The 72,089-nt window shown below is 35.7% G+C and overlaps 1 protein-coding gene across 1 annotated transcript; it reads left to right on the plus strand.

Annotated features, from left to right (window-relative positions):
* Positions 1–28,064: 28,064 nt before the first annotated feature.
* Positions 28,065–29,574, plus strand: LOC112055402 (spermatogenesis-associated protein 17). The gene is made up of 2 exons (XM_024095490.2): positions 28,065–28,361; positions 28,793–29,574. The coding sequence occupies exons 1-2, from the start codon at positions 28,065–28,067 to the stop codon at positions 29,567–29,569; spliced, it is 1,074 nt and encodes a 357-aa protein (XP_023951258.2). The 3' UTR covers positions 29,570–29,574.
* The last annotated feature ends 42,515 nt before the right edge of the window (positions 29,575–72,089 follow it).

Consider the following 72,089-nt stretch of genomic DNA (forward strand, 5'->3'; position numbering starts at 1 on the left):
ACGCCGTTAAAGATTTTTCAATAGAACTTTAAGAGTCTCTAGCGAAGGGTTACCACGAAACGATGGGTCTGGCAACTGGATAAATGATTCCACGTGATATCACGAATAAAATATGTTTGGCGAACATATGATGCTCTGGACCATAGTAACCTGCTATTAAAGGCCACCACGGTCCAAACTCCATCTTATCTATAGTAAGCCCATAGGCTGACAAATTTTCAGCCTTTGATTTTTCCTAAAATGAAGTACGTCTGGCTATTGCGGTCTCTCAGTCCATAATATGAAAATTACAATTATTATTTTACTGATTATATCTGTACCACATCTGTAATCCTCTACTGGCATCGCATCGGTTTGGCTGGAACGAGGAATATTGTTTGGATTTGACGTCAGCTGTGTTTGCTTTGCGAAGTAATTAAGAGGCAAGTTAAGTTTCTTGATTAACATTTGCTTAAGAGCTTGAGGTGTCTTCAGAATAAATTTATGCATATTAAAACTTCAATGTAGTTCTAATAGGTTTACTAGCAGCGCGCTGCGACTTCCTCCGTGTATATATTATAATTATAAAGAGTTCTGCTACTTTATTACAAAGAAGTAGTTTTCAGCTTGTGGGAATGTAGAGGGTATTTTTATAAATATAATGAACCGATTTTGAAAAATCAATTATAAATAAAATCCACGTTATTTGTGAGTGTCCTAAACTATGTTCCCACGGGAACTATGCGGTTGAAACCGCAGGGCATCAGCTGTTATATTTTACAACAATCTCAGTAGAATCTGTTTTCAGAACCGATAGCAGAGTAACTTTACAGGGAGGAAAGTCATATTACTAGAAAAATGTTGAAAGTGCAAGTGCAAGGACATAAGAGGAGAGGAAGGCCAAAGAAGAGATGGTTGGATTGTGTGAAAGAGGACATGTGTGTAAAAGGAGTGGATGATGAGTTGACGAGTAATAGAGACGAATGGAAAAGATTGACATATTTTTCCGACCCCACTTAAGTGGAAGGGTAAGGAGATGATGATGAGTACAGTCACATTACAGACAAACGTGACGTTTTAAAAACACTTGTAGGCATACTAAGCTTAAAATTAACGAATTTCATTACATTTGCTTTAAAATATAATCAATATTTAATTGTTTTACAAAATCAAAAAAAATCAAAAAATCAAAAATCATTTATTTCAAGTAGGCTCAGTTTACAAGCACTTTTGACACGTCAGTTGACTATTTGTAAAGATTCTACCACCGGTTCGAAAGGCAGGTTCTGCTGAGAAGATACCGGCAAGAAACTCAACAGTTGCTCTTTTGAAAAAGTCATACAGAATTATAATTTACAATTAATAACAATTACTGTTTACATTTCTTATAGTTTTACTTTCTGTGTGAAGGTGGAAGCTGATCCAACGGCCTCCAAGCATCTTTATCATTAAGGAACTCATCAATGTTGTAGTACCCTCGACTAAGTAAATGTTTTTTAACACATTGCTTAAAGCTATGCATTGGCAGGTCCATCACAGTCTTGGGGATCTTATTATAGAAGAGTACACCCAAACCTACAAAAGATTTTTTTACTCTTTGGAGACGATATGCAGAAATAACTAACTTATGCCCGTGTCTAGTAAGACGTGGGTTTAAATCTCCTTTTCGTTTGTACAAATTAATATTTTGTCTTACATATACTGTTACATATACTGTTACTGTTATATATATATTGACAGGCTACTGTTAGTATACCTATTTCTTTAAACTTTTGACGAAGGGACTCGCGTGATTTTAATTGATATATTGCTCGAATTGCTCTTTTTTGAAGTACAAATATAGATTGTATATCGGCAGCCTTGCCCCACAATAAAATACCGTAAGACATTACGCTGTGAAAGTACGCAAAATAAACAAGCCTAGCTGTATCAACATAAGTAAACTGTCTTATTTTTCTCACGGCAAATGCCGCTGAGCTAAGTTTACCAGACAGTTTTTCTATATGAGCACCCCACTGAAGTTTACAATCCAAGGTCACTCCCAGGAAAACTGTGGAACTCTCCATTTCTAGTGTTTCACCATCGATCATTATAGACTTATCTAATTTTTTAACATTTGGCAATGAAAACTCAATACATTTAGTTTTCTTAGCATTCAAAAGTAGATTATTTGCAGTGAACCAATGCGACACATGCGATATGGCACGGTTTACGTCGTCAGAGTTATCTTTATTTCTGTCGGACTTAAAAATTAAGGATGTGTCATCAGCAAACAGTACAATCTCACATAAGCCGCTGACATGGTATGGTAAATCGTTTATGTACACTAAAAATAGAAAAGGACCCAGAATTGAACCCTGTGGGACGCCCATTATGGTAGTGGAACCGTGCGACTTTATATCATTTATGCATACCTTTTGTGTTCTATCACTGAGATAAAAAAGGACATACTTTATTTATTTACATCATCGTCATTTGTTTTTGTGTCAAAACAAAACAAATACCAAACTCCACGTAGATTAAGTTGCGTTTAAGTTACGTTACATACACATAACTTAGCTTGGTACAATTAGAACAAAGGTAAGGTATCATAAAAAAGCCATTAACGAGCCCCAAAACGGTGTGCACACAGACAAATCGTACTTAACCATATGTCAGCAAGTCGTAAAATAAAAGTAGCAGACTCGCATTTTCCCTTTCTCTGGCCGCTGGTATATACATTGTTTTATATGGGCTGGTACTCGTATTTTGGGAGCGTTGAGTGAGGCAAAAGCGTCTAACTTGCGAACTAAAAAGCTAGAACTCTTTGTCTAGTATATTCGTACTATATCTGTACTTTATCTTCAAAACAAGAGTGAATAGGCACCTTCTAGGCAAGCGTGTCTTATCTTAGACTGTATCTACATTTACCATCAGGTTAGATCATGGTCAAACGCGAGCCTATTTGCTTACATAAAATACTATACGAATTAAAATATACTATAAGTACACATTGAACTGCCTCGTTGGTACAGTGGTATTTAGCTTGGGATTTGGTGCTCTTAAGTTCGAGACCAGGGAGGCTATTCTGTAACAATGTCTTTATCACTTCGATAGTGTAAGCTTCGAACTGGTATCGCTCTCTTTCTATAAAATTCTTTCTTTCGCAGTAAAAATATCTTTACTAAATAGCCCTCCAATGAACAATGAACAATGATAAATAGCTAATCTAGCTAGTATGAATAAAATAGCTTTTCTTCCTACCAAGATTCTTTTTGAAATTTTTATTTATTCATTTATTTACTATCTTAATTTAAACTTACAGGAACAACCTGATTCGCTAGCTCAGCACTATATTATAATTCTAAAAGTTAATTATATTTACCTGATTATATAAAATATAATAAACCATTATTGCACAAAAATACAAAAGAAAAGTAAAATGCGCGAAGGTTGTCTTCTCCAGACAACCTTCAATGAAATATTTATACAAAGGAAAGCGGATAGTGTAGGTAATATAAAATATATATAGTTATATACATAGATTTAAAAATTAAGCTAAACTTTGCTTGCTCCCTTAAGCCTCGTTACCAAATTATCAATTTTACCGATAGAAAGCCACTTTATTGAGAGTGTTATAGGCTATATTTTGTCCCAGTATTCCTTCGGTAATGGAAAATATGCGGCTGAAACCGCGTAGCGTCTGCTAGTGCACAATAAAGTAAAGCATAAAAAACATGGCGATATAATAATAAATTGTTCACGAGCTTATACAAAAAGTTCAACTTCTATTACCAGGACGTACTATAAATCACGAAGCTTAACACTATGACGTACGTTTTAGCGTTAAAATAACTAATGAAACACGGCCAGTGGTCGAACCAACTCCTACGTTCGCCGCGTAATTAAATTTTGGTCCCGCTTCAGAGTTCAGACTGCCTCTGTCTTGCAGCTTAACAGAATTTCAATCTGCCGCTATAGCACATTTTACAGTCTAAATCAACTGAGTTTTTTTAGCTGGGATGATATTTTTTTTATGTAGACCACAGATTTAAGAATGTAGTTTAGATGCTATGTGATGTAGACCTTTGGCACTTTTTCTATAATAAAGAAATCCTGGGGCGAATTTCCAGCTAAGGGGTTTTTTATGTCTAGTTAAAAAAAAAATAATTAAATAATATCTGTCATATATTTTTAACATGACCAATATTTCCGTTGTTGTCTAATTAGTCGGATAATACTGTGTTATATCTACTAGATCATATCCACTAGGCTATCACTTTCACTTATATATATGAAGAAATATAAATCCTATAGTGACAGCAATTAAGGGTGTAAATTCATAAATGCCACTTTCAATTCTTCGTACAAGTCCAAAGAAAAACTCAACACTCACCATCTAGAGTCGAGTACCTTGTTAGAACCGCTCTAGATCACTTAAATGCCCTTTGAATGTGCATTTATTTAATACTTAGGTATTTGACTTTTTTAAATTAACGACGTCACGGTTTAGTCCAGTTACATTATACAATTGGAAGTGCAAATAAACCGAGAAAGCTATGGATATGACGTGGGGGATCGAGCTTAAAACTCCAAACTTCAAATTCTCGACCAAGATTTCTTATGTGCATTTTCCGCCATCTTGAAGAAAGGGTCCAGATTTTATTAACAAATACTCGAATTTCCGCTGAGACACAAAAGTATTGATTATTTTTTTTTGTTGGTTTTTGTATGCTCTGCAACTTTCCCTTACATTTTTTACCTATCGCTATATACATAACTAGCTGACGCCGCGCGGTTTCACCCGCGTGGTTCCCGTTCCCGTAGGAATATGGGGATAATATATAATCTGTAGCCTTCCTCGATAAGTGGGCTATCTAACACAAAAATAATTTTTCAAACCGGACCAGTAGTTCCTGAGATTAGCGCGTTAAATCAAACAAACAAACAAACTCTTCAGCTCATAATATAAGTATAGATATTTTTATATCACTAAAAATTAATAAAACGGCTATTTGGAATTTATCATATTTAATCCAAGAGCCAATGAAATTCTTTATTGAATCCGTCTGATTGAAAAAAAAGATGCTTTCGCCTTTTATCTGTCTGTGGTTTATCTCATTAAAATTGCATTCTGTTTCCTTTAAGAGCATAAAGTCAATAAATCGCCTTCATTTATTCATTTTCAAGACTAGACGCATTCAACGAATGGACTGAGAGCCTTCGATATCCAGACATATAAAAAGTTTAAACGTAGCTTAAGTACTTTATGTTCTGTGGTCCGATAAACCTCTTTTCAGGAAGGCTGAAGGTTTGTCAGTTATGGCTTAGTTATAGGTAAGTACAGTAATTAGTTATGGAGTTTGAATTATAGTGGTTTTTTAAAATCCCTTAAAAATCGTATCAAGCCTTCGCTAGAGACCCTTAATCCCCTTTCTGGGTCTAGCCGAACATACCTTTGCGTTACTGAAATCAGGTTCAGTGAGCTGCCTAAACCAGATACGGTGATCCTTATTGAGGTTTCGAACAAAACAACAAGAACACACGATACTCTGTACTGATTAATATTGAACACCATTGAATAATTATAAACAATCACTTATTGTAGGTCTAGCAGAACATACCTTTGCGTTACTCAAATTAGGTTCAGTCAGCTGCCAGATACGGGGATCCCTTTTGAGGTTTCGAATAAAACACCAAGAACACACGATACTCTGCAACTGATTAATATTGAATAATTATAAACAATCACTTATAGTTTCACACTTTCTCGGAGAAGGGCGACGAGCGCGATCCTTCCTGGACTTATAACGGTGTTATTAAAGGCTTTGCTGAATCTAAGTGATTCGCTAGTTGGGACATGAACCATATATCTAGGAAAATATAAAAAAAAACTAGAAAACGCCCTAGACTAGAGCCCCTACCCTAGCCCTAACTAGAGAAAATTAGATGTCCCTTGACCTCGATCGCGTGAAATTGAGTTTATAAAAATCCCGCGTGAACCATGGATTTTTTCGGGATTAAAAGTCGCTACGTGTTATTTCAAGATAATACCAAATCTACCAAATTTCAACCAAATCGCTTCAGTAGCAACGGCGTAAAGAAGAAACAAACATACACACAAACGACCTCCGTGGCGCAGTGGTATGCGCGGTGGATTTACAAGACGGAGGTCCTGGTTTCGATCCCCGGCTGGGCAGACTGAGATTTTCTTAATTTGTCCAGGTCTGGCTGGTGGGAGGCTTCGGCCGTGGCTAGTTACCACCCTACCGGCAAAGACGCACCGCCAAGCGATGCCGTGTAGAAACCGAAAGGGGTGTGGATTTTCATCCTCCTCCTAACAAGTTAGCCCGCTTCCATCTTAGACTGCATCATCACTTACCATCAGGTGAGATTGTAGTCAAGGGCTAACTTGTAAAGAATAAAAAAAAAAACTTTCACCTTATATATGATTAACACTTCGACGGTTGACTGGCAAACTTTCAGCCTACTTACAATGAAGTAGGAATGTCTGACTATAACAGGCTCGCGGTGCATAGACGCATTCAATGAACGCAAGATAATTGGTTTGTAGCCAGAAATTTCAGCGGCCGTGCAGTTTCATTGTTGGTATACTCTAGTACGAGGTTGTAATAGGCTCTTTTCATCAAAGGTCCGGCTTATACGGCCGGCCTATTACACTGAAAATACCAAATACACGACATCTGGAGAGTGTTCTGTAACGATGTTTTGTATAACTTGCCAGTGCGAGTTTCGAATTCATCTCTATATATGTCTAACACGATGCTATAGAAAGAGAAAGATGGAGGTGAATTCAAAACTTGCAATTGCGGGATATACAAAAAAATCATTGTTACATACAGAATAACCCTTCAGCTATCAGTTTATCTACGTTTAAGTGAATGTTAAGTGCATTGTGCATAATTACATACTTATAAATGACTTAATGTATGATAATCTCTGAAGCTAAATAAGAACCACTTTCTAAATCAAATTTTGACTTTAATTTGGTGTTCTTGCAAAGTTTTAGTGTAATGAAATAATTAATATACATATCGCCCATATGTACAGACTTACCCGATATCAATGATATCAGGTAAGTCTGAGAATCGTTCAATGTCTATTTTCCATGGCCCCTAAATGATAAGGGTGACCCATCCCAACATTTATAAGGCAAAACATCGTTTGACGTAAACTATTGAATCTTCAGCATTTATATTTAAAAGAACTGCATTTCAGTCGTTGCGATTTCCAACAAAAATAAAACGCATATAATCGGGTCATTTACATCGTTAGTTTAGAAGCTATGAGGCCAGACAGACATACGGACAGACAGACCCTTTAAACGTATATTAGTGAGTAGAAAAATATGTATAATCTTCCAGGCAAGTGAGCTCTAACCTAGATATCATTGCTTCCCATCAGGCATGATTGTAGGACTGTAGGCAAGCGCAAACCTATTTAAAAAATCTTCTAAGTAGAGCCAGGAAGGCATTATTACTATGCGTGCAAAGCCGTAGAATGACACTAGTCCTATATATTATGCAGAGTGATATGAATAAAACGACCGCTATATAATTAAATTGAATTTGTGAGCGAGCATGGTTTACGAGGTGCCAGACCTGACTCTGGGATGAAAACGCATAAAAATGCCATAATTTTCTATGCATCAGATACGAGAGAGTTTATGACTTGGAATGTTATGTTGGTTGTGATGTAATTGACGGTGAGTGTACAGCGAATGGTGTTCTTCTGAGTGGTAATAAAGTTAAATTATTTAATATGAAATTCATTTTCATTATTTATAAACCTACTAGCAATCGACCGAAACTTCATCTGCTTCACATTCAGTTTTTCACAAAACCCGCGGGAACCATGGATTTTTTCGGGACAAAAAGTGCTAATTAAATCCATCCAGCCAATCCAAAGATTAGCCTTGTAAAACGAACATTTGTTTACCTCATCATTACGCGACCCCGCACTAGTAAGCGCAGTGTTGGTCGGCAAGGTGGACTGACGACATCAAGCGAGTCGCAGGGATTCGCTGGATGCAGGAGGCTCAGTATCGTGATGTTTGGAAGTCCCTACAAAAGTACAAAAGGCCTATGTCCTGCAGTGGACGTCCATCGGCTGATATGGTGATGATGATGATGATGACCTCATCATTTTGTTCTTCATTCATTAATATCGTTGAATAGAATCAGGTTTTAAATGCACTATAACTTTGACACATAAATTCAAAGATTTTTCGAAGTTAAAAAGGTCGGCCTAAATTGCTAGGCACCTCTCAGGAAAAGCTTTTAAAACGTGATGCAAGCAAAGAGCTGTGGGCAGTGCACCAGACGTCGCTTGTTTTGCGAAATACGATGGTCAATGATGTTTCGAAACAATTTACTTAGCTTGCTTGTATACTTCTGACCTGTTTTTGCCCCCCGATGTAAGAACTGACTATGAGTGTCTATCTGTGATATAGTTACAAAAAAATGACCGATTATGCTGCAGTATTTTTGTTTGAATGCTGATATGATCGAGATTGTTTTTAAGCTGTATTATGAAAGTTATATCAGCTAATCCAAAAATATCGGTATGTTTGTATTAAAATGGCACTTATAGAATAGAATAGAATATATTTTTATTTATTCACACACAATTAACAAAAGAAACAAACAGAATATATAAAAATCTGGTCGTGGACAAAAAAGGTATTCACCTCAGCACGATGTCACAGCGAGCTGTGTCGCTGGTTTTCAGGTGAAACATTGTTTATTCACCTTATATATTTTTGAATAAAACCACAGTGTTTCTTAAATTTTATAGTACCAGTAAATACATAGACGAAATGAACAAGATTCTTTCGGTCAAATTTTGACCAGTTAAATCAGTTTAGTTAAGTTTCAGTTTCAGTGTTCGTCCATCTTGTTGATCGTATGTTAGTGCCACTGGTGTGAAATAGATCCTTTCGAGTTAGATATAAATGAAAAAAAAATTGTTTTGAAAAAAGTAAAACTAAAAAAAATACGTCACACTGTATTCCAAGTCACCGTTTACAATATAGACAGCCGTGCGCAGTGCACCAGACGGCCCTTGTCTTGTGTAATGGTCAGTAGCTTTTAAAGCCTCTCCCTCTTGCTCATTAAATTTCCATCACAAAACGCCATTCATGCGCCCTTGTCTAACTAAACAGCAGAAACTCATAATGGAATGTAATAGTCAATTACTCTTCAACTTCCACGTGCAGTTTCGAGGATAACTTGTATGAATTACTAGATGACCCGGTGAACTTTGTATTGCATAACTAATTAAACGTCAATTTGTATTGTATCAATATTTGTTTCATTAGGCTTACAAACAAAGAATTATATTATTAATCAGTGGTTACAGCTGAAACAAAAATTAATAAAAATTTTCAAATCGTTTTTGATTACTGAACAGAATTTTTTATTTATGTAAATATTATTTAGCGAGAATAAGAAGATGACGACTATTACGCGATTGAGAAATCTTTTTTAAGATTTGGTCATAGTTCGAGAGAATATAATGATATTATCTGGAAGTAGAGATGTCACAATGTTCAGTTATGTTCAGTTCACAATGTATCGACAGATTACAATATCGCGAGTGAGATTATAAACTAACTTATTTTACAATTTAACAGTAACATAGACAAACAAATCTTGCGAATCTACATTGTTTGCACTACCACTCCACTTGCAAAATCGCATTTATTATTATTATACTCAGTTAGAATTACTGGATACGTTGTAAGAATTTATAATATTATAACGTAATAATCTCTCATGAATAATTAAAAAAAACGAAATTGTTCTATTTTTAAATAATTAAACTATGATAAGTAGGGCGTACGAAGCAGATATTTTATAAGTTAAATTAATAAGCATCCATAAATATCAATATTATATCAGTCTAGTCCATTGCCCGGCTAAGTTATTCACATCCATTATTATTAAATGTAATAAACCTTAATGCGAGCGTTATTTTTATACTACGAAATGGAAACAATGGTAACTCAATATTGACGTAATATTTTACCTAAAGGTTACGTAAGCAATGGTAAAATATGACATATTTTATAAATGGTTATTTATACGTTTTCAAAGTCACAGACATATCTCAACGAGTTGCGAAGCTGAAGTGGCAATGGGCGGGGCACATAGTTCGAAGAGCCGATGGACGTTGGGGTCCCAAAGTGCTGGAATGGCGACCCCGCACTAGTAAGCGCAGTGTTGGCCGACCTCCCACCAGGTGGACTGACGACATCAAGCGAGTCGCAGGGATTCGCTGGATGCAGGTGGCTGGTAAAACGTATCGGAACACTAAATCGCTTGGCGGTACGTGTTTGCACGGGTGGTAGCTAGCCACGGTCAAATCCTCGCACCAGCCAGACCTAGACCAACGAAAAAAACCTCAATCGGCCCAGTCGGGCATCGAACCCAGGACTTCCGACTCGTAAATCCTCGCATACCACTGCGCCACGGAGGCTGTCAAATCCTTCCCACAAGACTGCTTCCTGTAACTTCGCAGTAATATACATGACAGTAATACATCCGAGACGAAAACCTTCTACTATTAAAAATGAACTGCCATTTCATTAAAATTTCGAACAATGAGGACTAAAATTTGCAGACCTCGGGTTAAATAGAGCTTCTGCTCACTCGCCTACAAAAATGCTTTGGAATCACTCTTAACCTAGAATGTCTCTAGAGATTTAGCACACATTACATACGAGCACAAGTACATATAAAAAGGCAACCTACTTTCTTAAGCTCAAAGAAAATGTAGACGAATTCTATAAAATGTAAGCACTATTTTCGTTTTCTTTGTTTGGTTTAACATTTTAATAGGTGTGAAGATATCTCTCTCTTATCACCTCTGGGTCTGTAGCTATGTGTCGATTTTCTTTCTACAAACGCTAACGCTTCAAAAATTAAAAAGTGTATGGAAATGACATTCACTATCGATAGGTCAAGTGATCAACTTGTCGATCGGATCTGTCATTCCTAAACATTTTGTTAGTTTTCGAAGCGTTTGCGTTTGTAGAAAGAGAATTGACGTGCCACATTGCTATAGACCCAACGACATTATAATGTATAGGTACAATGTATGTCGTTGTATAGACCCTGTCTCAGCTTTGTGCAAATAGAATCTAAATTTGATTCCCAGTTTAAATTAAAACCAGATTTATTATTATATAATTTGTTTCAAGTCTTATCTTGTAGGTTTCGATTATAGCTAGGTACCACACTAGCGGCAAATAATTAAGTATTGCCGCCTTCAAACTGATCAATATATACGTTGGTTTTTTAACTTTTCGGTGTATATATTTGTGTTTTATTAACTTTTGTTTAGTTTTAAAGGATTTTCATCTTGAAATAACATCGTCACCTAATATAAATTAACTTTTCGATAAGTAAAACATATGACATACAACACAGGTTTTTATCTAAAGTACATTTAAATAAATAATATGTCTGCCTTGACAAATATAGAATTGCGCAAGAAGCAAGAAATCTGCAATAATTCAATACTTCCAGGTAGAGTACAAGATGCATCTCGTACATTTATGCGGAGTGACAGTATAAAACGATCCCTGTATTAGATTGAATTTGCAAGCGAAGACGATTTACGAGGTGCCAGACCCGACTGGCAGAATGAAAACGCATAAAAATGCCGTAATTTCCTATGCAACAGATATAAAATGGTTTATAGTGTGACCTATGTTTGTTCTTTTATATTTACTATCTTGGTCCGGGATCAGTAGAACATTTTTTTGAACTGATTATTATCAAGTTAATTTTACGTGAGTAGCTTCATCTCGATGAGCAGATCAATTCTTTAATTTACGAAAGTTCTTGATTCTGGTATCCAACTGGCCTTGAACCAGACCAATAAAATTTCACGTCCAAGTACCACGCAATTTGGACATTGTGGCGGTTAAGTTGTTTGTTAATTAAGAAACAGTAAAATACCGGTGGTTAGTAACAACTTTTCGTTATTGATACAAGATGGGAGAAGGGTAGTTTCACAAAAGTTGGTAAACTATCAAACAGTAAAAAAACATCTGATTAGTACCAGCTGTTTTTTTTTACTGTTGTTTCGCGAATTCGCCATTATGCTTGGTATTTACCAAAATATTGGTGTCAATATACATATTCGTGATCGTGCACAATCGTATTTATTTCTATAGATCAAGTAGTTCAGTCTAAACGTAATTGGAATTAATTTTGGCAAAAAAGAAATATTGCCAGTCAGATGGTATGACTTATATAATTTTATTAAAAATATTCAAGTAAGACAATAAACAAGACCTGTACATTTATGAAGAATGATGTAATAAAACTACAGCTGTGTTATATTGGATTTCTTAGCGAACACGGTTTATGAGGTGCCTTACTTTTCAGATGAGATCAAAACTCATAAAAAATATGAGATGGCTTTACGTTGACTGGCGTTTGGGGTAATGTTTAGCCCTAAATTCAATATTACTTTTCATGATATTTCTAGCTTAACCTGGTGACAAAAGTCCTTTTGGTACGACACTGAATTTCTACTTGATAGCTTGCGTTTATTCTAGCAGTTATTCTACTGCGTCCTCTATTACAACTACGCAGTCTGGTAGAGCAATAATGCAGAAGAATTACTGTGATGGACCTGCCAATGCATAGCTTTAAGCAATGTGTTAAAAAACATTTACTTAGTCGAGGGTACTACAACATTGATGAGTTCCTTAATGATAAAGATGCTTGGAGGCCGTTGGATCAGCTTCCACCTTCACACAGAAAGTAAAACTATAAGAAATGTAAACAGTAATTGTTATTAATTGTAAATTATAATACTGTATGACTTTTTCAAAAGAGCAACTGTTGAGTTTCTTGCCGGTATCTTCTCAGCAGAACCTGCCTTCCGAACCGATGGTAGAATCTTTACAAATAGTCAACTGACGTGTCAAAAGTGCTTGTAAACTGAGCCTAGTTGAAATAAATGATTTTTGATTTTTTGATTTTACGGTTTCTTCAACACATTCCCGGTTTCTTCTCGATATTTTACAGAAAGCTCAGTCACTAGGAGGTAACTTCTTTCTTCTTCTTCTTCGTAGCTTATAGTCCTTGGGCCCAGAAAAATATTTATGTTTTGATATCGTGGCGCAGTGGTATGCGCGGTGGATTTACGGAGGCCCTGGGTTCATTCCCCGGCCGATTGAGGTTTTCTTAACTGGTCTAGGTCTGGTGAGAGGTTTCGGCCGTAGCTACCACCATAACGGCAAAGACGGTACGTCGCCAAGCGATTTAGCGTTGCGTTACGATGTCGTGTAGAAACCGAAAGGGGTATGGATTTTCATCCTCCTCTTAACAAGCTAGTCCGCTTCCATCTTAGATTGCAAAATCACACACCATCAGGTGAGATTTTAGTCAAGGGCTAACTTGTAAAGAACAAAAAAATATTTCTAACTTAGTTTAATATTACATTCATGGCAAGTCAAACAAAACCATGATAGAGCCGAATCGAAAGAAATCTTTCAGGCTTCAGTGTGTCTATTGACCTGATTGCAGATCTGAAAAGTGTAGTTGTCTTGATGATACATTAGGCTCAAAACTTATGCCTCAAGTAAATTGATATTGACAGCGTATTTAAGGACGTAAAACTAACTCAGTAGTAACTAATCTAATCAGTTTCCCAGTCAGTAGTAACTAATTTATTCAGTCCCAGGAACAATGAATACATGAACAAGCGTTCTTTACGTACCCTTTCGTCTCAGTCTGAATCTAGAGCATCCTCCAGATATATTAAATTTATACGTTCAAATGTAAAGTCAATATCCGGCTCAGGAGTTGAATCGTGATCCGAAGTTAAGCAAATAGTATATCTGTTAGACTAGAGTATCATGCAACTGCAATAACTTAGAACTCAGCTAAGGCTATGTCAGTAAACTCAGTATAAAATATGTAGCCAACTTAGGAACTGCCTATTTAGGAATATTTTGAATTTCTTTGCAACTCCCACAAGTAGTTTGGCATAACGCAAATGTTAAGGGCCAATTTCAAATTCCTCGCGTCAAAGGATGACATCGACCCGTACCGTCTTAACTGGGTTAAAGAAAAATGAAAACTTTCGCAATATGCTCCAAGATTCCGAGGCAAAAGTTTTCAGTTATAACGTTTAAGTTTACTGCCAACATTTTAACTGATTTCACAAAAAGGAAGCGTGAAATTGGATGTACAGGAAGTTGGTGGTAGTGATACAGATGCTTGAAAACACCAAAGGAATATGGATTGTTACAAAAGCACGAGTGAGATAAATATTTTTTTTTATCCTTAAAATATACGCATTGTAGACTCAGCTCCTGTGAGAACTTCATTTTATAAAGGCTAAAAGTATGTCAGATGTCTTCTATTATTTATTTATTATATTAAATTTAAACTATAAAAGAGTACATCATACTAAGTACGGTTGCCAATTATGGACTTATGACTGTGGTCGTTTTGGAAGGTATTGGATGGTTGAGGGTCTAGACCCAGGTTCCAAGGGTCCAGATTCACAGTCATCCAATTAAAAAGCCTATTTTTTTAATATTATCTTATGATAAATCAAGACGCCATTGATTTCAAATTTTTTCGAAAAAGACCTTTAAAGATTTTTTCAACAAACTATAAGGTTTTCAACGAAGCCAAAGATCTCGTGATTGGAGACATGGTTCTTCACAATATCCCGTGAGTAATATAATAAAAGTACGTTTTATTCCTAGGTAATTGAGGATCTGGACCCTTGTAACCTGCTATTTTCAAAAGCCACCACACTGTCCAAAATCCATAATTAGTTACCGAACTTACCAACGGTAGAAGCATGGATGGTCTGACAAGGCCAAGCCTTCACAAAATAAGATATAAATGAACGGTATGAGGAATGTAGAGGTCTGACTGGAGCTATTGCAGGGTCTCGATCTTTTTTAACCGACTTCAAAAAAAGGAGGAGGTTTCTCAATTCGACCGTAATTATTTTTTTTTGTCGACACGACACGCGAGCGAAGCCGTAGGCAACCTATACCTGTAATATTATAAAGGTGAAGAGTTTGTTTGTTTGTTTGCTTGCTTGTTTGACCGCGCTAATCTCAGGAACTACTGTCTGATTTAAAAAAATATTTCAGAGTTAGATAGCCCATTTATCGAGGAAAGCTATATATCCTCGTATTCCTACGGGAACAGGAACCATGCGGGTGAAACCGTGCGGCGTCAGCTAGTCACACTAATCACACTAATATTGTAAAGGCGAAAGTTTGTGTGTAAGTGTGTAAGTATGTTTGTTCCTATTTTACGCTGCGGCTACTGAAGCGATTTGGCTGAAATTTGGAATGGAAATAGATTTTACTTTGGATTAACACATAAGCTACTTTTCATTCCAGAAAAATCCATGGTTCCCGTGGGATTTGTGAAAAACTGAATTCCACGCGGACGAAGTCGCGGGCGTCCGCTAGTAGCTGATAAACAAATAAAATGTAATATTACATACTCGTATAAGCCATATTCCATTAATTTTATTAGGTACGATAACATATTTATTATTTGTGTATTATTTATTCGGTCACTTAATTTCCTTTGCGTCGTTTTTTCATCACAGAGAGAGCTTATTGTGAGTTCCTAAATTACGTTGTTATTAAGTAGAGCTGAACAGAACAAAGTAAGTGAAGCGGGTTTGTGCCATTTATGTGGTTTAGGCCTTTCATCCCGGACGTGTGCGACAAATTTCATTTCCCTTTTTCCACTATTCCGTATTTATCTAAGCTATTATTTGCATTCGTTCTATTGAAAAAACGTATTTTTTCCAATGTAAATTTATTTGCGTTTCCAATTTTGCTTGCCTAATAAAATCACTGGAAATTTATCTTTTTTTTTCACGGCTGCGGACTGTTTGTACGATTAGCTAATCTCTGAGTCGTAACTCAGTTTTCAATTACTAGTGTTGTTACTCGCAACTGTAACATCGTGGAATTTGTATGTTTTTCAAGTCAACTTTTTACAGTTTTACACTATCAAAATCAATTAAGTTTTTTTTTATACTTTGACCCAGATTAATCAATAATAGGCCGATGGACGGTTTCGTAGCCGCTTCAAATACAAAATTCAAAAACTTATACAATATATTCTCGAGTCAGTATGCCACGAAGCGTCGCATCAGTAACTTTCTATAAAATTAAATAAATAAGATGGAGTATTTTTTATTGGTAATTATTGATTAATAAATTATTAATTTACGTAATTGTTGTTAGTGTTAAATTGTATAAAACATAAATATGAAAAAAGTTTGAATATATGCGGATGTCAAGAAGACGCGTGACGTTTTGTTTTTTTTATAGGTTTCACCGCCTTCATACGTTGTCACTCTGTATGATCATTACTCTGTGTGCTTTGACAAGTTAGCCCTTGACTGTTGTCGAACCTGGATGTAAAGTGATGATGCATTCCAAGATGGAAGCCGGCTTACTTGGAAGAGGCACAAGGTTATTTTAACCCGTACCGGTTTCTACGCGACACCGTACTGGAACGCTAAATCTCTTGGCGGTATGGCGGTACGTCTTAGCCCGTAGGGTGGTAACTAGCCACGGCCTGACATACCACCAGACCAGATCTGAGCCAATTTAGAAGTTATAAAATCCTAAACTGTTGGGAATCGAAACCAGCACCTCATCTTTGAGGATCATAGTGTTAGCAATTGCGCCAGAGAGGTCATAGTTTGTAACATAAACGCGATATAATGATTTTTAAATTAATTTTTATAGGAAATCCTTCACTTTTATTAATTGATATCGATATATTTCGGACCCATATTCCATGTACCTACCTACTATACGAAAATAATATTGTTTATATTAAATTTGATAAGAGTCAACTGTGTACTTCTAATGTACTTACTTTAGTACAGTGGTTCGAATATATTAGTAAGTACATCAGAAAAAAAGAAACAATTTCTTTTAGATTTACGTTCTAACAAAAGTTTCAAGATACTAAAATGATTCTAAAAACATTTTATAATGATAACAACTTATGTCTCTGTGAAATGAGATCTAGAAAAAAATCCTTTGAACGTTATAACAATTTTTCTTAAGGAAAAAGTTTTGATCTTTTTACGGAGACATTTCGCAATATGGCGCTCATTCGCAAACTTCAGAGGTGACCCGGTCAAAGGAGGTAAAAGTATAAAGGAGTTTTCTTTGGCCCTCATCACTTTCAAAATATCGCATGAGTTACGTTACGGGGAAGGCGAAATTGTTTTAAAAGATATCGGCGACGGGCCATCAGGTATTTCTTAAAGAAAAAAGATATTTTATTTACCTACAACGTAGACTAAAAAATACATTACAATTAAGAGCGATTTAACTTGCAAATATCTTTAAATTACGCATTTTTTTGTGAACAACCTATTTAAACAAACTTTGGAAACGTGCGTATAGTAACAAACTTCATTAAAGATACGAGTAGTTTTACTTTTAATTTAAAAACAGATTTTCATTTTACTAGAACCTTATACTGCAACCAGAATTGTCTTTTGATGATAGATTTCTTCTAAGGACATCAACAGGGACAAAACTTTATAGAACTGTAAACGTCGTTTTTGAAAATGAATCTCTATCATATACTGGGAGGCTATTCTGTAACGCTTTTTTTATCACTTCGACAGTGTGAGATTCGAACTCACATCTATCGCTCTCTGTTCATAATATCATGTTAGACAAAGAGAGGTAGAAGTGAATTCGAAACTCGCACTTGCGAATTATACAAAACATCATTGCAGAATAGGCCTCCTGATGCTGCTTACGGCCAATATTTTTTTGTCATGATGGTTCAACTCAACTTAGTACATGAATGAAATTTCTTTATAGTATGTACATAAATAGTACTTAGATTTTAAAATGTATTTTAAAGTATTAATTTGTATATTTTCGAAAAATACATTAAAATTTTATAAAATAATTATTTGAGCTAACAAAATTACTGATTTTTTTTAAATTATTTAAAAAAAACTACTATAATAATTAGAAAAAGGCTTAAATCTACAAATCTGCTGTACGAACCGATGATAGAGTCACTAGTCACTGAAACTCTAAATTTTTCAAAAGTGCTTCAAATAAATATTTTGAATTAAGATTCAAACTTTCTTTAAAGCTCATTACTCTCTTTTATATAACTTCTTTAGAGTAGCATACAAAAATTATACAATTGAGAAATAATTATTGTGTGTATCTAATAGGAATATCTTAGAAAAAAAAATAGTACCTAGTGAATTTGCCTACTATTCTGAATTTTAGACCGAAATACCTAGAAAGTAGGTCGAGCGTGCTAGCGAAGAATTAAGCGACCATCTGATACCTTTTATTTTAAGAACAGAACTAAAACTTGACAACAGAATAAATGAAACTGCAGTAAAAGTTCGTTTAAATTCTGCTTTGATTTTATTATTGAGTTTTAGTTTTTCCCGACTTCTTCACTTTTTCTAAGCTAATTTTCTACTAAAAAGTTCCATTGCAATTTGTTAAGGAAGTTCTGCGGTATATATAAGTATAATTTAACTACGAGTAAGATAATTCATGTACACAATGTGCTATAGCTAGTCCAAGCAAGGAATACTCATTTTTATGCTGATTTTTATTTGATGGAACATTATTTCATTATAAAAAATTAAGAAGGTAGCTTTATTATAGCCGCTCTTCGGAAAAGTCTAGTATTATTGTCTCGTAGCTTAAGAGTAAATTATACTTGAAAAAACGTGGTACATCTAAGCTTCAAACCCTCGACAGTGTGAGTCTCAAATTTGTTCTTCGTTCTTTATCTCTCGGTGTTTATCACGAACCAAATACAATATCGTGTCCAAAATAGACACAAAGTCAAAGACCACACTGTCCGGTTATAAAAACATCCCAGCAAAGGTCAGTTTAGGATTTTATATTCCCTAAAATGACTCAGGTCAGCTAGGCAATACTGTAAGATATTTTTATATCTCGCAAGTGCGAGTTTCGACGTGTCTATCTATCTATCTATCTCTGTTTAATACGATACTATAGAATGAGAAAGGTAGCGGTGAATTCGAAACTCGCATTTTAATACAAAACATCGTTAGAGAATAGCCGTTCAGGTCTAGAGGTAGGCTTCAGCCGTACCTTTTTTTTTTAATTCTTTACAAGTTAGCCCTTGACTACAATCTCACCTGATGGTAAGTGATGATGCAGTCTAAGATGGAAGCGGGCTAACTTGTTAGGAGGAGGATGAAAATCCACACCCCTTTCGGTTTTTACAAGGCATCGTACCGGAACGCTAAATCGCTTGGTGGTACGGCTTTGCCGGTAGGGTGGTAACTAGCCACGGCCGAAGCCTCCCACCAGCCATAGCTTACCATACCATAGTTTGTTACCACCCTAGGGGCAAAGACGTATCACTGTAGAAGCCGTCAGACGTATCGGTAGAATAAATTTATATCTTTTTCAAGTAAGCCTGCTTCCATCTTGACTGCATGGTCACTTAACATCAGATGAGATCGCAGCATCGAAGTTGTCATAGAAAAAAAAACTCAAGATATTAACAAATATTATTTAAAACTCTGCAATGCAGCACTTAGAGGGGCGTGCAACAGGAATTAGTTAAGCGTTTTAGTGCTTCATACCGGGCGGAAATTCTGTTCATTATCTAAGTTTTATTTCATTACGAGCGAATTGTACACCTTCCAGCTATTAAGGCGTAGTCCAGGGACTATTACAGCTAGGTTTACACTGCGACATAAATGTCGAAAGTGTTGTGCACAACATAATAGTGTCTTGGAAGTGAATTCGTTTTAACTTAGTTCTTACAAAGACTCTTACAAAAATATCATAAAGACTCTAATAAAAGTAGAGACTGAAATCGCCCGCCAAATTTAAAAGAATCGGAGTAAAATCTGAAAATTATAGTGCAAATATTGGAATAGCTGAGTTTACTCTACTACTAACGGTACTCGTACAACGGTATTCGTTGAACGGACTCGTTGGACTGACGACATCAAGCGAGTCGCAGGGATTCGCTGGATGCAGGTGGCTCAGTATCGTGATGTTTGGAAGTCCCTACAAAAGGCAGTGGACGTCCATCGGCTGATATGATGATGATGATGATGACTCTACTACTGAGACTCTAATATCTGTATCATAATATTCTGCACAGGAACAAAATGCTTTTTAAGTGACTTCAAAAAAAGGAGGAGGTTCTCAATTTGACTCGTGTGTTATTTTTTTTTTGTTTCATCATTATCAACCCATATTCGGCTTACTGCTGAGCTCGAGTCTCCTCACAGGATGAGAGGGGTCAGGCCAATAGTCCACCACGCTGGCCCAATGCGGATTGGCAGACTTCACACACGCAGACAATTAAGAAAATTCTCTGATGTGCAGGTTTCCTTACGATGTTTTCCTTCACCGTTTGAGACGCGTGATATTTAATTTCTTAAAATGCACACAACTGAAAAGTTGGTGGTGCATGCCCCGGACCGGTTTCAAACCTACGCCCTCCAGAATCGAAGGCAGCGGTCATAACCATTGGGCTATCACGGCTTTTTATGTTTGTTACCTCATAACAGCTTCGTCATTTATTAGACTGTGTTTAGGTGTGGGTACTACAATAAATCAGCGAGCAGGTATGAACGTCCACCACTCGGTGATAAGTCCGACCACTTTACCACTGAGTTATTGAGATTTATTCTTGAATACAAAACTCATAATTTTTGTATCTTATGTTTATGGCAAGTTGGACAAAATTGAGAAAATAACGAACCATTGTGGTGAGGCTGAGGTGAGGTTTTCCTTCCAGCCATCTTTCAGACTTCGATGCGGCTTTTACCAATTTTTTTTTTTATAAGAAATTACAACCTGATAGGTTTACTACGATTCTGGCATTCTATAAATTTCGACGCCATTTAAGTTTAGGACACAAAATGAAAACGTTATCTACGTATTCATATTATATTTTAAAATATTTATAATAAGTTTCCGAACTCGCTTGTTCGTCCATCTAGCTACAAAGTGAAAAAAATCGGCTAGATATAAGTATTCATTTTTATTTAGTTATTTTTAACCAATTTTTGTTTACTTACAGAAAAATGTGCATATTCCATAGTAGTGTTAGTTTTCTATTTATTTAAGAGATTGTACCGTATGGTGTTCGAATATTAACCCAGTTTTCGGTAAATAAATATAGCGAAACCGGCGCGGCGTATGAAATTTAAAGCAAGCATTTGCTAAACAATTAGTTGAAACTCGTAACGGGCTCCAGAAACGAGTAGTGTTTGCCGAGTGCTTGAACTAGTTCCGATATTATTTGCAAGCGAGATTATCGAAATTAGCACTGGAAAATAAAAATATATTATTTATTTTACCTCTTTTATTTTTGTTTTTTACCAGTTATATTTCATTTACAATTTAGTATTTCACTAGCACTTGTATTCTTGTATTTCAGTTACAAATAGGGTATGATAAGACGTCCGTTTATAATTCGAAACTAAATTAATTTTTTTGTAAAATTGTATTTTAAACGTGTTATTGTAGTGATATAAGGAAGCTCTATAATCCTGCAATAAATCTTATAGTCTTCTTTCTTTATTTATTTTCTCTGCTTAATACACTTACCTTTCGGTTGCTACACTACATCATACCGGAACACTAAATCGCTAGGCGGTAGGTCTTTGTCGGTAGGATGGTAACTAGCCACGGCCAAAGACTCCCACCAGCCAAAAGTTTGTTTTTGTTAACCGACTTCAAAAAAGGAGGAAGTTCTCAATTCGACGTATATGTTTTTTTTACCGAAATGTTTGTTACCTCATAATTTTGTCATTTGTTAACCATTATTTCCAAATTCTTTTTTTGTTTGAAAGAGTATATCGGAGGCCATATCCACTGGGCTATCAAGGCTGAACTGAAAGTTTAATAATGTTAAATAGACAAGGTTGACTTTATATACTTCTAGCCGACACCACGTTCATGTGGTTCCCGTTCCCCTAAAAGTAAGGGGATAAAATATAGCCCACTCTCACACTCACAAATACCGTGACATTCTAGTGGTAAAAGAATTTTAAAAGATCCAGATATTAACCCCCCCCCCCCCCCACAATACAACAATACAAAAAACTTTCATCATCATCATATCAGCCGATTGACGTCCACTGCCTTTAATTTGTAGGGACTTCCAAACATCACGATACTGAGCGAATCCCTGCGACTCGCTTCATGTCGTCAGTTTACCAACAAACTTTACCTCTTTATAATTAGTATAGTTAAGCCACCAAGTTAGTGAATAACCGTTGACAATGCATCAACAGCATTCTACTGGGCGCAATCATTCGCACAATCATTGATTCCCTTTGATTAAATACCTGATTCGAACGCTGATTACAACAAAATTACCATCGCTTTGTAATTTCATTTCCCAATTGGAACGTGCTATTGGTAAATACCAATGTGACAGGTATGAATGGGGATTAAATTATTATAACATTATTATTGAAATAATTTATTTTGTTGCATTTAATTCAGTGGGATATTACCAGATTTAACTGCGTTGCTGGTTGCGGTCAACGGTCAGTGTCAATGGCTTCGGATCATGAAGTTTTGGGTTCGAGTCCTGCTTCTGTAGCCATGCATGCAAAATCTAATAGTATTAAACCATTGATTACCACCAAGTTTCCTAGATTAAGCTACTATTTCTTCCAATAATAATTTATCAGTAGCTGCTTGATATTTGGAAGGTGGTGGTAATCAATGATTTTATACTATTAGATAAGGTACTAGCGCGTTAAAATATGGCACCCAATTGGCTTTAATTTATTTAGTCGCATAGTAAACAACGAAAGTTATTTGATCATGAAAACACCTAAATATTGTCTACAATGCCGAGTTGTGTATGCAGGAAGTGGATAAACTAGATAAAAATATAAATAAATAGCTAATATTAAGTAAACAAAATAAAATAATAGTAAGTAAACAAAATTGTGCCCAGCCCAGTAGATTTGAACACTTTTGTGGTGCTTTTGTAGGCACGTAACGTATCTAATAGTATTTTAAAACATTGGTAGTAATACATCTCTGTGATCAGACCGGATCGGAAGCTTTTTTTTTTTTTATTCTTTACAAGTTAGCCCTTGACTACAATCTCACCTGATGGTAAGTGATGATGCAGTCTAAGAAGGAAGCGGGCTAACTTGTTAGGAGGAGGATGAAAATCCACACCCCTTTCGGTTTCTACACGGCATCGTACCGGAACGCTAAATCGCTTGGCGGTACGTCTTTGCCGGTTTGCCGGGAGGCTTCGGCCGTGGCTAGTTACCACCCTGGTAACTAGCCACGGCCGAAGTCTCTCACCAGCCAGACCTGGACAAATTGCCCAGCCGGGGATCGATGCCAGGACAGCCAGGACCTCCGTCTTGTAAATCCACCGCGCATACCACTGCGCCACGGAGGCCGTCAAAACCAGACCAAAAGCGATACCTATACTCGTAAATAATTCGAAATGCTAATGCATGCATGCATGCATAGAAATGCTTAAAATATATTATGTGTATAAATATGTTGATGCTTTATTATTTTAAAATTGTTTGTGTAAATTGTTTTTGTATAATATCAAATTGCACCAATGACTAAGTTACAATATCAAAATGTTCCATTTATTTTAAACCAAATTTAAAATTAATTTTGATGCTGAATTCTATTTTATTTGATATGTAACTTCCTATTTCTACACATCTGTGCGAGTATTAGTAGTTAGTCGTCGTCATCAACCCATATTCGGCTCACTGCTGAGCTCGAGTCTCCACTCAGAATGAGAGGGGTAAGGCCAATAGTCTAACACGCTGGCCCAATGCGGATTGGCAGACTTCACACACTCAGAAAATTAAGATAATTCTCTTATATGCAGGTTTCCGATAATCTGGTATTCATGATGTTTTCCTTCACCGATTGAGACACGTGATATTTAATTTCTTAAAATGCACACAACTGAAAAGTCGGAGGTGCATGTCCCGGGCCGGATTCGAACCCACACCCTCCGGAATCGGAGGCAGAGGTCATATCCATTGGGCTATCACGACTCTATTAGTAGTTAGTATAACGCTTTAAATATTTAAACTGTATCAAGATGCTAGGTAGGTAGAGTTCCAGTAACTAATAGCATTTTAATAGTCAGTATACCATCTCTATCAGAAAACGCTACCTTAATGTTTTTACGATGGCAACATAAAAATTGGAAACCGACCAAAGTTTCCTCAGTTAAAACTTATATATTTTTAATGTGTTATTTGAAAAATTCTTTGTTTAAAAAAATATTAAATAATTAAACATATCATTTTCTTAGTTTTGACCCACCACTCTGCTCTAATGTGGGTTGGCGGGCTTAGGATGATATATTTAAGTTTTTGACAATCATTATCAACTGTTAACGATAATAACAAGGGCCTGTAGTCATGTAGCATGTCGATTCTCTTTCTACAAACGCTAACGCTTCAAAAACTATGACGACGGTTTCCGTGGAGCAGTGATGTGCGCAGTGGGTTGACAAGACGAAGGTCCTGGGTTCGATCCCTGGCTGGGGTGATTGAGGTTTTCTTAATTGGTCCAGGTCTGGCTGGTGAGAGGTTTTGGCCGTGGCTAGTTACCACACTACCAGCAAAGACGTCGAGTGACTTAGCGTGGGGTAGGCGTGTAGATTTTCATTATACTTGTAACCAGTTAGCCCGCTTCCATTTTAGATCACTTACCATCAGTTGAGATTGTAGTCAAGGGCTAACTTGTAGGAAATTAAATTAAAAAGATAAATGAATAAACTTAAATAATGTATTAGGACAGATTCGATCGATAACTTGGTCACATGACCTGTCGATATCAAATGTAATTCCCATACATAATATTTTTAAGTGTTTACGATTGTAGAAAGACAATCGACGTGCCACATCGCTACAGGCCCAGGATCGATAGATTTTACATGCTCCCCAGAAGTGTACCACGACCCAGCTCAGAGAATTTTACGAAAATATCTTGAAAATACTAGTAAAAATAGTACTATATAGCCCGATCTCAGGAACCTTAGACATATATACAAATATATAAAGCTGAAGAGTTTGTTTGTTTGTTTGATTGAACGCGTTAATCTCAGGAACTACTGGTCCGATTTGAAAAACTATTTCAGTGTTAGATAGCCCATTTATCGAGGAAGGCTATATATTATCCCCGTTTTCCTACGGAAACGGGAACCACGAGGGTAAAACCGCGCGACCTCAGCTAGTTGTGATATAAAGCCATTTAAACTAATAAACAGAATGTGTAATATGTATCATAAGAAATTGGGAGAAAATCAATTCAATGTTGCGAAGTTATTACCCGCCTCTTATCCGCCTGTATAAAGCTTTCGGAAGTACCTTTTTTCATACGAATTTACCTACTTAATTGTGAAACCCTTGTGAATATTGTATCGTTCAGGACGCACCATTACATCTTATGACGTTGAAAACATTATTTTGAGTACAGAATTAAAAATCTACCTCAAGCGACTAACGGTCCAATTAGCTTACATGTCTGCACACGGCTTGACGTCCGCTAAAATTGATCGTGTGTTGGTCCATTATGTCATGCACATCAAGGCCAACACACGATCAATTTAATCGGCGAGCTTATCGGATGGTGAGTGGCTAGCAACACGCCAAAGCTTGGGGCACGTAGGTACCTAAGTTATGCTTAGGTACGTGTATTATATTACGATATTTTGAGTTAAACACGCACATAATAATGGACACTTCTAACTAACATGGGGCATCACTTTATTGGACATTTTTGTAGCATTGCCAGCATTGTTTTGTGATCCAAAAGTATCAAAATTTTTTGGTAGGTATTTGATATGGTTATTATAAAATATTTTTTGCATTAAATAGGCTTTTCACTACTAACCGATTTTAAATATCTTTCACGATTGGAAAGATAAATTATCTGGGAGTAATATTTTTGCCCCGTATTTATACGTCATGGGTAACTACGCGAGTGAACCTGCGGGGTTTTGCTAGTGTTCAATAACTTCGCAACATCCACACGTTGGCAGGAGAATAAGTAGTAGTAGTAGTTATGTATCTACTAAATTCGAATTTATAAAATTCCGTGACGCAATTTGTAATTTTCAATTTAACAAAATGTGTCTCAATATTTTTCCTCAAATTAAATTGTGAACCTCAAGTAAAAGGCACATTTCAATTTCGGCACCAATGTATTTCCCATTCATACATATGTATGAAAATTACCGGTAAATTTTGGCGAAAATAAATAAACAGGCATACACACCTTGCCATTTTGATCGTTGAATTATTCATGATTCACGCGCGCCCACCTGGGCGAGGGTTGAAGACTCCAAATACGACCAGTATCATTGCTTGGGGGACCCCTACGATATGGGTGAACCAATTCGATTTATGGGAATAATAAAAATAACGGTTCGCATTACCTCACTAAGTCGAATCTATTTCTCCAAAGTTGTTAACGTGATAACTGATAGCTACCATGATAAATAACATGGCCATTCGTAAATATACGCAGACACCACGCGGTTTCACCCGCGTAGTTCCAATTTCTGTAGCAATACTTGGATAAAATATAGCCTACTAGCGGACGCCCGCGACTTCGTCCGCGTGGGATTTAGTTTTTCACAAATCCCTCGGGAACCATGGGATAAAAGTAGCCTATGTGTTAATCCAGCTAAATCGCTTCAGTAGTAGCGGCGTTATAGAGTAACAAACATCTAAAGATACATCCAAACATCCATACAAACTTGCGCGTTTATAATATTAGTAGGAAGTAGGATAGCACCCGGGGATAGTGTAGCTTCCCAACAGTTAAAGAATTTTCCAAATCGGTTTAGTAGTTTCGGAGCCTATTCAATGCAAACCAACAAACAAATCTTGCCTCGTTGTACCTATAGTATAAAAGCTTATATAATGTAAGACGAGTAGATGGAAACTATACTATGGAAATTGTCGTAATAAACAATAATTTGCTATATATCTATATTTTATACAATGTCCTCTTAGGATGTAATAAAAACTCATAAAAGTGATAGCTTTCTTTGATGTCTAAAGGGCTGTAATATAAATAAATAATAGATAATTCCTTATCTCGAAAACAATTGGAATCTTTGTAGTAGGATAGGTAAGTATTTTTTTTATAGAGAGATTTTTTAATATAAACCTTGATTACATGATTACATATTATGTGATTTATACTAAGTAAAATAAAATAATGAAACAAAAAAGAACAGAGTAATAAAATAACAAAATTAACATATTTGGGAAACTAAATTAACAGAAAAAATACGAGTCAAACAATAAATACGAGTCATCCCATAAAGTGAACGATCTATAATATCTTCTCTTATATATTATCTATATAAGAGAAACTTATAATCACTATTACATGTAAACTACCAATATCGTCGTCATCAACCCATATTCGGCTCACTGCTGAGCTCGAGTCTCCTCTCAGAATGAGAGGGGTTAGGCCAATAGTCCACCACGCTGGCCCAATGCGGATTGGCAGACTACACACACGCAGAGAATTAAGAAAATTCTCTGGTATGCAGGTTTCCTCACGATGTTTACCTAAACTATTATAAACTACCAATATCATGTAATGGTAAATTAAGGTTTAATTAAAAATAATTACCGCAGTAGTAGTAATTAATTTTACCGCCTCACGGATTCACCCGCGTAGTCCCTGTTCCCGTGAGAATATGGGGATAATGACTAAAAAAAACGTGGCTTTTTAGTTGTAAAATAATTAACAGAGGTAATAAAAACAGGGGTGGTTAAATAATAATATAACTAAAAATAACCTATTATAGCCAATTTCTAATAAGGTTTATTGGAAAGTCTATGAAAACTATTTATAATTGGAAATCGTTTTAAAACCGAAATGATTTTACGTCAAAGTGTCAACCGCAATGTGTCAACTTCAACGCGACCAAATATCGATAAATCGTGATTTCGGTTATGTTTTACGTTAAAATACTTTAGAAAACTTATATAAATATTGCTGTTTGTATTATACGTAGTTAATTATGGCAACAGTGTATCGTTTCTTGCCATCGCCTCTCGAATTTTACGCTGAATTACAAGACAGGGCGGTCCTTGCCGAGAACAGGCGGCGCAAAAGATATCTGGCTGTACGAACGTTGCAGCGAATGATTCGGGGCTACTTGACTAGGAAGCACCTTGCTTGGTTGGCTAAGAACGCGATAATTATTCAATGCGTGGTGAGATGTCATTTAGCAAGGAAAATATACCGCGCAGCGTTGAGGAGAGCAGTGAGACAAAAGCATGCCAAGTATTACGCTAAAGCAGCGACTAGAATACAGGTAACTACAGTTTGTGTCTCTTAGTGTAACTTCTTAATAGGGTTCCGCATCTCGGTAAGAAAAATGAAACTTTTACAGGATCAGTTTATTGTGAACTATGAAAATTGACAAGTAATACTACAACTATTTTCAAAATCGATTTAGTAGATCTAAAGATTATCCCCATATATCACCACAAACTTTACCTCTTTATAATATTAGTACCTATAGATTATTGGGAAAATAAAATTAAATCATAATTCATTTAGACTAAGCAAATGTGTGCTTACAAATTTGAACGATAACCTCGGTGGGTGAATCCAACAACAAGCAGTTACTAATACGACTAACTCTCGAACTGAGTAATTTAATAATTGCCTCGTTGGTCCAAAGTAGCCTATATTAATACTACGGGCATTTTTTTTCTTTTTCAACGTTGAAGTTTCTTTTAGACTTTATGGCGTGGACACTATTCAAGGCGTACCAAGTTTTGTTACCGTTCATATAGACGATGGCTTGCAACAGTGACGGAGCGTGGAGAGAGACGAGCAGCTGAAGCTGCAGAATTTGGTATCAGAAGCCGAGTTGATGATCTTCGCCTTTTGGAAGAGGAAGCGAGACAGTGGCTCGCTTTCGTAGTATTCAAATTACATCACCTACTACGAACTTACGTATGCGCTGGCATTTACTCCGATCCACTGACTACCGAGCTCACAGAATTCGAGATGCTTCTAAAATCAATCCATTACACGGAGTACATGAAACGATTGAAGCGAAAGTACAACGAGTTTGTCAGGAAATTTCGTCCGAAATTCGCAAACAAGAATCTGTTTCCAATTATAGGCGATGGTGCCGATTATTGGTATCTATCATTGCCTGAAATGTATGAACTGACCGCCCCGGTTAGTAAAACAGAGGATAAGCGGCATATAGCTACACATCACGGCTCTCTACATAAGAAGCCGTTTCTGTGGAAAAAAGTCCGACCGCCGACTGTGTGTGAAAAAAGAGGACCGTTTACAATAACGACTCATATAACATCCAGTAAGATTCCACCTACCCCAGCGCCCACTCCCGATGCTTATGCTAAACCAGCAAAAGATCCACGTTTTCATCTGTATGTCAAACATTACATCCCCCAGCCAGATCTTTTCGAATATGTCAACTTTCATATCAATGTCTTGTTAACTAGAAAGTGCTCCATTCAACATATAAATGAGGAATCGTGAACATTTTTTTTAAACCTACGAAGTGCTCGTTAATTTTGTGCAAATATCACAGTGGTCTATTTAGAAACAGTCATTACAGTCGGCATCGAAAAACTCTGCCAAAAATCTTAATCTTTATTATTGTTAAAATATACACCGTCAGCTATAATACTTTATTTAATACATAATTAAATTATATTATATTAAAAAAAATATATTATATTATAAAACTTGTAGTGATTTACTTTTCTGTAATTTACTCGTACCTACTGAGTCCCAAATGGTCCTTTCATAAAAAACTTATTTTTTTCATAACTAAAACATAAAAATCTAAGTTTTGTCAACAAAAATCAACGAATTCATTAATAGAAAATTAATTCATTAATAGTTAATTAATAATTAACAATGAACCTTATTACAGCTTGTCTTGTTTAGAAAAAATAGGGATACATTAGCATTATTCAGTAACAATGTTTTTACCACTCAACACCGTGTTTCGAATTTGAATTCGTTCTTATCCCTCTCTCCGTCAGACACAATTGGTAGAGAACGCAAAGATTTCACCGTATCAGCGGGCACACGAGCGGTGAGGCGCCGCAACGTTGTTATGTCGTAGCAGCGTTGGACAGTCTTTTAATAAAGTAATGTTGTGTAGCATAGACAACTGAGCGGTGCCACTCCGACGTCGCAACACACACACCCCTCCCCGCCTCGTCTCGATGATTGCAAGTCCGGTGCGGCGCCGGAGCGCATCGTGTGCCCCCACTCTTAGATAGTGGTTGGTAACATGTTTTCGACGCTGACTGTACGAAATGTTGAGTTTTTCTTTCCTTGTTCGGATATCCGTAATCAGGCTGGTGAGTTTGGAAGGGTCGTCCGGATGTTGCGAGCCACGAGCCTTTTGTTGTTACGCTTTTGTTGTTCTGAATTTTACACTTGTAATTTATTTGAGGAAACGCCTCGGCGAGAAAGAAATTACATTAAACTCTCCGAGGCAAATGTGTTTTGTAAATTAACATCTCGCCTGTGTAGGTTTTATGGTTGGAAATTTCCTTTTATTTATTATTCATTTTCACGTCGTGTAAAATTTTTACAGCGTTTAATCTTCATTGATTCATTTTTGCGCCATCAACAATAATGCGAAACGAAATTTATCGGTTTTCCTTAATTTAGTGGTTTTGCGTTGTAGTAAAAGGAATTATGACAACATAGACTTCTATATTTACGTTTTGTACAAAATGTTCAGTGTTAAAATAATAAATAGGCATAATTAAATATCACTACCTCAACTGCCTCTTTAATCCAATTGTTTTAGTCTAAGATCCATATTAGAAGCGCCCTTCACTCATCTGTTTAATGGATGAATAATATTTTTGACAAATTTAGTAAGTTAGAAATATGTTGCTAGTAGGTTGCCTGAAAATTCCCTGGCCAAACTATTAATAACCATTATTATGTTGTTAATGATAGTTTGGTCAGGAGTTTTTGGGCAACCTACTTGCAACATATTTTTTAACATCCTAATTTTGCTATAAAACACTTTTCATCTATTAAACAGATGGGTGAAAGTCGTTTCTAATTAGGATCTTCTACAATATTTTTAATTTAATTTGGTAGTGAACGTTAATAGTCAAACATACAGGACCCTAAGTCCACACACCCGTCTTATAAGGCTTGGTGGGTTAAATGTGGGTAGCTCTATATTAAAACGTAAAACCGAGACCGAGGGATAAACCTGCTCTTTGGAGCACAAGTGTGTAATACTATTAATATCTTATATATATACTTAGGATTTTCGAGGAGAAAGAAATGCTTAATATTTCACAGCCCGACCCAAGACTTGAACCTAGAACTGAACCCAATATCACATAAGCCAACCATTGAACCTATGCGGCAATTGCACAATATTAATTCGAAAATTTCGGCGATGCGAGCAGAGTACGCGAATCAATCAATTCAGCAGCCCAGCCAACCAACAACTGAACATGAAAACAAGTGCTATATTGTCTACTATTGAACTCATCAACGACTTATTTACCGGCTTAATAAGTCAAGCGTAAACCTAATATAGTATGAAGTCTCTTCGCCAGGATGAATGGTATTATTACTATCTAAAGCCTTTTATTTTTAAATATCGTGGGCGCTACTAGTGGGTTATAATATGTTGGCTGTTAATAAAAATTACTCAAGTAAAATCACAATGTAAATGTTTGATCAGTTTGATACTGATCAATCACTGACTACAAAGTCGATTGTGATTCGGTTAAAAACCTTGGAGTTGTTATGGACAAGGAATTATCGTGGTGCATGCATATCAAGGAGTTGAGTAGGAGGACGTTTGCGACGTTGAGTTCGTTACGACGCCTACGTTCTCTTCTTCCAATTCCTACCAAAGTTATGTTAGCAAATTCTCTCCTACTCTCTGTTCTCGAATATGCGGACGCAAGCTATCCCAGTTTGACTGAGGACTATCTTAATAAACTTGAGCGACTTTAAAATGTTGCAATTCGGTTTATATTTAGCCTTCGCAAATATGACCATATATCTGAATTTCGTCAAAAACTCAAGTGGCTTCCTATTCGCCGTCGCCGGGATCTGCATGTACTTTCTCTTCTGTACTGATTGCTCTTTAATCCAAAATATCCTCCTTATCTTAAGGAGAAATTCACATTTCTGGGAGTGCAATCAGAGCTAAAAACATGTCGTGCTCTTACTCTGTGTATGCCTTTCCATAGGAGTAAATTTTACAAGTGTTCATTTGCTGTACGTGCTATTAAGCTATGGAATGCAATCCCAGTCGACATTCGGAAATCCAAATCCCTTGACATGTTTAAAAAATCCGTTAAGACATATTATCTTAGTCACTAGTTACATATTTTATTTTATTAGATTATTTATCATACGACATAATAATATATTATATATATTAGTTTATTTTATGATAATTTGTGTATTATGGTTTATGTATTAGTGTGTAGTTATTTGTATGTATGTATAATGTACATTATTATTACGTACACACCACCTACAGTTGTCCTAATAAGTTCCTAAGCCTAAGGTTGCCTGGAAGAGATCGCTACTAAGCGATAAGGCCGCCTTTTGTATTCTACTTTTTCTTATGTTTCTGTTTTGCTTGTTTTCTTTTATTTTTGTGGTGTACAAATAAAGAGTATTAAATAAATAAAAAATAAATAAAAGTATTAATTTAGAATGCGCAATGAGGGCCTAGTGGCAGTTTGATACTGATACAATCGCCTTAACGTAAACGCGAATTTCTAAGGAATTGAAACAGCGCCATCTAGTGGCACTGCTGCACAACCGTTTCAATTCCATATAAATTCGCGTTTACGTCAACGCGATAATAACAGTCTGAAAACATTGAAAACTCCCACTAGGCACTCTGTTTCTCCGAGTTGTTCACTCGACAAATATATATTTTTAATTTCTTTTTAGTGATTGTACTAGTACTACAAAATATAAACAACAACTTGAAATACTACCATTATTTTTATTTACTTCCCAATATACAAGAAGTCTATGTTAGAAGTAGATACGATCGACGACACATTTAAAAAGCCGGAGATTGAACCCTTCTCCTTTTCTCCTTAGATTTTAAGTTAGCTCCTAAACCAAAAAGATTAAGAAAATTTTCACAACTTCTACAAAACGTGCTTTCAAGTCTTAATTTGTAACAGGGAAGGGAAGTCTTAATTTTAAGGGAACTTTTTGACTTATCAAGACAAAGTAATTTCAATTAATATGCATATTTTTACAGAACACTTAACACAGTTTATGTTTGTGTTGACTTAGTTAAACAGTTTCAACTTGTTATTTAAATAAACATCCCGTATTATTACAGCACTTAAAGCGTTTAATTTACCGCATTCGCAACAATACAAATAAGCTGTCACAACAAGCACCTTCTAAATAATATGTTCAACACCACACGTCTTAGAACTCATTTGTCTCACAATGCCTGTTTGACTCAGCAAATTTATTAGGGTCAGAATAATTCAGCCTGTGGGTTTCTGTACCGACTCCTTATTGCATAGCCGTCTTGGGGGGCAACCATTTGTTAGACGTAGCAGTATAATGGTTGACCCACTTTATGTGCGGCGAAAACGTTAGAACGGATGTGATTTGTAAAGCGACTAGACAATACAAGAGCTTACGCTTTTGGCAGTCTATAACTGGGTTCGGTTTCATTGGGCCATTGTTTCGGTTATCGATTCAAAGTCACGTTGATAACTCGCAAAAAGCCTCACACTACAGTTTATCATACATACAGTTTGGCACAGCAACGTTTTACTCACTCACAGTGTTTTAGTATAAAGGGTAGCCTACTGTAAGATTGTCGAGCTGTAACGCCTTCAGTTTCGCGAATTTGCGCGTCAACTGAAACTGTCAGGCTCAGCGAGGGTGTTTGGCACATGAATAATGTATGGGGTAAATTTGCAAGTGTTTCAATTTACACCCAACGCCACTCCGTTCCACACGCACCCTAGAGCTGTTGGAGTGCAAAAAAAGGAAACAATGAGTAGTAGCGCGAATGGGGACAAGTGTGCGCGGTCGAATTAGCACGTACTTAGTTGTGTACTAAGCATTTCGGTACTACGAGGCTGAATGTTAGAGAGTGCGAAACTGAAAATTGGAGAAATGTTTTCAAGCAAGGAGGTTCTATTTTGACTCATTCATCTATTTATTCATCATTATAAACCCATATTCGGCTCACAGCTGAGCTCGAGTCTCCTCATTTACGGATTGGATTGGCAACTTTACACACGCAGAGAATTATGAATTTAAGAAGATTCTCTGGTATGCAGGTTTCCTCTCCGTGATATTCAATTTCTTAAAAAGCACAAAACTGAAAAGTTTTCGGACCACAAAACTGAAAACTGCCCCGGACCGGATTCGAACACACACCCTCCGAAGTCGGAAATAGAGGTCCCATGCTATCCGAAAAACACTTAGAATACTATTTTGCGAATGTTACTTAAAGGTAAATTAATAGAGGTTAAATTGTATCAATGTTATTTACATCTTGAGATCTAAATTTTGGTCGTTTTAAGTCCTACTTCCAAGAAGCTTTCTCTAAAATTTGTTTTTTGCCTCCTCTACAGAAATTTGTTTTTCGAGTAAGCTTTTGATATCTTTTTTTTTATTGAAAATAAAAATACGAAAATACTCGTAAACATTTCTGCGAATTGCTTTCATAGAAATCACGGAAAGCACTAGTTTCGGGGTCACACAACGAATGAAAGACTTATTACTCTGTGAAAAGGTGGCCAGAAGCCAATAGCCAATTCTTTGCGGAAATACCTACGTATAGGTGTGAACGTGATTAAAAGTACTCAATAGAATTTACTTTTTTTTTAATAATTTCCATGTTTTTGTTGGCACGAAATGCGTTTTTTCTCGCTTAACTTTACCTACGTCCGATCTTCATCGGATGCCCACAATTTCATCCATCCTTAGACCTTCTTAATCCGGCCCTGTCACAAAATCCGTGCTTAGTGGTCGTCTACTAACTATAAAATATCTCTGTCGAGTTTCACTCTTCGAGATCTTTCGACGCCAAGCGGTTTTCTAATGAACTTTTTTAGATTTTCTAATACAAGATAATGTTTCTTGAAATAATGGTATAAATCAAAGAAAAAGAAATTCTTTAGTCGTATAAACACCTTTGCAAACTAATAAATAAGACGTTTACTATGCGCATAAAAGCAGGCAGAAATCGAATTATTGCGTTTTCTTTTCAGAAATCGAATTATTGCGTTTTCTTTTCTTCTTACTTTTAGCTTGTATAATAACCAATATCTACTACTTAACAGAACAATATAATGTAATGTTTTGTTACTAGATATTGGTTATTATAATATTATATCAATTTTACTATCATGCTTACTCCTAACACTTGCTTTTTAGGAGAATGTAAATCTGTATCAATTTCTTAACTGTGGACTGACTGAGAATTTCTCGAAAGAAATAGGGACCCGATCTAGACAGAACTTATGAACCAACTACATAGGCTAACTAGCTAAAGCCACTGGAATAACGAGATGGTTAAAAATACATGTACAATATATTTAAGAAAAAAATCTGTAAAAATACCTATAGAATACAAGGTGAAGAATTTTATTGAAACTTTTCTAAAAACGTCTTTATTGATAAAGTGGCAAAGCCAATGGCAAACTCCGCTGGAATTGCTTCTTTCTGCCAGCGCTATGCGATGAAAACTACTTTCGAGGGATAAATTTTGTTTCATTTGTTCGAGTTCTCAGTTGGTCTGGGTGACAAAAACTTTATTATTTTTAGTTTCAAATTATTATTGAATATAATACCTGCCGACGACGTGATAGGCGTGATAGCCCAGGTTTTATGACGGCCTCCGTGCCGCAGTGGTATTACATGACGGAGGTCCTGGGTTCGATCCCCGGCTGGGCTGATTGAGGTTCTCTTAATTGGTCCAGGTCCGGCTGGTGGGAGGCTTTGGTCGTGGCTAGTTACCACCCTACCGACAAAGACGTACCGCCAAGCGATTTAGCGTTCCGGTACGATGTCGTGTAGAAACCGAAAGGAGTGTCGATTTTCCTTCTTCTCCTAACAAGTTAGCCCGCTTCCATCTTAGATTACATCATCGCTTACCATCAGGTGATATTGTAGCCAAGGGCTAACTTGTAAAGAATAAAAAAAATGAAAAAAGTGTGGGTTGAATCCGGGGCATGCACCACCAACTTTTCAGTTTTGTGCATTTTAATAAATTAAATATCACGTGTCTCAAACGGTAAAGGAAAAACATCGTGAGGGAACCTGCATACCAGAGAGTTTTCTTGATTCTCTGCGTGTGTGAAGTCTGCATTGGGCCAGCGTGGTGGACTATTGGCCTAACCCCTTTCATTCTGAGAAGAGACTCGAGTTCAGCAGTGAGTCGAATGTGGGTTGGATATTGATGATTGATTATAATACCTGTCTATTAAATTATTGTAATAATTAAAGAATACTTGAACATTGCTGTCAATAATTCGTTGATTAAGAAAACCTGCTTTTTTTTTTCTTCTAGTAATGAAAAAAAAATAAAGGAGGAGGTTGTTACTTCGTAATTACTAATCTAGTAACACTTGTAACATCGGACCTACAAATATGTGCTACACAACGATGGGTTTGAAGACAGAAGATAATTAAATTAAATAAATATATTTTTATTAGTGAAACAAAGCCTACACTTTATTGCCTTGGGTATTGCTTAATCTACCTGTTAAAACCGCATAAAAATTAGTTTAGTAGAACCAGCGAAAGCGTGCACATACAAACAGACAGACAAACATCAAAATTAAGAAAAAAAGTGTTCTGTTGCTCATTTTTAATCGTCGACAGATAGATGTGCAACTACAAAGTTATTATTTTGTAGTTGCAAATATAAATTATATTAAAAAATTTGTCATATTTAACAATTAAATAATTGATCGCAAATGAACGCTAAGTTGAGCGAACATCACACATCGCCTTGCCGTTCGAGTAGAACATTTTTGTTCTTGATACCTAATAGATTTATAATTAGGAGTATTTTAACCTGTATTTAGCCTCCTAAATGTTCTCGTATTTAATATATTATTTATCATTATCAACGTGGTTTGGAAAATGGATGCGTAAACTTTGATATACGAAGTTACGGGTCACTGAATACAGGGTTTCTAATTGGGTCTAGAAAGCCCACATGTCACGGTTATGTCGTTAGTGGAATACGTTTACACTAAAGGTTCGTTCGCCCAATTTTCATAATACATACGGGCTGTATAATTATAATAACAAACGCCGCTCGGTTTCACCTGCGTAGTTCTCTTTACCGCGGGAATACGGGGTTAATATACCCGTATAGCCCATGTTACCCGGTGATAGCGTAGTATTGTTTTCTCGTTGGCAACTTTGGGGTGATTCTCTAAATAACTCGCATTACATCACCATTGGTAGCAACTGACATGGCGGTATTTGATACTATTGAATCATTGACGTAGAATAAGTCGCGCTGCTGCTACATTTGATAACTACGTTGCGTTTAGATAAATTAGTCCATGGTGTAAAGCGTTGCTTAAGTTTCCATCATCATCATCATCATCATCATTATTATTAACAACCCATATTCGGCTCACTGTTAAGCACTCTCTGAATGAGAGGAGATTGACGGCCTCCGTGGCGCAGTGGTATGCGCGGTGGATTTACATGACGGAGGTCCTGGGTTCGATCCCCGGCTGGGCCGATTGAGGTTTTCTTAATTGGTCCAGTCTGGCTGGTGGGAGGCTTCGGCCGTGGCTAGTTACCACCCTACCGGAAAAAACGTACCGCCAAGCGATTTAGCGTTCCGGTATGATGCCGTGTAGAAACCGAAAGGAGCGTGAATTTTCATCAAACAAACAAGGTTAACAAGTTAGCCCGCTTCCATCTTAGATTGCATCATCACTTACCATCAGGTGAGATTGTAGTTAAGGGCTAACTTGAAAATAATAAAAAAAAGGCTAATAGTGCACCACGCTTGCTTAATGCGGATTGGCAGACTTCACATACGTAGAGGACTAAGAAAATCCTCAGGTATACAGATTTCCTCCATTTTACAAAACTGAAAAGGTGGAGGTGCATGCCCCGGGCCGGATTCGAACCTACGCTCTCCAAATCTAAAGTAGAAGTCACATCTACAGGGCTATCACGTAGCTTATGTTAGTTTTCAACTGAATGAAATCCGGTATTTTTTCATACTAAAAGTCAAAGTATACCTATAAACCCACAATCATTATGTAATTTTAACAAAACATACTTAATTCATAACTAAATAGTTTACTGAAACAAAATCGATTATTTTTTTTATTAAAAATTCTGAGAAAACGTTTGAGAGCTTAAACGTCTACAGGCAATTAGTGTTTCTTAATAACTTTTGTGAGAAAAACTGTTGCTATTCATTTAGCCTTTGAGAGGGACTTAAAAAAAGTAAAACTTTTAACTTGAAAATGAAAAGAAAGTGCCTTAGTATTGGTAAATAAGTTGTTGGAATTTTTATACGTGCAAATTTCCGTTTATAAAACTAGCGGATGCCCGCGACTCCGCTTACGTGAAATACTGTTACAAATCACGCGGAAACTATGAATTTTCGGTATATTAAGTATTTTTTATTTTATCAATTTTCATACAAGTTAAATCAGTGCTTCAACCATAAAAAGTTACCAGATAGATGGGTAGACTGTCGCTTATAATATTGGTATGGATTAAAGACTATTTTAAAAAGCCATTTTTAGGGTTCCGTAGTTCATAAGGAATCCTTATAGTTTGCCATGTCCGTCTGTCTGTTCATCCTACCGTCTATTACTACTAGAAAGCTGTAATTTAGCATGACTATTAACATAAAATATGTCAAAAAAGTTGTAAAATAAAATTTTTAGAAAAAAAAATTCAGGGTACCTCCCCTATATGTAGGGATGAATTTTCTTACTCGTTTGTCTCATAGTGTGGGGTATTATTGGAAAGGTCTTTAAAAGATATGATGGCCTTTGCCCCGACTTTTCGATTTAGGGATCTGATTGTAAAATATTATTAATTATTTTGTTATTTGTATTTTTGTGCAATAAATAATGGTTTAATGTGCTAATTTAATCTACGGAACCCTACACTGCGCGTTGGCCGACACGCACTTGGCCGGTTTTATTTATTCGTTATTGTATTATTAATTCAGAGTAAATCCTTTCAACGGTACACAGAAATGCCCGCAACCTAATCTGCACCTTAATAACCGGGGCTCGTTAATTAACATTACACACCTAATTACGTTAAATATACCTCTTCATTATTATTAATTAGATACAAGTATATTAGACGGTGGAAAAGGCCCCATACTCTAGTGTCTATAGAGCGTAGACATCCTTTTGACGTATCCAGTAGTATTCATTTATTATGAAACACGGCTTAAAGTCACGTGATACAACGTTTTAATATTAATAAATAATAATAAATTAATATGAATGACAATAACGATGGTTTAAATTCTAAAATATCCAGCAGTAGTAGTAGTATCCAATAGGAAATAGAGTGAATATTAAGATGATCTAATAAGATATATTTTTAATGACCTACTGCGGGACTCAGTCTCTTAATCCCGGTATTAACCCTATAAGGAGACAGGCTTTGCTCCATTTGGTTTGCCCCGTTGGGTTCAGACATAATTACCCACCACTGCTATGCAATGTTTAAGCCTGATACGAACACTATCAGATATTTATGATATGCTTAACGTGCTTACATACAAACTTCCCATTCCCGGGATGTAACTAAGAATTTATTTAGGGGTTAGGCCAATAGTCCACCCAATGCGGATTGGCAGACCTAACACACGTAGAGAATTGAGAAAATTCTCTGGTATGCAGGTTTCCTCACGCTGTTTTTCCTTCACAATTTGAGACACATGAAATTTAATTTCTTAAAATGCACATAACTGATGTGTTGGAAGTATGCCCCGGACCGGATTCGATTCTACGCCCTTCGGAATCGGAGGCCGAGGTCATATACACTGGGCTATCACGGCTCTTATAGGGTCAATGGGAGTGGAAAATCGAATCAGAAAAAGTCACGGACGTCAGCTAGTTCAGAATAAAAACGATTTTCTTAAAAACATTCAACCTATTAGTTACAAAATTTGTTTAAAACCTCAGCATGTCCGTTATATCAGAACCCTTTTCCCAAAAAAAGCGACCCCATTGCATTCTTCAATTTTCTTAGCAAAGTCTGTGTAATTCTCAGCATCTAATCGATAAGGGGAGCTGAGTGGTTCCGTGATCTGTGTGAAAAATGCGGCAAAGCCTTGGTACGCAGTAATTAGTGAGCGCACGCTCCGGCGCGTGGGGGACTGTGTCCACGTATTATATAGGAAATATTGGATAGAATTTCAGCTGAGGACGAACTAAATACTTGAGCAGGTACACGCATAATAAGATGAGGGTTTGGGCTTTTATATAGGCATAGAACAGAACAAGTTGCGTATATAATTTGAGCTGGTTTACGCCTAAAGGTATATTATCTCATCATCATAACTATGGGGCTATATTCTTTACCGAACATTAATTAAACATTCGTTCAACTTTTGTCATACCTGTCTTTATAATAAAATGGAAGAGTAGGGGGAGAGGAACATTAACCATAAGATTTATAAGTTAATCATGGAATTTTAATTCTATTTAGTTCTAATTATATAAAAGCATAATAATCATAATTAAGCTGATATAACCTGTTAGTATGTGATTAGAACGTGGTTAGCTGTGTTAACCATTTATCATTACGCGATGACAGAATGTCAATATTTCAAATTCAAACCGTCGGATGCTTTTTAATTGAAACCTGTAACTGCATACGAAATAACAATTTTGATGACGTCACAACACCGTTAACACTATTTTAGAGGCGTGAAAAGGTTTTCAATTTGCTGCATTTTTAACTTTCATGAAAATAGTTTATCGAGTGCTCTGAATCGTATTGAGAACTGCTTTTAGTATGAGGTTTATATTCACTCACGATCACATAGTGTCGTTTTTGAATGAACTAAATCGCAAACAAACTTAATTGTCTTATTATGCAGAAGAATTTGTTTTTATTATTCTTCTTTGATAAGAAAGAAATAAAAATATTTTTATTTGGTCAGTAACAACTTAAAACTAAGCTTTTACATTATATAAATAAAGAAAAGCACGCAAGCAAATAAAGGTCTACCAGTCAGCATAAAACTGCAGCTAGTTGCAGCGCTGGTTTTCAGGGGAAGCCTTTAAAAGAGTGACAACACAAGTGAGAGAGGCGCAAATAACGGTTATTAAAAATAAACAACAACAAAAAAATAAGACAAAATATGACCTAAAACAATGTATGTAACTACTGTTTCAGCTGCTGTTTAAATTTACGCGAACGTAGGCATGGGCCTCGAAAAGCCTTTGCATATTGTCTGTCCTCTCACCATCCTCGTTTACCTTCCTGCTAGCTCTGGAGCTATGTTTGTGGTATATCTTTTAGCGGATCCCGGCACGGTTTACGTTGTCGTCTCCAACACTGCCATACTATCAACTTAATCTGACTTTCAGTCAGATTAAGTTGATCATGTTATTGGATATGTAAAGTTAATCATGTTATTGTATATGTTGTCTCAATTAAATTATTTTCGTCTGTCACTACCAAACATTTTCGCAATATTGTTTTAGTTATTGTGTATTAATTAATGCAATAGTGTATGTTTTCTGACTTCGCTTTATAGATATTATAATACAATAAACAGTAGCACGTACTGTAGTGCTAGGTAACAAGAATTTACAAATACGACAGCATACTAGGACTGAACTAACAAATTCTGTAAATATGCAGGCCTTTGGTATTTGTAACAGATTTATTTCGAAGTCTTTATTAGAGCAAACATTGCCATAAAACTAAGCGAAAGTAGTATCTCAAAAAAAATAATAGGACCTTCTATCTTCCAAAATCACTATAATAATAATAATAATAGTTTATTTCCAAAGATTCAACATATTAGTACATTATTTTCAAACATAGCAGTAATATTGTGATTGGAACCATCCCATTAAGTTTGCAGTATTGCTACTGTAACTTATGACGGGCGGCCCCGCTCTTCCATAATATATAGTAGACTAATACATTTGATATAAATAATCATTAAATCTAAATTGCTAATAATATACAAAAGTGCATGTGTTTGTGTTTGTGAGTGATTTGTGTGTGTTGTGTTTGAGTGGTGTGTGTGAGTATGTGTACATGAGCATGCGAGTTTGTGCAAGTTTTTATATTCCGATTTATGCTACACTTGATGCAAAAGGTTTTCGGCTTGATCATAGTTAAGTTTAAGTAAACAATCTGTAAGAATTTTTTTGCAGTTATGTGAATTTAAAGAGACGATGTTTAATGACTCTACTTATGATGAAACTATGACTCTACTTACCTATGCTAAGAGCATGGGTTAAAAAATGAGGTCTAGCAATCGCCGTCTTTTAATTTTTAAACACAAAACGAAGATGGGGTATGACAATATATTGTAAAAGTACGAAGTTGACGTTAAATTAAATTAAAATTGAACAAAATAGCGGAGTAGTCAGGCTTTCTTGTGATTAAATTCAAAATGCTCCCCAGCGACCGCGGCGACTGACTGTGACAGGCGGTTCACGTTTAATTTGCGGTCACCGTGATCTTAACTATTCTACTTCGATTTTTGTATTCAGCGTTTAAAATTGGATTATTAATACGTTTTGTAGGAAATATTTTAGAAGATTGGACTATGGGGTAGAAAAACAAAACTGTTTTCACAAATATATATTTTATCTGATATTTTAGTTTGTACGAATCATAAATAAAGTCGGCTCACGCTTTGATACGAGCTATATCTGCATCATTCAAGATATATGGTGAATCCGTGTTATCTGTTATTCAAGAAACTTGAAGGTAGCCCAGTTAATAACTACCTATTTCTGCCTAGTATTATTTACTAGTATTATTAGTAGGATCTTGTAGTCCGATTTCAACGTAGGCCGATGCATTGTAGCACAGTGCTTCGATAACCAGGATGTCGTAGGCCGATGGATTGTAGCACAGTGCTACGATAACAAGGATGTCGTTGTCTGATTTTTTCGTAGGCCGAAGCATTGTAGCACTGTGCTACGATAACAAGGATGTCGTTGTTTGATTTCTTCGTAGGCCGAAGCATAGTAGGACAGTGCTACGACGCGCTACGTCGTAGTTCAGTTTTATGACCCCGACTTCTATTCACGCATCACTCATAATGGTATACTACTTCATTCGTAGACAATGAGCTTTTTTAGCATTATAGCGTAGCGGTACGAGTAGAAACAAGACAGATATACAAAATAAACCACACCGTCTATATTTTACAGTGTCACTAAATGCCAGTTGTACTCGTAAGGCATACAGTAAAAATACTTGATAAAATTGTCTATATTAATTTGTAGCACTATCTCCTTGAATTTTAGAGCAAGTTAAGCCTCAGTAATTGTACACGGTCATCCGAAGAAGATTGCTGCCCTTGAGTGGAAATTACCCTAAACGCTCTGTAATTTATCCTTACTCAGTTGTAGAGGTCAGATGACCATTACTTCGTCTTAAAGCATGTAGTCTGGCAATTAATCGCATCATTTTTTAAAAGTGGTCCTGCTTATTATAATTGGTCTTTAGCATGAGACTTATTTTCATTGTTGTCTTTGACTTATTATTCCATATTAATTTAATACAGAGTCAAATCTGACCCAGTAAGATATAAGACTTTATAAAGAGTTTTAAGATCTTATGAAGGTTAAAAAGTCTTCTTACTTACATTTAACTGAGAGTAGTTTTCAAAGAATATCGATTTGATATGAATAAATGATTAGAACAAAAAAAAATACATTGAGAACAATGGAAATCAACCTGTAAATGTAAAGTCAAAGAAGAAGATCGAATGACTAGAACAAAAAAAAACAATGCGAACAATAGAAAATCAACCCGTAAACTTCAACCCACGGCCATTGAAAAACGGGAGCTACTTTGAAAATGAGACCAACTCGCGACACGTTGCATTTGAGAACGTGTGAAACGTAAAAACAAACTACTATATTGTCGTGTAGTGAGAGTGGCTTGAAGCCTTGAAAGGCTTTACCTGCCTGCAGGCGCTTTATGAGGGAGTATTTGAAATAGCGACGAGCAAAAGAGCGCGTTTATATTACGGCGGGTCGACTTTTAGAAAAAATAAAAAGTGTGAGCAAATTGTTTTACATACAAACGAGCTACAGTTACCTTAACTGTATATTGTTCTTCAAAGGCTTTTAAATTTTTGTAGCTTTTTGACGTGACAACGTCTTATAATTCGATGAAGCCAGATGCAAACTCGAAAAAAGATGACGTCATGCGCCGTTCCCTCGCTCTAGGGTTGCCAACTTTTTTTACAAAAAATAAAGTATATCTCGCTCTTTCTTTTGAAAAATGCAACTATTTCATCAATATTTTCTGACTTTGTCACATTTAACTATCGTCAGTAAACCGACTTTACAGACAACCAATTTTTTTTTGATAAGTTAACAGTAGTTTGGGATTTTAATCAAGCTAATGCTAATTTAGCATAAATTAATTTTTAAATTACTCAGGGTCTAGTTCTGAGGGTTTCTGGCCGTTGACCTTGTAAGTACATCGGCTTAAAATTAAGGTAACGATGGATTTGTATAGTTAGGTTAAAGTTTCTATAATACACTAATCAAACATTAATCAATATTAATTTTTCGGTATCAACCCATATTCGGCTCACTGCAGATCTCGAGTCTCCCCTCAGAATGAGAGGGCTTAGACCAATAGTTCACGCGGGTTGGCAGGCTACACACACGCAGAGAATTAAAAATAATCTCTGGAGTGCAGGTTTCCTCACGACGTTTTTACTTCACCATTTTAGACATGTGATATTTAATTTGTTAAAAAATGCACGCAACTGAAAAGTTGGAGGTGCCCCGGACCGGATTCGAACCCCTCCGGAATCGGAGGCAGAGATTATATCCTCTGGGCTATCACGGCTCTCAATGTTTTTATTTCACACTAATCAAACATTGATCAATATTTATACGTATTGATCAAACGTCTCGATGTTTTTAAAACAGTCTTGCATCCACTTACCAGCAAAACACAAAGGCGTAGAAATCGTTCACCTCTTCCTACTAATTATATACTATTGGTTGACTTGAGTAAATGTTTGAATACTTGCTATTTAAATTAAAGATTTATTTTATCTTTTTCTTTACTGTCTGGCTTAGTTCCTGCTGATTGCCATTTTTGATGCAGTATCGTATGTACTTACTAGCATGAATAGCGCAAGTTTTACGCGATTTAATTTTAGAAATAAATTATAAAAAGATTAATTATTTGTTAAATTGTATTCATTTCTATAAATAATATAACCAATATTCTTTTTTCTTTCAAATTTGTTAGAAAATATACTATTTAAGGGGGTACGACATTATAGTCTAACGGACGGGGTAACCAATCTATACTATATACAGAGTGTCCCGTAATTAATGGATATAACATAAATAGTATATACACCACCTAATTATCTACAACGAATTTAAATAGTTTCCAAAAATCACTAGGGTGACCAAGTTAGATTTTTTTTTTCGGATTTTTCAAAATTTTCTACCTTAAATTAGCCTTTTTAATGGGATTTTTGGAAAACTATTCATATGAGTTTAAGACAATTACTCTATATTTATAATTTGCGTTTTATCCATTAATAACAGGACACTCTGTATGTTGAGTCCGGTCTTTACTGTTTATCCTAGAGCTATTGAAACTTCAAATTCTTTCAGATTAAACAGTATTCGAAGCAGGAGTCATGTTATAGTCTGGCAAGTTTATTGATAACACTGCCCTGATACGCGGGCGATGGAGGGAAAGACTGAGTGGGTGTGAAATCGTGCGTGTGGGGAAGTGAGGTGCATTAGTCGTGGGTTTTTCATTCATCACTACACACCTCCCGGCCCGCGCGGCCTATCGGGAGTGTTACGAACGAAGTTTTCAAGCTATAGCTCATCGTCATTATCCAGATTTAATCTACTTAAAATAGTTTTTTACAGGACACAAACTTGCTCTGAGACGAGACTTAGAACTTGATCAACCACGCTGGTCTAATGCACATTGGATCCAGGGCGTGTCAGCCTCCCTAGCCAAGTAGCATGTTGATTCTCTTTCTACTATCGCTAACGCTTCGAAAATTCAAAAATATATGGGAATGACAGATCTTGATCGCGTGACCTGTCGATAGCAAATGTCATTCCCATACATCTTTCCAGTTTTCGAAGCGTTAGCGATCGTAGAAAGAGAATCGACATGCCACTTGGCTAGGGGGGGGCAGCTACTATAATGTTGTTCATTTTTGTTAACAATTCATAATTCATACTTAGAATTGAGAATTACTTTCAAAAAAGAAGTAATAATATACTTAGTCTATTTATTTTATGTTACATCAAAAGAGAGAAAAGATTTATGCTCACACAATAATTCTTTATCTTTTAAGCTTTGATATTACAGTTACTTAAGTACCTTAATTATAATAAAAGGTTTGAAGAGGGAAAATTCTTTTTGTTAAATCTTTTGTTAAGCTTCAAGTTCTTTTACTGTATAGACTACTAAAATCGTGGGGTGAGAGGTCTGTACCTCTAATCTAACTATAAATGCCTCAATGGTATGGTCCTGTGGTTAGCTGGTTTCGTTACGGAAAATGAGGTCCCAGGGTTCAAACCCCAGATCAGGCCAATAAAAATATTTATAAAATAAAATCTTAATAGCAGCCTGGAGTTGAGTACACCCCCGTGCCTCGGAGAGAACGTAGAGTCGTCGATCCTGCACCTGATGTTTCACCTGTCGTGTGTTCGAAAATGAAAAGAAAGTGCACCTGTGCTTGCGTACACACTTGCACTATCATATCTCCCGCGTACATGATTAATCTCACCATGAGATTGGCCGGAAAATGAAAAAAAAAGTTCGGCCGGGAGCATATTATAATTTTTACTGACTGACTCACATAATGACAATACAATACTCTGACTATACAATAATAAAGTAGTCAGGGTTCCAGAGAAACTTCGATTCAGAGGTTTGAATCTGGCCCTTATACACCTCCAACTTTTTAATCATGTGCATGTAAAGAAATTAATCATTATGTGTCATAAACGGTGAAGGGAAAAATATCGTGAGAAAACCCACATACCTGAGAATTCTCTACGTGCGTTAAGTCTGCCAACCCGTATTAGGGCAGCGTGTTGGACTGTCAGCTTATCCCGACTCATTTTGAGAGGAGACTAGAATAAGGGTTGTTAATAACGATACCATAGACATAATATAAATACAGAGTTATACTAAACTAAGAAATTAAATATCACGTGTCTCAAGCGGTGAAAGAAAAACATCGTAAGAAAACTTGCATCCCTGAGAATTTTCCTAACTCTCTGCGTGTATTAAGTCTGCCAATCCGCATTGAGCCAGCGTGGTGGGTTATTGACCGAACCCCTCTCATTCTAAAAGGATAATCGAGCTCAGCAGTGAGCCGAATATGGGTTTAATGATGAGGAACCCTAAAAAACAAAAGCAGTGCGATAACTCAAAATGGTCTATTGTTGATTTAATTTACTTAATAATCGTATGGCTTAATACACCAGAAGCTTCGTAGCTGTAATCCTTGGAGGCATTTAAATATACTTGAATAGGTTATTAGCGGCTGAGGATCTGACGTGGAATTAATACCATGTCTCATTCGTCGACAGCCGTTATTAATGGTTCACGTAATTATATCCAAGACGCAACCTATTAAACAACAAGATACGTTTTACATGGCACGGTTGGGATTTACATTTAGCACAGAACTGTATTAGAATACTCCCCGCTTATCGTATTAGCTTGTCGTAGTATCATCATTAACAACCCATTTTCGGCTCACTGTTGAGCACGAATCTCCTCTAAGGATGAATGGGTTTAGGCCTTTTCCACCACGCTGGCCAAATGAGGATTGGCAGACTTCACACACATAGAGTATTAATGAAATTCTCAGGTATGCAGGTTTCCTCGCGAAATTTTTCCTTTGCATAAGACTAACTGAAAAGTTGGAGGTGCGTGCCGGATTCATTTCCATTAGGCTATCACGGCTTTTAGGTCTTACTATATGGACCGAAAACCTACGATAAGCAGCTTGTCAGCTTACTGTAAATAAGTATGGTAGATAATTATTATGTTTTTGCATATCTTTTATATTAATAATATTTAGCTTCTCTAATCTCTGCTCTGTTCTTCTATCCTATGGCTGGACAGGGTGAACAACACCAGTAAAGAAGGTGAGCGATGAGTGAAAGTGAGAACGCACGGAGAATCCATAAAATGCTAAGATATGTGTCATTTATTTTTCGATTTATTTCTAATCGAAAACAAGTCAAACTGACTTATGAAACAAAATGTAACCTAATCGAAATAAAGAAAAAATTAAACTAATAAATAAGTTTATTTTTTAACGAGAAAACAATGATATGAATAATGTTTTGATATGAATAATTGCAATATTAAATCGGCGAGGTACAATGTGAACATACTCCTAGATTTATAAATACGTATTTGAGCACGATTCATCATCATTAAAACTTTGACACGTTAATGAAAGAGTCTCGAGGGCGTCATATGTTTTGACAAAGCTGTATTGTTTATTATGACTTATTTAGGGAGAGGAATAATTAAATTATTAACGTGGCCAAAGTTCCTGCTTCATGGGGAATTAAAGCCATTTTTTATTATAATTAAATTTAATTAAGATGTAAGCCTGTAATTTTTTGTTGACATTTTTTGTAAAAGAAGAAAAGTCGTACTAATGTGCTTGTATTACGTAATTATAATATCTACTTATGAATATTATAGTACCAAACATTGACTTTGTTATGAAGAAACTTATAAATCAACCCATATTCGGCTCCCTGCTGAGCTCGAGTTTCTTCTCAAAATGAGAGGGGTTAGGCCAATAGTCCACCACGCTAGCTCAATGCCTATTGACAGACTTCACACACACAGAGAATTAAGAAAATTTTCTGGTATGCAGGTTTCCTCACGATGTTTTCTTTCACGCCGTATGTCATTATCTAATTCGTCTATCTAATTCTTATCTATATCAAATAGTTATAATAAAAGAAACATTATCACCCTAAGCCCGCAGAACCGCTTTGAAGCGACGTGGTGTGTCTAAGCTCCATATACCCCCAGGCCGTTAGTTTTCCGGACCGTTAATCGGACTGTTAAATAGTTTGATAATGATGAAGTAAAAAAGTGGTAGTTTATATATTGATTATTCACGAAATGTCCATTTAAAATTAAACTTGTTTAACAACGTTTTTAAGATCGGGCACACTATCAGGTGACCTATTTAATTCGTTTTGTATAAAAAGTTTTTAATTACAAGGAATTTTTAGTTCGAATATAAAATAGAAGAGGTAACCGGTAATAAATAAAAGCTAGGCCCGTATTTTTCATTTCTCTGTTTGAAATCAACAACTCCAGTCAACGTGACCTACATTTTGTTACGTTCCGTGTCATTTTGAAACTACTGCACGTATCTATTAAAAATAAAGAAAAATATGTGTACGTATATTTCGGAATAAGGAGTAGTTATTTTTATAAATTATCAAATATCCAGCATGATATGTATTTTTTAATGTACATGAATTTTTAAAAATCACCATCACATATTAAAATTGAACTGTGATTTCAAAATATCTGAGTTAGTGTTTATACCGTCATCAACCCATATTACCGTCATCAACCCTTATTCGGCTCACTGCTGAGCTCGAGTCTCCTCTCAGATTGAGAGGGATTAGGACAATAGTCCACCACGCTGGCCCAATGCGGATTGGCAGACTTCACACACGCAGAGAATTAAGAAAATTCTCTGGTATGCAGGTTTCCTCACGATGTTTTCCTTCACCGATTGAGACACGTGATATTTAATTTCTTAAAATGCACACAACTGAAAAGTTGGAGGTGCATGCTCCGGACCGGATTCGAACCCACACCATCCGGAATCGGAGGCAAAGGTCATATCCACTGGGCTATCATATACATATTCGTACAAGTACACGATTTTTGTATGTTGTCCGGGCTTATTCTCTGGAACGGTTGAATTGATTTTAATGGAATTTTACTCAAACAAAAGAGGTTATGAAGTAACGTGCTATTTTTCGAGAATATTTTTTGCTTACAAAGACGAAAGTGGTACTTAAGTCCTGACCTGCGTGTATGTACATCACTCCATCACTAAAAATTACATAAGATGCTTGCAATACATGATAATGAAACTTACTAAAAAAAAATTTATTTATCTTGTATGGCCTACGTCTTAATAAACATTTTCAGTGTCAATTATTTACAAACATTTTTTTGTGTTATAATTTATTTTAATCTATGTAGTTCAAATGATAAATAAACAATAATATTGTAAATCATTTTTTAACTGAACGGCAGCAAAATAATGATTCGTATTTTTCCGCGATACATTAGCCTCATTCTCACAGAAATAGTGCACAAGTGTCTAGTGGAACGAAGTATCTTTTGACCTACATTCACTGGAACTTTTTGCAAAAAATGCTACCAAGCTAAGATTAAAAGAGAAGCTAAGTACGCTCGGTTGACTTAATTTATGAAGGTGTTAACATTAATGAAATTTCACTTTTTGTATCGTATTGGGTAAGTTTGGCTCATTAGGATCTTTTGTATTATATCTAAAAAGTACCTGTTTCTGCGAAGCTACACATACTTTTTATTATTCTTTGACAAGTTAACCCCATGACTACAATCTCACCTGATGGTAAGTGATGATGTACGGCTGTCCCATTTCAAAACCTAGTATGGGCTTAAAACAAAATTTTACAGGAGAGCGAAAAAACATAAATGAGGTTAGCCCTTAAAAACCATTTAAGTAGAACAACTAATGAGCTAGTAGTCTTAGATGGAAGCGGGCTAACTTCTAAGGAGGAGAATGAAAATCCACACCCCTTTCGGTTTCTACACGCCACGCTACCGTACCGGAACGCTAAATCGCTTGGCGGTACGTCTTTGCCGGTAGGATGGTAACTAGCCACTCCCACCAGCCAGACCTGGGGCCAATTAGGAAAAACTCAATCAGCTAAGGCCAACTAAGGATCGAACCCAGCACCTCTGTCTCATTGTAGGAAAGCTGTAAATAAACTCCATTGTCCAAGTAAATTTTTTTTGATACTTCAGTCGCTATTTTTAAGGCAACCCCTCGCTAGAGATCTTAAATGGTAAGTGATGATGCAATCTAAGATGGAAGCGGTCTAACGTACTAGGAGTAGGATGAAAATCCAAAATCCAAAATAAAAGATGTATTAAGATGGTTACTGTTGAGCTACAAATTTAACCTACACAGCCTCCGTAAGCTCGGGGTTACAAAGCAAAGCTTACAAAACTGTATCGCAGAAGCCTACAATACTACCTACGCTCTCAACATACCTACTAGCATAACAAAAAATCAGTATCTTATGAAAAAAAAAACAAACAAAATCGCCACCCTTCCATGTAAACTGCTATGCAGAGATAATAAAAAAGCGTTAACTCACACTACACCCTTTTATCGGGGTTGTTAAAAGGACAGGTGTATGATATTTATTTTTCATAGAAATTCCATGTAAAAAAAATGTTCACCGAAAATTTCATACGTATTTTCATTCAGTAAATCTTCCACGGTGTCATACTAAACAAAGAATCATAATTCACGCGCATGAATATAATAGGCGAGAGCCTCGCGTGGCAGCATAACAGTGAATAGGGAATATTGTATTATTATACCTTACTATGCTCTATTTTCAACCTACCGATGTTCAGAAAACGAATTTGAAGGAATTTTGCATTCGAAATTACAATTTTGAATGCATATTTTACTTTTACAGTGATTTCTCCGAGTTTATTCATCCTTAATATTTGAAACCGTGGAACAAGCTTTGGTCCTATATGGCTAAAAAATTGAATAATAAATGTTCTAATGTGCGAGTAGCTTAGTTTGGGATATCAATGGTCGAATAAATACATTCTAGATTATTGTAGTAAATGTGGCATAGTCATGAGCTTAACATTTTTAGTGATTAACATATAACATAATTAACATATAATTGTGTATTTCTGTTTTATTTAAAACCTACTAATGTCAAACATGTTTTGCCATATCTTTTTAACAAGAACAACTCTGTCGCAGTTGCAAGACACTCAACTTTCATTAGAGTTTAAAAAACTCTTATAAGTTAATCTTTTACGTTTTTCGATTGTGACGGAAAATCTTAGCATTTCATGGATTGATCGTGCAGGTGATGAGTCCATCGTATGGCAGTGGGAAAATCCCCAGGCAAATACCTGGACTTGTGACCGATGGTGTAGGGTTAAGGACGTCCGGTCGACAGTTAATTAACACTCGCCTTCTCCACTCGTGTTGTTCTACTTGTCTAGCCAAATTTGGTAAGATCCTACTAGAGCAGCTTTGGATACCCTTTCTAATAAAGAACTTGCTGCCAGTGAGGCCAAGGTCTTTAAAGCAAGTTATAGAGAGATTTTACTTATAATCCTCTCACACCCATTTGTACAGCTTATAATCTAACCATAATATAGCAATTTCTAGTTAGTTTATTTGATAGATTATTTATTCACTTTCATTCTAATCCTTCGGAATGTTAGTCTCCCTCGGCACAGTACGCTCTACAAGTATTATACGTTTAGTTTGTTTGGAAAACAGGAAAATGTCTGATCTAGATCTTGAAATAGTGATTATTATTTTTTAAGAATTTACACTTTTGCCTAAAAAATATTGGTTGTTGTTACTTTTCCTAAAAATAATAGACAATGTGTGTAATAATTAACTAAATAAATACCCCGCAGCGGGAGGGTGGATATTTTTTATATTTTTTTAATAATGTTTTGTATTTTATACTTATATTGTTAAAAATTAAAAAAAAAAGAAGTAATAAATAAATGAGAGAACTAAATGTTAAAGACTTAAAATTACCTATTAATAAATAAGTTTTACTTTTTGGAATTTCTAGACTAGCGTTGTGAAAACAATGCGGTTTTCTAGGATGCAGAATTCCCCGTGTGTATGACAAACAAGTCGGACACACAGAACGCATGGCCGGCGCGTCACGTCATTCATCACTGTCACGTCGGCCATGACACCCGGTGCGTGACACGGGACACGTATTATTACCACGTGTATGTACATACGAAACTACTACTTCTTTAATATTAAATAATGTCATTATCATTAACAGTTTTAATGGACTACTACAAGGCCTGTTAGATATAGAAAGGATAGTATAGAGATTATACTCACCATACTAAAATGCGGGTGACAATTTTGAGTGCCATTGTGTACTGTTGTAAACGTCACTATTATGTTAATGCTAAAGACAAGGACTCTCAATGACAAGACTCTGCAAGACCCGGAGGTGTGTCTTCACCTCTCTACCAATATTTTTTTGGAAAAAAGAACAGCTCAATATTTCCTAAATCAATTTTAAAACTCATGAAGTCTTGAGATGTCTCAACTCGTAGACACACACATGACACATTGCACATAGGTTTCCTATTAGTCTACTTATTAATTCTGTAAAATGCTGACGTTTCTATTTCCATTTCCGGTGTTTCCATATAGAAAACAGTTCCCATAAAAACTCACTTCTATTCATTCATTAATATTACTCCAGAATCATCTTACATACATCTTAGACTCGACTAATAATAAAAACTAAATATAAACAATAAATAAACCACTACAAAGTAACTTCTGCAATTCAATAATCAACGCTCTTATCCAGAAAATTCCATCGCTTTCGCGGACTTTGTGAAAAACTGAATCCCACGCGGACGAAGTCGCGGGCGTCTGCTAGTTTTAAATAAGCTTGTTCGTGATTTGGTGTCGTGTAAATAACTATAACTATAAGCATTTGAGAAAATGCAGTTATTTTAAAATCACAGATTTAAACACTTAGTATTGACTCCACTCAATTTGAAAAACTTAGGCGAATTCCCACGCTCTCCGAAATGAAATCCGTGGCGGCCCCGTATAAGCCACTAATCGGCTTGTCACCCTGGGGACCGCCATCGACTTTCCGATCACGTAGATGCAATCTGCATATCAGGGTTAGAGCGACCTATGAAAACATTTTAGCGGAAAATGACGATCGACTTTCCAAAGCTCGCACAGGTTCGAAATTCTCAGTACAATATCTGGCAGTAGTTTAGCTAAATTTAGAATGTATGTTAAAATTTGTGCTTTGTTTTAATTTTACCTTTTGTAATTTTCTGTTTTTCGAGTTGTATAACATTTAATTTATCGGTGGACATTAATAGTTATTAAATCCCGCGGAAACCAAGATTTTTGTTGGATAAATATTTTGTTCAATAACTTAATAATTCTTCTCCTAAAAAACCATATTCAATATGGTTCAGGCATTCCAAAGATTAACCGTGACGAACAGATAATCAGAGAGAGATTTTTTAAAAGATTGTTTGTTTCAGTGTCATGTAAATAACTTTATGCACTTTAGAAAACACAGTTACTCTTATTTAGAGATTACAGACGGATACTTCAATTTTATTTATATACATTGATAAAATCTTTCAAGAAGTTGACTCGACGCTAATATCTATAATAATTTATAACTTTATACTTGTATAATTTAAAGGCAATGTAAGAACGTCATAAATTATACCGTGCCTTCAAGTTAATTTGTTTGGAACGTGACATCGACCCGCGATACAAACACGGTGAATTTAATAAAGTGCCACTGTTCTAGCGAACATCCGTACAAAGATTGATGTGACTAAAATTGTCACGGTGGGTTTTCATGGAGCATAAAATCGCTAAAATTTCTTCTCTAAAAAAAATTATATTGTATAGGTCAGCGCTTGGCTCCAATCTTGCTTGCCTAGAAGGTGCGTATTTACTCTAGATTTGAAGATCTTCACTTTCATTATTTTCTTTGGTTTTCCCGGAAGCCGGAGTATACAATCCCTTTGATTGTATAACTCCGCAGTGCAAATCAAGAGCTCAACCCGTTCATACGAGTCCAAGAGACATCAACTATGTAAAGGTGCAGATTATTGCGGTACCTGGCAGTTTTTAACATGAAATGGTGAAGTAGGAACTAGCTCGAGAACTTCCAGGGCCTACTTCCCGAATTTTTTTTTTTTTTTTTGTTACATGTAAATTGTGTATGGCTACACTAGCGAATTGGGGATGACCTGTAATGCTAGTGTAAGTTTGTAAATAAATAAAATAAAAAAAAAAAAAAAAAAATCAAGGAAGTAGTTACCGAAGGGTAACGTAAAACTCATCGTTTTCGAACAGTATATCGTGCCTTTGCATTACGTGAGAAAAGAGCTGATGAAACGAAATAGTTGCACGTACATTGAAAGATTCAATAATAATTGATGTAAATAAAATATGGCAGGAAAATTTTGCATGTTACGTCTATAGAAAACGTTATTAACATTCTGATCTATGTTTAGCATATTATTAGCGGTTGCGTAATATAAATATAAACAGTTTAACATATCAACTACCTAGTCTGTAATACCTTATACTGATTAATTTGTTATGAAACTAAGTTCATATTTTTTGAAAATATTATGTTGTAAATGTTAAATAATTTATATTTTTTAGTTTGTATATTTAAAAAAAAACTACATCTAAAATTGACTCTAATGATTTTTTTAAATTCTTCTAAGCATCTACTACTTCTCAGCATTCTTAACTCAACTTATCTATTGTTACTTAAAGATACTGTTTTCGTTTATTTTTCATGAATCATACGTAGGTACACGTACAAAAAGGGTTCATAACTTATTTACATAAAATAATAATTAATCATTAACCCTGATGGATGAATAATAAAATAGGCGATATTGTGTGGTGACAGAAATTAATTGAAATCTATGACGTCAAGCGAGCGACGCGCCATCTGTTCGAAGGTTTAATTAAGGAAGTAAATGTAGCTAGGGTTGTCGCTTGAGAATGCTTAAAACAAAATCTAGATTATTTCAAACAAATTCACATACCTTGCTTTATAATGTTTCAAAACATGACACTGACACTGATACTGTAAATTGGCTTGTATCTCCAAAGTGCTTTGTGTCACCTTTTATTTTTTTTTAAATTATATTTACATCTCACAATTACCTACATAATTATTATATACGAATATTTTTTTGTAAATATAAACGTAATATTCCATTTTCTTTTGTCTAAAAATATGTTAGTCACATAGCAATATTTGATATTGAAGCAACTTAAACAACAGTTCGATAACAATAGGTACTCGTACGATCCGTATTTCAGTTATCAATAGAATTCACTTTTTCACTAAAACCTTTATATTTTTTTTTAACAAAAACTTGTATAGAGTAAAGCCAATAGCGGAATATTTAGTATTCGTAAAACTCGTAGTATATACTCGTAACTACCTCGTGGGTCCAGTGGTTACCTTAAGTGGCTTCGGATCACGAGATGCTGTGTTTGAGTCCTGGGTCAGGAAATTTATTGTGCTTTCCAATGTTCCCAAAAATTCTCAGCTAGAATTTTCAGCTCGGAGTGGGGTACTTGGTGGTGTTATGACCATGACTCGGAAAACTGGCTGATAGGAGGCTTCGGCTGTGATTAGTTATCACCCTACCGTATAAACGTACCGCCAAGCGTTTTTGCGTTCCGGTACGATGTGATGTTAACACCGAAAGAGGTGTAGATTTTCATGTTCCTACTAACAAGTAAGCCCGCTTTTATACTAGATTGCATCATCACTTACCATCAGGTGAGATTGTAGTCAAAGGCTAACTTGTAAAGAACATAAAAAGCACGTTTAAGGCGTTGGTTCCGGTCATTACTTATAATATCTGATAATGATCGTTCAGAAATCAAACAGAAATGAAGCAGCGTATAGTGTTTGATACTTCATACACCCTTTCCTATGTGGTGGCCTAGACTCTAGTAGTCCTTAAATAGGCTGATAATAATGTCAATGAAGGACATTTTTACTGTCAAAATTGTGATCACGGCGCGATTCTTATAAATATAATATTTGACTTTGGCTTAGAATTTTATTAATTTGATGTCTTAATCTTAAATAGTCTTGATGTCTTAATTTATTGTCTTTTTAGAACTTTAAGAGAAAATAATAATTAAACGTTTCTTTCAAGTGGCAACCCTAGCAGTGCAGTGAAACAGATTCCACTGAAACTTGTGATTGATGACGCACACATACACACAACACGCGTGCAATCGTGCAAATTGTCGACAATTAGCTATCAATTTTATTTGGTACCGGGAACCATTCGTCTTTATTAATCCGTTTAATTAAACTAACAGAAACAAATGTTTGTTCTCTCGTGAGTTTCAGTTTATTAGAACAAGGATACTTAATTATATAATTGATTAGCTGATGCCCCGTTGTTCCTGTTTCCGTGAGAATACGGGGACAAAATATAGCCTATGATACTTACAAATAACGTGGGTTACAAGGGGTAAAAGAGTCTTCAAAACTGATACAGTAGATTCAGAAATTACCCTATACAATACCGCGAACTTTACCTCTTTATAATATTATTATAGATTAAGTAATAGTTTATAGTAGTCAAGTACAAGTTATTATTGTAGACTTCAGCTGTGTTTAAATGCCATGTTATTGTAGTGCATACTTAAATTCGATAAGTAATTTTGACCCCCGTGGCGCAGTAGTATGCGCGGTAGACTTTCAAAACGGAAGTCCTGGGTTCGATCCCCGGGTGGCCAAATTGAGATTTTCTTCATTAGTCCAGGTCTTGCTGGTGGGAGGCTTCGTCCGTGGCTAGTTACCACCCTCCCGGCAAAGACGTACCGCCAAGTGATTTAGTGTTCCGGTACGTGTCGTGTAGAAACCGAAAGGAGCGTGGATTATCATCCTCCTCCTAACAAGTTAGCCCGTTTCCATCTTAGACTGCATCATCACTTACCATCAGGTGAGATTGTAAAGAATAAAAGAAACAATAAGCTAACTTGTAAAGAATAAAAGAAAAAGTAAGCTGTACTTCTTCCAAGAGTGAGTATATATTAGTTCATTCAGCATTCTGTACTTTTTGCGTGAAAGAGTAACAAACATCCACACAAGCTTTCGCGATTGGTGTGATATTCATGAAATCGAATCCTTGCACTGAAAACAGCAATAAAACACATTTTTCAGTCAAATGTTACGTAAAAATCCTCCGCCCGCGATACCTATAATAAATTCAGATCACATAAAGGAATCATAAAGGCAGGGCCATAAATATTTCAAAATGTGACCGGTATTTTGCCAAAGCACAGTTCGCCGTCATGGCTATCACAGGCAGATGGTCATTTGTCTATCGGGAACGTAAGGGCTCTTGATATCTGAACCCGGTCATGCGTGTGGGGTCACATTTACCAGTTCTGACGCAAATCGCGTTGACCTCGTCCTGTCCGCATGCACGAGTTATGACCACGTTATGACCGTAAGTAACAAATTTCTCAGAATTGATTGGTTGTGATATATGACTCGGTATATTGTAATCTACGGACTGAGAGTTACTTATACCTTTTGCAGTCAATGATTTTATACTATTAGATATGTTAGGTGTATACAAAAATCATCGCAAAAAGTGTTCTAAACTCAGCTACTAAGCGCACACGTGTACAATTTTCTGTTTACATTCATATTATATTTATGTTTATATAGCTTTTACACTGCCTAAACACTCAATTTGACATTGTAGAAAATATTTTAGGTATTATTTATGTTTCAATAACTTTCATTGTTTACTATAATACTAAATAGAATGAAGACAATTAGGTGCTTTTGTTCGCCTCAGTTTCGACTATTATGATATAACTAATAGTTAGAAAATAGTTGTTTGCAGTGTAAAATTTTCTCAGTTAGTCATCTCAACAGAAGGGCTGATTTTTGCGAAATGGATGAGCCTGTCTGTCCAATGCGGGATTGCAGCCAGTATTCTCTCCAACATTCCATGTGAGCATGGTACCTAACCTATAGCTATTAATTGATTATGAAACACAGCTAAAACTTGATCCAAACTAATCGTGCCGCATTGCAAGAACCAGCTCTTATAGGCCCCGTATGGGTTCGAAAATAGTCGGGCATACTCTGATCTTATACCACATGAGTTTTAGCCGTATTTCATAATCAATTAATATGAATAACACTCACGATAGTGTAAATTCTAAAAAAGTACCTGTAGATATTATGATAAGTTTTGTTAAAGTGTCTTTACTGTCCTCTTTCTCAATAAATAAAAATCTACTGGCAAGATGTTCCCGAAACGTGATAGCCCAATGGATATGACCTCTGCGTATGACTCGGCGTAAGTTCGAATCCGGTCCGGGGCATGCACCTCCAACTTTACAGTTATATGCATTTTAGGAAATTTAATATCACCTGCCTCAAAGGGTGAAGGAGAAACGTCGTAAGGAAACCTGCATACCTGAGAATTTTCTATGTAATTCTATATGTGTCTGAAGTCTGCCAATCGTATTCGGCCTGCGTGGTGGACTAAGGCCTAACCTCTCTTATTCTGTGAGTAGACTTGTTTTCAAATATGAGCCGAATATGGGTTGATATTGATGATGATGATAAAGTAGATTTCCATCATCCTGAATTTAACCTCAAGACATAAATAGTAGTTACAAGTTTGATTTGTTCATCTGTGTAGATCTATATATATCTGCATCTTAGCTAGAAAAAAAAAAATTATAAAGCTAATCTCAGAATTTATAGCTTTGTATGATGGAAATCAGATAATAAACCAATCCGCATGATGAATGGAATATTCCACAATAAACGTTGTCTTGTTCTAAATAGGGAAATTAGATTTACCTTCTCTCGAACAATTAAATCGCTTAGTACATTTTGATTCGCAACAACTAATCTGCATCGATTACAATATAGCTTCCGGGGGAAACCTAACTTGTCCTAAATATTGCATGAATTATGTAGTTTAGGCTTAGTTTAGAGTATTTAGCTGGTGGGAGGCTTTGGCCGTGCCTACCGGCAAAGACGTACCGCCAAGCGATTTAGCGTTCCGGTACGATGCCGTGTAGAAACCGAAAGGAGTGTGGATTTTTATCCTCCTCCTAACAAGTTAACCCGCTTCCATCTTAGATTGCATCATCACTTACCATTAGGTGAGATTGTAGTCAAGGGCTAACTTGTAAAGAATAAAAATAAAAAATCAGCTAAAAAATAATATTTTAAAATGCTTACGTAGGAACATAATATCCCGCGCCCACTTATTGGTATAAAATTACCGAGTTAATAAGTGCGCGCGGATTCTACAGTACCCGGCAGCTGGGTAACACTTTGAAATAAAACGAAATTGTGCTCTATTTTGTTTTTAATAAGCTATATTTTAGACTGGAAAATGTAGGGGAGATTGTAGTGGAGCATTTTTTTGACATTGCCTATATAGAAATTTGTAAAATATTCTGTAGCCGTATAATAATTTTCAAGTTTGTTGACCTTGACAGTTTCATGCAAAAGCTTTTTTTTTAATTTTTTCTGCCTTTTTGTTTTTCCGGGTTAATCTCTAGAACGGCTGAACCGATTTTAATGGGACTTTCATTGAAAGATAGAGGAAAGATTTTCTTTCATCCTTCTTCTTTTTCTCCTTCGATTCCTGCAGAAATTGTAAACAATTTACATGTTTGCACGCGTATGCGAAGTCGCGGGTGTCCGCTTGTTTACAATAATACATACATAAATATAAACTTTAACAAATCTCTGGAGACTTGAGAATGATATACACACGTCACATTGTACCGTTAGTGTGAATTAGTCCCAATGAGGAATAATTGCGCGTGCCATAATCACCTCAATGACTTACGAGTGATTTATGCTAATTGTTATTACATTTGTGCTAAAATTAGAACAATATATTGCAATATACATCAGAATGTTGTTGTAACTAGCCTGAATGTGTTCTTGCTTGTTTTTGTACGAATCCGCCACTAGACAACTATTATAATAACATACGTATAAACATAGACAAGAGCTGTGATAGCCCAGTGGATATTACCTCTGCCTCCGACTCCGGAGGGTGTGAGTTCAAATCCGGTCCGGTGCACAACTGAAAAGTTGTATGCATTTTTAACCGACTTCAAAAAAGGAGGAGGTTCTCAATTCGTCGGAATCCTTTTTTTATGTATGGACTATTGGCCTAACCCCTCTCATCCTGAGAGGAGACTCGAGTTCAACAGTGAGCCGAATAAAGGTTGATACTGACAATATTTTTTATACTGACAAGTGGATTTACTAGACGGAGGTCCTGGTTTCGATCCCCGGCTGGACAGATTGAGGTTTTCTTAATTGGTCTGGTTGGGAGGCTTCGGCCGTGGCTAGTTACCACCCTACCGATAAAGACGTACCGCCAAGCGATCACGTCAGGTACGATGTCGTGTAGAAACCGAAAAAGGTGTGGATTTTTATCTTCCTCCTAACAAGTTAGCCCGCTTCCATCTTAGATTGCATCATCACTTACCATCAGGTAAGATTTTAGCCAAGGGCTAACTTGTAAAGAATAAAAAAAATCAGGTTAGAACCTTTTAATTTCATCATAATAAAAAATAACCATCACATAACAACATTCAACATAATTGACTCTTTGGCCAGCAGCTTAAAACTATGGACTTGTAACAAAATAAACTCAGGCAACATTACTTTAGGAACTCTAAAAATATAAGTAAAGTTTGCAAACTAAAGCTTACAGGTGCAAAGAGGAGATAAAATCTGTTAGTTGCACAAAGTGCTAAACTAAGAACATTTACAACTTCGATACAGAAATATATTATGCATTTTATGCACTGTTGTTCAGTTACTTTACTGGGAAGCGGGTCTTCGCAATTTTACTTCAATGTTTTTCTATTTTCACCAATGAAAAGTAACTTTGGTGATTTTTAAACTAGCATTATTATATGTGCCAGAATACGAAAGTCTTTTAACAGTGCACGTTGCCAGTGACCTACGAATTCGAGACTTGGTTCAAATTTACTCAGCGGGTGATCGAATCAGAACTGAAGAGATTCGCAGACGAACTAAAGTCACTGACATAGCTCAGCGAATCGGGAAGCTGAAGTGGCAATGGGCAGGCCACATAGTTCGAAGTGCCGATGGACGTTGAGGTCCTAAGGTACTGGAATGGCGCTCCTGCACCGGAAAGCAGAGTGTTGGTCAACACCCCACTAGGTGGACCGAGAACATGCAAGCGGGTTGCTGGGAGCCGTTGGATGGTGACGGGTCGAGACCGTTGTGTTTGGAAGTTCATGCTAGAGGCCTATGTCCAGCAGTGGACGTGGCTGATGATGATGATGATGATGATGATATTTAATATTTTGCTATTTTTATAACTTATTATATGTCTCTGAATTTCACGCGGACCAAGTCGCGGGCGTTAATAAAAATATATATGTTTAATAGATAAGAGATATAGAGAATAATAGAGAAAGTATCTATGTTAAATCAAAGTAATTTTCCCAATTATTGATACGTATTATGTAATAGACACTCATCTACTAAATGATTAAAGTGGGAGCTCCATTAGGAAGAGAGACAGTTCTGATAAACTACGTAATCCTAAATGAGTGCACGACATTTTACCTTCATCACACGTAACGAAGACAAATTTAAGCTCACCTATTCTGGAAACCCGGATTATAGGTAGGGGTAACTATTTAACCACATTATATTAATAGAGACTATTTCTTCTTACACACATGGGTGGACACTCTTTCTTAACCTTTTTAATTCGTCTAAATCCTGTGAGACAGATCGTCCTCCAGGTATTTTTTTTTTTTTTTTTTATTCTATGACAAGACATTGTATATTTATATCATCGATCGATGGTATATTTATATCAATATGTATTTATAACTATTGTACTGCGGTCGCACAGACGTTGACAGACTGTAGATATAAAGAAGTTAATAAACACTTTATAGAAGAATATTATTTTGTCTGTCACGGCACGTGTCTGACACGCTAAATGTATGTTGATATAAACGGACCTCAAGTCGCTTGGCGGTCTGTCTTTGTCCGTAGGTTGGTAGCTAGCCATGGCTGAAGCCTACCTAGAGTTCGTCAAGTAGGTAGAGGTAGAAGTATTACGGTAGACATCTATAGAGTTTTGACCGTGGTCGCTTTGGGTAGTATATGAGGTAGGAAAATTAATAGATCAACCTCCTATAAATGTCAAATCATCACTATCATCATATCAGCCGATGGACGTCCACTGCAGGACATAGGCCTTTTGTAGGGACTTCCAAACATCACGATACTGAGCCACCTGCATCCAGCGAATCCCTGCGACTCGCTTGATGTCGTCAGTCCAACTGGTGGGGGGTCGGCCAACACTGCGCTTACTAGTGCGGGGTCGCTATTCCAGCACTTTGGGACCCCAACGTCCATCGGCTCTTCGAACTATGTGCCCCGCCCATTGCCACTTCAGCTTCGCAACTAGTTGAGCTATGTCGGTGACTTCGGTTCTTCTGCGGATCTCCTCATTTCTGATTCGATCACGCAGAGATACTCCTAACATAGCTCGTTCCATCGCCCGCTGTGTGACTCTGAACCTTCTTATGAGGCCCATAATGTCAAATGTCAAAATTAAAGTAAAATTACTGTCCATGATCATTGGCATTAGAACTTAGAAGCAACCTTAATGCGAAAAGGAAAGGGATGTGTATTTTTAAAGAGACATTTACGTTTTATGCACGGTAGGAGGATTAGTGTAGGTTGACTTGGTAAGAGCTCACTTTGTGCGGGAGTAACCTAATTTCCACTTGTTTTATAATAATGATCCCATGTTACCGTAAAAAGGAAATAGTTCTTGTTGTTATATGTATCTATGGGCTGTGTTATGCTCATGGCTGATTACGTAAATGTCTTATTTAAGCAAATATTAATTGCTCGTATTGTAAGAACTCTGGCGCTAAATTATAAAAGGTAATACTATTTCATAACAACAAATACTATAATAATACGAGTAGATAAAGGTGTTATTACCTATACATTCTTCTGTAATCTGATTTCTAAAAAAAAGATTCTCTGTTCAAGTATTTAATGTTCATTCGAGAGTTACATAATTTTGAAGTTGCAGTGGTGCATTGCTTAAAAAATTCTCCGAAACATTTTATCGCGGCTAGTTGCCTCGATTGGTGACAGAAGGGCTGGCTCATTTTTCACAGAGGAACGCCTGGCTGTCACTTGGAAATGCAGCCAGTATTTTTACCACCATTGCAAGTGGGTATGATTTGTTTAGTTACGCGTATTAAGATTGAGATTATGTTCATTTTCTTTATTCTCTACAAGTTAGCCCTTGACTACAATCTCACCTGATAGTAAGTGATAATGCAATCTAAGATGGAAGCGGGCTAACTTGTTAGGATGATATTTACGCTCCTTTCGGTTTCTACACGACATCGTACCGGAACGCTAAACCGCTTGGCGGTACGTCTTTATTGGTAGGGTGGTAACTAGTCACGGCCGAAACCTCCCACCAGCCAATTACCTACAAATAGCTTTTTCAATTAAGAAAGTAAGTACTTAATATGTCCTCAATTTTTTTTTAATTACTGATTAGATTCGGATGGGGTTTTCGTATTATTTAAATGCAACGCTTAAGGAAGGTTTTAGTAGATATACAAATTGAAGACGTTTCAATTTTTAAGGTTTATATTAAAAAACTTAATTAACTCAAAACAATTGTTTGTGAACTCGGTTAAATTAAAAATTCTCAACAATATTTTTAGTGTAACTGATATTTTAAACTCTTGCCGTTATATGAATGTCACCTACTCGGTTATATTGAAAAATCTCAAAAATATTTATGTGTAGGTAACTGATATTTTAAGCCTTGCCGTTATATGAATTAGAGACACAATTTTGTATTAGTTTAAATTATAGATATACATTGTACCTACTGTTGATTAATTGGTAATTGACTGTATGCTTGCTGTTTAACACTGAATAGTGTTAGCCATCCTAAATAAACAGCTTTGTGAGCTTTGCCAAAGGCAAATGTGGAATTTCCATTGGTATTTGCATTTTAAGGAAATTCCTCTAATACCTACCTTTCTGAATTTACCAAGTGCTGTACATTTGACAAATAAGGACCATAAGGGATTTTGTTCTGTACCTATTTCAAATTTCATATCTTAGAATATTTCTTTAATTTACTTAAATTTGTTGATACTCTATTAATTTATAACTTTATATCATAGAATGAAAAAAATATTTTGTAATATGTAGGTAGGTATTTTAGTACTAAGTAATAAGATTGTTATAATAATATTTCAATTAAAAAAATCAACAATTTACCTATTATTACTTAGTTATTTAATACCCACTATAAATTATTAGGTTTAATTAAATATGCGTGTTTCCTTAGCAAATTTACAATGTTGATTTACTTAATATCTTCTCTCGGTAATATTTAGCTGCTTAGGATAATTTATCAATACATTATCCAGTGAGTTTCTTCTCTTGTAAGTTCGGTACTTAGCTAATAAGCTTTCCTCATCTTTCTTTGAAATGCAAACAGCGTTGGAATAATCAATAGCATTCTGAACATCCCTTTATATTTGTCGTCAGCGCCATCTGCATTTGTTGATTTAACGTGACATCGTGGTACAAGTGGTCTCCGTTAGATGTCGCTAATCGCATACAAGCGGGAACCACGGCCCGTATTACTTTACCAACCCTCCACTAGATGGCATGAAATTTTTATTGCAATTTGATAACACCGACTCTGTTAATTTCAAGGTTAGATGAAATATGTTTTTAATTCATGTATATTCTTAATTCGTTTATATTAAGAATACATTATTGTAAAACGCTGAAGGAGAAACATCGTGAGGAAACCTGCATACCTGTGAATTTTGTTAATTCTCTACAAGTATGAAGACGGCCAATCCGCATTGGGTCAGCGTGGTGAACTATTAACCTAACCCCTCTCATTCTGAGTGGAAACTCGTGCTCAGCAGTGAGCCGAATATGGGTTGATATTTTTAATAGGACATAATAGTTATAAGTAAAATGGAGTGATTATAATTATTATACTCACAGATTATTTCAATATAATTATAGGTTAATATCGTGTTTTCATTGAAGTACCTAACATAAGTAACTTCATTTTACGTAAAATGGCAGTAATATAGAACTGGTAGTAGAAATTAGTAAAATTATTTCGACTAAAAACCATCATTTACGTAAATTTCGTTGAAATAATCATGTTAGATGATCGTAAAACAAAAAAAAATGATTGATTGACATTTGATATGAAATAACGTAGACAAGAAGAAGATAAATACTAAATATTTAACTAAATTAAATACCTAAATAAACAAACAACAATATAAACAAAAAAAGGGGAAATATAAAATTATAAGTAAAGACTTAGGCGTCGTAGAATTTAATATAAGAATAGTTAAATAATTTAACTTCAAACAAACAGTAATCGTTTATATTGCACAAACCCTCACAGAAATTTTATTATTTTTGTAAAGTTGTAGTTTCGAAAACTTGCACACCGCAGTGGAATTAACCAATTACATGCAACTTTTGGAAAACTTACCAGGAAAACAGAAAACGCCAAACATCGTTTTACTTCCTCATATTTGCAATTCAAAGAGTCTAGGAGTTTAAAATTACTTTGGGACAGTTTTATCCTACGTTTATTATATTTAAGATGTCTTCGAAATGAGATTTCAAATTAGCTTCGCGACTAAAATTGAATTCCATTTATTAGAATAGAGTGAATTTAAATATATTAAAATATTTTTAAATGGCCAAAGAATTTATAAATGCTCTGAAAATCATAAAGTTTTCTTCATATTCAGGAATACGTATACTATAATTTAAGAAAAAAATATTAGGTTAAAATGTTCAAGGTATCTCCTTTATTTGGTGGATAGCCTTTACGGTTTCGTATTATGAGTAGACACGTTCGAGTCTTTACTTGGGCTTTGAAATATTGAGAGGTAAACTTTGAAATATTGAAAGATATATTTATTCGTGATAAATATTTTTGATGTATGTATCAAAAATATTTATCACGAATAAATATATCCCTTTGTTCCTACACTACACAAAACTATAAATTTAAATCGTAAATTTATAGTTATAATTTAAATAAATATAATTTAAATAATAGTTATACTTTAAATTTAAACACACACGCATCGATTCTATAGACGCAGTTTGTGTAAACACGTTAGATCTTGATCATATACTTTTGACCGATCATACACTTCCTATGGTAATTGGTCTGAGGGATAAGTACTGATGTTTATATTGTGTATTGTGTGTAGTATATATATTATTTATTAATAATTATAATAATATTCAATTAATATTATTCAAGATACTCCCTATTATAGTATTAATGCTAAATTAGATTCAAAGCATTGTACTGTTACTCGTACTTAAAATAACAAAGATAAAGTGAAATGAAGATAAATTTCTTAATAATTCGAGAAAAATCTTCCAAAATTATGTTTTACAATATTAGCCACTGCATACCCCGGGTGGGAATTAAGATTAAAATTGATATAAGTCGTATAAAATTGTAAATAACACAACTAATTAGCACAAAATACATTTACATAAACCATTCAAATATACTTACATAAACTTTTCCTTATACAGAAGAAAATTGAAACAATCTATACTAATATTATAAAGCTGAAGAGTTTGTTTGATTGAACGTGCTAATCTTAGGAACTACTCATCCGATTTGAAAAATTCTTTCAGTGTTAGATGGCCCATTTATCGAGGAAGGCTGTAGGCTATATTTTATCCCCATATTCCCTCGGGAAAGGGACCACGCGCGCGAAACCGCGCGTCGTCTACTAGTTGTCTTAATACAATTCAATTTAGGGCAATTCTGTTCATAACAGAACCTTCCTAGAATAACAAAGGCAAAGTCAAGGCATCGATAGCAATACCCAAGCTGCTTGAACCAATAATGGTGGAATCTAATTGCCAAATCCCAGATGGAATGCAAACGGATCAAACGCAATACAATAACTGCTAGCTCGGTCCCGGTCTTGATTCTTAGCACACAAGTCGAATACAAAGAGCACTACCATGCCGATTGGAATAGATATACCGAGTGGAAAACAATATTTGGATTCTAGTTTATTTATTTACGAGAAACCACGAGAGATTATTTTAAAAGTCAAACAAATATTGCAGCAGCAGTTACATTAATAGACTTTTAGTTTTCATTTATTGAAATAATCAAATTGGCTAACTAATATAAGCTAGCTTCTAAAGTGTTTTTGAACAGTTAGGTCTGTGTTCAGTTGCTGCCTGTAAAAATTGCGTGCAGCATTATGGTCACTTTTACTTATCAGGATTTTTTCTTCCGTCTACAATATTAATAGTATCACTTCTACTTGGTTTGAACATTTATATACCCTACCTACTATTAACAATTTTCTTAATATATAATATATAATAATTTTGACGGCCTCCGTGGCGCAGTGGTATGCGCGGTGGATTTACAAAACGGAGGTCCTGAGTTCGATCCCCGGCTGGGCAGATTGAGATTTTCTTAATTTGTCCAGGCCTGGCTGGTGGGAGGCTTCGGCCGTGGCTAGTTACCACCCTACCGGCAAAGACGTACCGCCACGCGACTTAGCGTTCCGGTATGATGCCGTGTAGAAACCGAAAGGGGTGTGGATTTTCATCCTCCTCCTAACAAGTTAGCCCGCTTCCATCTTAGACTGCATCATCACTTACCATCAGGTGAGATTGTAGTCAAGGGCTAACTTGTATAGAATAAAAAAAATATATATATTATTTAAGAGATACGGTCAAAAATATGTTAATAAAATGCCCAAATCTTCGGAATGGTGCTATAAATAGATGCTCTCAATTCTATTTATAGGGTTGTATCTTTAGAATCTTTATACGTTTTGTAGGCTAGCACTTTTCTATTTCCTAAAATAGACAGGACCTGACTGTATTTAGATTGATTGACTGAACTGCTCAACTGTTGAGTTTCTTGCCGGTTTCTACTCAGTAGAACCTGCCTCCCGAACCGGTGGTAGAATCTTTAAAATAGTCAACTGACGTATCAAAAGTGTTACAAGCACTTTTGACACTGAGCCTACTTGAAATAAATGATTTGAATGTCACTCATAACGAAACTCTTGAAAAAACTCTTTTAAATTCAAATTATTTCAAGTGGGCTAAATTTAAAGGCACTTTTGTGACGTCAGTTTTGATTGTACACGTTTTCTTTTTCTCTTTTCGAGATAGGCATGTGTAGAAGAAATCAAAATGATCTTTTGTTAAATATGATCTGTTATTAAAATATATCTTTAAATACTATTGACATTGTGTCAAACATTAAAAAACACCGCAAACACACCGTGATAGAAAACAAATATATACCTACGTTAGAAAATAAATAAAACACGATACATTTTAGATTCGACGCTAGCAAATACATATAATACGTTTCATGTCTACATAGTGTATCTATTAAGTGATAAAATAGGGATGTGACATGATAAAATATCGAGCAATTTGTTTTAATATATTTGTTTCAAATATAAACAGACAACAAACAAAATAAAAACAGAACAAATCTCGAGAGAATAAACTTTGTAACGATAGATCGATCTATGGAAAATAAGTAGCTTTATGGTGCTCGTTTAAAGTACCTATGAATAATGTTTATTTATCTTATTTGTAATGTAGTGAAGTAATAGTTATATTTATTAAATATAAAAATACACACCAGTTTAATTTTATACCAATAAAACGATTTTAGAAACTGACTTTCGCATAGTTTAGTTTTTCACATAGTCGGCGATATGGATTTATGTACAGTTTTATTACGAACATTTCTAGGTTGAAACATTTGCTATGGACATCAGTGGTATTAGGCGATGATGCTACTAATATTTTCAAAAAGCCAACACAAACAAACAAAATGTACGATTTATCAATATTATAAAATCAAGCAAAATACGGTACGGTAATCCAAACATATGTTTTATTCTTATGAGTCGCAATATCGATATGTCGTATACACAACTCTAGTGAAAACGGTAAAAACGCATACAGTTCTGACACCACTCCATATGCCTGAATTTGCTTTCCACACATTCAATTATGCAAAGCCACCATTTGTTAACAGATTTTAGGTAATTCAGGGTATGTCGACCCGATTTATGCTAATCAGCTCAGTATTATTTATTGTGCAACATGCTTACAGCACTCCGTGTAATGTGCACTTTCGATGATAACGTTATAAAGCGCTATTAATTGCAGGACCCGACGCTGTTATTTTACTTGAATTAATTATGTTCAAGTGTTTTTGTTTAATTGTTATTTTGTGTTAATTCGTTGCGAACATTCAAGCGCACTTGACTTCAGTTGTTCTCACAGACGCGTGTTGTCATGATTTATTTACCAACTTAAAAAAGGAGGAGGTTCTCAATTCGACGCGTATGTTTTTTTTTTAATTCAAAATTCATTTATTTCAAGTAGGCTCAGTTTACAAACACTTTTGATACGTCAGTTGACTATTTGTAAAGATACTACCACCGGTTCGGAAGGCAGATTCTGCTGAGAAGAAACAGGCAACTCGATATTTGCTCTTTAAAAAAAATCATACAATATTATAATATATACACTTGATGACAACATTACAATTTCTTATACTTTTACTTCCTGTGTGAAGATGGAAGCTGATCCGACGGCCTCCAAGTATCTTCATCGACTAACAAATATTTTTAACACATTGCTGAAAGCTATGCATTGGCAGGTCCGTCACAGTCTTGGGGAACTTGTTATAGAAGAGTGCACCCAAACCTACAAAAGATTTTTTTACTCTTGGGAGTATTGTTTCTTCAGTACATCATAACTTCGTAATTTATGAACCAATTTTTAAAATTCTTTTTTTGTTAGAAAGAGATCCAGATTGGTAACATTTTATTTTCATGAAAAGCAAACTAATGATTTTAAACTTATTTCGTGGTTGTTCATTATGAATGTTATTTGAACGGATACATACCACGATAAAAAGACGAGATTTTTAATGTTGCATGGATCGTGGTCACCATGTGGTCACGACGGGACTGAAGTTGCGAGATGAGAAGTGAAGTCAGCTGGTAGGGGCAGAATCGATCTACCCTCTTTCTCGTTCTTTTTCTTTTTTCAACCACCTCGCGTTTCGCGTCGTGACCACGTCCATGCAACTGGGTCGAAATATCGACATTAAATATCTCATCTTTTTATCGTGGTATGTACCCGTTTAAATAGCATTCATTCATGAAAATCAGTTTAGTCATTTTGTGTTTATATCAAAATAACTGAAATACGTCTTTGAAGTGGTATCATTTATATGTCATATAATAAAACAATTTTTGTTCGTAGTTTTAATAACGTTAGAGCGGCAGTACGTGTACAATACATACGATCTGAATTCGAGGAAATCCGTACCGAAGTAGTCATAAAACTATTTGTGTGGTAGCATACGGACTATATCCGATTTTCGTCATACTCCGTCATCCGTGAACGGGTGCAGTACTGTAACTATAGTCCAGTAGTTTTAGGCATTTATTCCCAATCTGCGGAAAAAATCCTATTAGTGAGCTGAATTTTTGCATTCACCTTTATTACGGCGTTGTAATGAAGATGTGAAAAATTTACATTCATATCGTGCCGGCTATGCTCTGTAGAGGACGTCCATTAGCTGACATGATGACGATGATGAAACTATCTTAAAAAGAAATACATTTAAATAGGTGTGCAAAATATACTCCCACACAATTACCTACATAACAAACATTTTATACTATTAGATATGACACTAGTGCGTCTAAACTTATGCGAACAAAGGTGGCTAATTGTCTTAATTTCATTTAGTCGCAAACAACGAAAAT

This window comes from Bicyclus anynana, chromosome 16, assembly GCF_947172395.1.
Source record: "Bicyclus anynana chromosome 16, ilBicAnyn1.1, whole genome shotgun sequence".
Taxonomy (NCBI): domain Eukaryota; kingdom Metazoa; phylum Arthropoda; class Insecta; order Lepidoptera; family Nymphalidae; genus Bicyclus; species Bicyclus anynana.

What these genes read in the sequence shown, in the direction of transcription:
- LOC112055402 (XM_024095490.2), top strand. Translation starts at nt 28,065, where the DNA reads ATGGCAACAGTGTATCGTTTCTTGCCATCGCCTCTCGAATTTTACGCT. An exon ending in AAGCAGCGACTAGAATACAG is followed by an intron (nt 28,362 to 28,792) that starts GTAACTACAGTT and finishes AGTTTCTTTTAG; the next exon opens with ACTTTATGGCGTGGACACTA.